Source organism: Schistocerca gregaria, chromosome 4 (assembly GCF_023897955.1).
Source record: "Schistocerca gregaria isolate iqSchGreg1 chromosome 4, iqSchGreg1.2, whole genome shotgun sequence".
Lineage (NCBI taxonomy): Eukaryota > Metazoa > Arthropoda > Insecta > Orthoptera > Acrididae > Schistocerca > Schistocerca gregaria.
This window is the reverse complement of record NC_064923.1, coordinates 247,356,286-247,417,233: the sequence shown is the minus strand read 5'-3', so window position 1 is coordinate 247,417,233 and position 60,948 is coordinate 247,356,286. Positions and strand designations below refer to the sequence as shown.

Sequence of the window (60,948 nt, the reverse complement as noted above, 5' to 3'; positions counted from 1 at the left end):
GGATCTAATGAAATCCAACAAATACAGAACTTGTCAGCACAGAAACCTCAAGCTCAATGTCATGTGGAACAGAGTGACAGCAGAACTTCTTAGGACGACCCAAATGGGAATGGACTGCAAACACAATATGATCAATTGGCTTGGGCCAAAAATAGAACACTCAAGGATGTTGTCTGTGGGTGCAGTCAATATTAAGAATTTTACGCTGCAGGGACACCCAAGGGCAGCATCTGAGGGTAGACCACTTACAGATGGAATAGGCAGAAGGTACAAATTACAAACACACTCCATCCAGTGATGTCTCTGGCAGCACCCCATGACAGCAACAAGTCAAGTCACCCAAATATCACCCAAGTAAGATGATGATATCCAACAGTAAACCCAAAACTCAAGAAGGTCACCAGTTAGTTGTTGTTTGAGGAATCTACTGGTCTAATTTCTAAAAGTTCATTCTTGAGAAATGTTCCATACTATCATTTCTGAAAGGAATCTACCTTTCCTGCAATTCCTTCTCATATTGTCAATATAAGGGAAAGAAACTGTTTAGTTGGAAAGCACCAGTTGTCCCTTAAAAACAATAAACACAATATGGTTCACTCAATACATTTTGTTAACAAGTACCCCCAGACGGACAACCTAGTTTTTAAACATTGGGTGTAAGTGCTCTCTGATGACTCCTACAGCCACTGGAATGCATTATTGACCATCAATATCTACAATGATTTGACAGCAAATATTGCACCACACAAACAAATATAGAACTCATCAGCATAAAAACCTCAAGCTCACTGCCATGTGGAACAGACTGACAGCAGAACATCCCAGGATGACCCAAATGAGAATGGACTGCAAACAGAATATGACCAACATGTTGTGGCTAGTATTACAATAAAAAGTTATGGTGGGTTGCTGGGGGCTAGGTATTGTTCCATATATTTGAGTTCATAACAGTCTATATCCCAATACGGACAATCAAACATTAATTAACATATTCCACACAGTTTATTTTTCTTTTTTTCATAAAAATACAGGCAATCAATGAAAAATTTCCCTTCATTGCTCAAACACTGAACACTAATCTCAAAATAGTAGCACCATACCCATAAGGTCCTCAGAAGCACATGCTTCATAGAAACAATTAATAATACAATAATAATAATCATAATTTAAATGAGGTTTGATTACGGCTCCCTCTTTTTCATAATTCAGTGACACTGTATCTGACACATAATTTCAGGTTGGCAAGTTAGCATTTGTTATTAAGATAATCTGCAATTTGATTTTTCAAGTATGACATATTTTGGTATCAAGTTTTAAAGTGAAAGCAAGGCAATGCCTTTCTGTATTAAACAGCTTTCAAAAATAACGAAAGACTGAGGGGAGGTAAATTCACTGTTGTACCTTTACTTTTTCTTTTACACTGGCTTACAAAAACCAATACAATTATTCAGTCAAATGATCGAAAAATAACTTGTTTGTGTTTTCATAAATTTTTTCACACAGTTCTTCAGCATCTTCATTCCGAACTGCGGCTACAATTTCAAGAACATGCCTGTAAATAAACAAAATGTATTATTAACCATTAGCATTTCAGTTAGACCTACAATTTTGCTGAGACTGATAAAAGTAAGTACAAATGAGGAAAAAAATTTTAAAACAAATAAAATAGGAGAATAAAGAAATGGGAATGACTTTCTAGTTCCATTTTCCTTTTCACCAAGATCTAAAACTTAACTTTTTCATTTCTTTTATGCTTTTGGTTCTCTGACATTCTATGCACTGCATGACTATTAAATATATTACGGTCTACTAATAATCACATCCATACAATCTTAAAATTGTGTTAGTTTGCACTTATTAGTTACTGAGCAGGATAGCAGGCTTTTTCTCACCATACTCTTGACCAATAACTTCTACCCCTTCAGGATGGCTAGATAGAATACCTCCTTTAGGTACTATCCTTTATGCAATTCACCTTCTATCACAATGCATGTATTTATGAGATGACAATAACACATACTTATCTATTCTCTGTGCTTAATGCCATTTGTAAAATTATATCCCTCCTTCAAAGGACGACACGATTGAAGGACACCCATTAAAATGTACTTATGTAACATAATGAGACCCAATACTGATACAGATACTAGGTTCTTTATAATGCATAACCTTTATGGGGCACATCACATAGCACTGTGCATGCTGATGAACAAGTTGGCAAGTGAAAGTGTGAACTCTGCCAGCAGTAGCACAGCACCTGATACTGCATCTCACATGGGGCAATATCCAGTATATGAATATTGTAAAATCAGTCTCACAACCCATCATTGTCCCTGTCTCTCATATAGTGTGTTATTAACCTTTCATACTAAAGATACATGTTGTACTGGTCCTGGAATTGGTGTCTGGTGAAGTAATACAAATGGTGCCACGCGGACAGCATGTTCTAAATATTTTGTTTGACTTCCTAAGACATTACTTTATATTTCCTGCAGATGGAAACTATTTGAACAGTCTTAACAGTGAGCTTCCAAAATAAACTCTTGCTTGTATTTGTTAATTACAGGAAGTGACTGGGGAGATATATACCCCTGACATTTGGATCACTCAGAATCAGACTGACACTGCCTGACCTGACAAAGTTAAGTACTGCTCATACATCTCCACCTGGGGTCTTGAATACTAATGTAATCATAGATAGGGTCTCAGAGGACTTAAATGTATTGTGTGAAGTTTTGGGATCTTGGTATCTCAGTAGTATGTGACAACTATTTTTAAGTTTTTGATTCCACAAAGCATTATAGAACATTAACACTTTGAGGACTGGGCAGCTAGGGTGTAGAGCAACTGGCTGATACTGTGCTTTTTCATGGTTTTTCTAAATTTTGTGTAGTGAATTCTACTGCACAGAACTTACATCATTTTATTGCATTTGAAAGAGAGTTCAAATGGCTCTGAGCACTATGGGACTTAACTTCTGAGGTCATAAGACCCCTAGAACTTAGAACTGCTTAAACCTAACTAACCTAAGGACATCACACACATCCATGCCCGATACAGGATTCGAACCTGCGAGCATAGCGGACGTGCGGTTCCAGACTGTAGTGCCTAGGACCACTTGGCCACCCCAACCGGCTTGAAGGAGGGGTCCTTTTTCTGTGAAGTACTGTGAAGAAACATAGTCTTACATCAGTGATCTTTTTTCATACTGAAATGAAAAGTGTATTTTTAAAATGATTTCTTTTTCTGTTTTGTCCTTCGCTAGAATTAGAAGCTGCTCGTGCTAAAAATATAACTGCTCGAAAATGTGGTTTTTGATTGAAAATTATTTAATTACTTTTGCATTGCTGTGAAAAATTCCAAAGATTTTGAAAAATAAAGTTTCTACTTAAAATTCTTCACAATACCACTTGGTATCTTTTCTTACTGGTTTCACAGAACTTGTCTTGATTCTTTCTGTACAAACTTTACACCTCCTCTGAGGCCATTGTGGCCAGGTTCAAATTAGGAAAATATCTTCCACAGAGTCTGTTTCCAGGTGAACTATTTTTAGTGGAAGTTTATTCAACCAGGCCTCTTTTGTTTATCAAAGTGACTGCCAATCCAGTATGGAATTCAACAAGATGCCTGCTAGTAGGCCTCGAATTTTTACATAAAACATACAAATTTAGTATCATGGTCATAAAAATGAGGAAAAAAAAGTCGTTCTTTCACCACTTTATCTGCTCCCCCTCAAACGGATAGTAGCAAGTGTGATCCACACAACCCTTGTTTTCATGCAGTTCAAACTAAAATATGTTTCTTCTTCTCTGTTATTCCCAGTTTTGTTCTGATGTTGCAGCAATTTTATGTTTTGTTGTCAAAAGAACTACAATCCTAATGTTTTTCCCTTTTACAAATAGCAAAGTATCTTGTCTACGAAATGGAAGTTCCTCTTATTTCATCTTCTGGGAAATTAGATGTTTAGTCAGCCCTTTGCTATTTTCAGTACTGTTCTGTAAGGCCATCCTGAAAATAAATGGAAAGCATATAGCAGGCAACTGATGTCCTCTGCACTGACTGTGACCTTGTGAAGCATGGCGTGTGGCAACAAGGGGAATGCCGAAACAGTAAAGCTGGGAGTACATGCTGTTGTCTGTATTTCTCTATCGCCAATACGAGTGACAGGTGCTCTCATCTGTGTTTTGCAGGGTAGTACAAGCATTGTAGAGTACCTATATACACATGACAGACATAAGCCAAACACTGGAATACGTTTACAAATCTGAGAAACAGCCGACGTAGGTCCTATGTTGCTCATCTTTTTGGAGCATAAATTTGTGTGACATAGATGCTACATTGCTCAACTCCGAAGTGTTAACAGCTCCAATAACAGACAGCCAAACTATGAAGTATCTAGGGTTACATCACTGAATATTCAGCAGCACGGAAAAATAACAAATAAAATAAAGTTACAGTCTAGTTAGGCTTATTACAAGGAGGCTACTCATGAGCAGTAACAAAATCAACAAAATTGAAAATAACTGATGACACAGCAGTTTCATACTAAACATCATTAGTGGATTTAAAAAGAAATAGAGCTACTATTTGTAAATAATAAAAATTTATATCCCCCATCTTCACATTCTGATGAAGTAACATGCCCTTATGAAGGATGGACAGAATTTTAGCATGTTAACATCATGTAAGTGTCACTGGGGACAAAGAATAACTATGACTGGACAAAGATAGGGGATTAAATTTGCTGTTGCTCCTCCGTAGAAATCATCCTACTATGCACATGAACACACACACACACACACACACACACACACACACACGCACACGCACACACGCACACTAAATCAGAACAATAGGCTGAATCAAGGAAGTGTACTTTCACACCTACTTTTCATTGCCCAGTTTGCAGGAGATAATGACCAGAGTGGCAACATAAACAGAAGATGAAAATATGGAGGAAATGGTGTCTGTATATGATGTAACGGTGTGGGGAATGGAGGAGAAGAGGTATAAGAAAAGCTAAACGTATGGAAGTGCTGGGACAGCTTGGATTAAAATTTAACGAAAAGAAATGTTGAGTGATAGTGACAACAAGGAACGAGGCCAGTGTAGCAATGGATACAAGTATTAGACGGTAAGCACTATAGAAAAGGGGAACATTTCAAGTATCTGGGGCACATAACAGAAGACAGTGGAAGGAATGATAAGGGTGATTAGTGAAAGAGGAAGGCAAGCCCATGGTTTCCTCCAGAGTGTAAGCATCTTCATTCGGAGCAAAAGTAAGTAATGGAAAATCCAGAATGGAATAAAGACAGTACAAGGAAAAGGATAGATTGTTACTCACCATATAGTGGAGACATTTGAGTTGTAGGCAGGTACAATAAAAAAACTAATAAACAAGTAAACTTTTGGCCAAAAGACCTCCTCCTAGAGAAGACAGCACACACTATCAGTGGCTGCTGAGGCCAGATTGCAAGCAACTGTGCATGATGGGAGAAGCAATCTGAGTCATTTGGGTAAGAAGGAGGTTACAATGGCGAGGGGGAGAGACTGTGGGATAGGAGAGGGAGACAGTAAAGTACTGCTTGAGGAAACATATAGGGACAAGGTGGGGAGAACATAGGACAAGTAGGTGCAGTCAGGAGATTAGACAGAGGGCAGGGAAGGAGGGGGTAGGGGAGGGGGGGGGGGGGGGGGGGAGTGGAAAAGGAGAGAAATAAAAAGACTGTAAGTGCATTGGTGAAATAGAAGGCGGTGCAAAGCTGGAGTGGGAACTGGAAAGGTGACAGGTGGACGACTACCGGAAGCTCAGGCAAAGAGCGTTATGGGAAAGTTCCCACCTGCACAGTTCAGAAAAGCTGCTGTTGCTCGTAAGGCTGTGACACAGTCATTGACATAAAGAACATTGTGTTGGGCAGCATGCTTAGTAACTGGGTGGTCCATCTCTTTCTTGGCCACAGTTTGTTGGTGGTCATTCATGGACAGACAGCGTGCTGGGTGTTAAGCACACATAGATTGCAGCTCAATGGTTGCAACTTAGCTTGTAGATCACATGCCTACTTTCACATGTAGCCCTGCCTTTGATAGGCTAAGTAAAGCCTATGACTGGACTGGAATAGGTGGTGGTGTGAGGATGGGTGGGATAGGTATTGCATCTAGGTCTATTACAGGGATCTTAGCCATGAGGCAAGGGGGTGGGAGCAGGGGTTGGGTAGGTTTAGTGGGCGGCGGAATAGCACTGTGTGTGTGTGTGTGTGTGTGTGTGTGTGTGTGTGTGTGTGTGTGTGTGTGTTTGCAAGGAGAGTGGACAGGGTATTCCTCATTTCAGGACATGATGAGAGGTAGTTGAAACCCTGGAGGAGAATGTGATTCAGTTGCTCCAGTCCTGGGTGGTGCTGAGTCACAAGGGGGATGATTCTCTGTGGCTGGACAGTGAAACTGAGAAATTAGGCACAGATCTGTTTCTGTACAAGCCTGGGAGTGTAATTTGTATGGGAGACCTCAGTGAGACCGTTGGTGTATTTCAAGAGGGACTGCACATCACTACAGATGTGATGGCCATGCATGGCTAAGCAGTATGGAAGGGACTTCTTTGTATGGAGTGGATGGCAGCTGCTGAACTGGAGGTGTTGCCGGTGGTTGGAAGGTTTGATATGGACGGAAGTACTGATGCTGTGGTCAACATTGAGGAAGGTGGCTTCTTGGGTTGAGGGGGACCAGATGAAGCAAATGGGGGAAAATGTGATCAGATTCTGGAGGAACTTGGAAAGGGTATCCTCACCTTTGATCCAGATCACGAAGATGTCATCAATGAATCTGAAGCAAGTGATGGGTTTGGGGTTGTAGGTGTTTACGAAGTATTCCTCTAGAAGACCCACAAATAGGTTGGCACTGGATGGTGTCATGTGGCTGCCCACTGGCATACCATGGATTTGTTAGTAGGTGATACCTTCAAAGGTGAAGTAATTGTGGGTGAGGATATAGTTTGACATAGTGACCAGGAAGTAGGTTGTAGGTTTGGAATCCACTGGGTATTGGGAAAGGTAGGGTTCAAAAGCATCAACACCATCGGCATTAGGGATGTTAGTGTAAAGGGAGGTGGCATCAACAGTGCCAAGCAGGGCATCGTGTAGTAAAAGAACGAAATATGGATGGATGGAGAGCGTTTTAAGGGCGCATGATGGCAAGGTCTTCATCGCCTGCTCAGTAACAGATTGAGACGAGTGTCAAGAAAAGACTCAGAACAATAAGATAAAACAGAATGTAAGACACAGGAAACTAGCTTGGAAAAATATGTGCCAACCCACATAGCAAATCACTGGAGGAAATGATTGGTGTCTTTTACATAGGAGGGTAGGTTGTGGATAACAGGTTAAAGGTGTTGGTCTGTGAGAGCAGAGATTCTCTCAGCGCGAGCAAGGTAATGGGCCACAATGAGGTGTCCTGTGTGGGTGAGTTTATGGACTTTAGGAATCAATCAGAAACTAGGAGTGCAGGGCATGGAGGGAGGGGGGGGGGGGGGCACAGTTAGGGTGAGGCGAGAGATAAGATTCTGGGTAGAGGTTCTGGGGTGAGCCTAAGGATTTGAGGAGAAACTGGAGATCTTGTTGGATTTCTGGAATCAGGTCATTGTGGCAGGTTTTGTAGGTGGATGAATCTGACAGCTGGCGCAGTTCTTCCACCAGATCATCCTTGGGCATCAAAACTACAGTGGCGGAGCCTTTGTTGGCAGGTACAATTATAAGTTTGGGATCAGTTTTTAGGTGGTGGATTGCAGTTATTTCTGTGGATGTAAGGTTAGTTTGCACATGAGGGATTTGGCGAATGATGGTATGCCAAGGCTCCAGGTTCAGAAATTCTGGAAAGTTAACGGGGGTCTCTTGGAGGCAATGGTGGTAGATTATGGTTGGATGGAGGAGTGAACTGAGTCAAGCAGGGTTCAACATTGGTTTTGAGTTTAGCCTAATTGTAGGGGTTGGTGGCGAAAATGTGTTTTGGAGAAGTAAAGAAAGTCTTGAACAAGTTCAGCATGACTGAATGTAGGAGCGGGGCAAAAGGTAAGGCCTTTGTAAAGGACTGATACTTCTATGGGATTAAGGCTTTTGGAGGAAAGGTTCCTGACTGTTTAAGGCCTGTTTATGTTCTCAATTCTGTATGGTGGTCACAGGGAATTTTATAGGGTGTGATAAATGTAGTAGGTCAGTAAAACAGAATTTGTCAGCTATGAAAGGATGTGGTGCGTGTTTGGAGACTGTTGTAGAAGTGGTAGACAGTAGTAGTCCAAGGCGGGAGTATGAAGTGAATAAGTTGGAGAGTTGTTCAAGGTGGCAGTGTGCATGCTGCACCAGTTCCTGGAGAGCAAGAGATTCAGTATGGGAGATGGGATACAGGAATTTGGGATTGCACAGCAGGAGAGTTTTACAGATGAAGAGGAGGTATTGGAAGGAGGTTTGGACCTGATACATGATTTTGCAGTACTATGTTGAGGACTAGTGGAATCTGAAGAGACGGAGGTCATTGTAGAAGGAGGGGTTGCAGCCGGAGATGGGTAATTTGATGGGAAGGTCATTTGGGGGGGATTCCAGGAGCCAGGCAACAACACAGGCACAGTATGTGGCACTGGGTTTGGGCTAGGGATAAGAAAACTTTTCTGTATTGGTGCAGGTGGAAGGAACAAGAATCCATGGTGGAGAATAAAAATGCTAAAAGTAAATAAATATTGTAGATATACTTGTGAAAAAATATGCAAAAGTATGCCAAAATAGTGGAAAAAGTCACAGAAAGGATGAAATGGTTGAGATACAGGGAAACAAGATGAAACCTGAGGAAGTAAGGCCGTTAGCGAAATGCAAAAATGAACTGAAATGGGGCTCATGGCTCCGTGTAATAGACCTAGATATGAGAACTGTCCCATACATCCACCTACTGCCACATACTCTAGTCCGGTCACAAGTATCACTTGTCCTATCAAAGGCAGGAGAACCTGCGAAAGCAATCATGTGATTTGCAAGATAAGATGCAGTCACTAAGCTGCAATCTATGTGTGCTTGACAACCAAAAATCTGACTGTCCATGAGAAGCCACCAAAAAAACCACAGCCAATAAATAGCTGGACCATCCAATTTCTGAGTGTACTGCCCAATACAATGTTGTTCACTTCGGTGACTGCTTCACAGCCTTCCTATCAACACCAGCTTTTCTGAATTGTGCAGGTGGGAACTCTCCCTGCAAAATATCGAACGTTCCTATAACCCTCCTGGCCTCAGCTTTCATTAGTCACTGTCCTTCATCCATCTGTCCCCTTCCCTGTTCCCACTCAAGCACTGCACAGCCTTCTAGTCCATCAGTGCCCTACCGTCTTTTTCACTTCCTACCCCCTCCCTGCCCTCTGTCTAACCTCCCAACTACACCTAGCTGTTCTACTCTTCCCCCACCTCATCCCTGTATGTTCCCACAAGCAGCACTTTCCTGCCCCCCACCTCCACCCTGTTATCCCATTCCCTCCCACCCAGCCTCCTCCTTAGCCATACTACTCAGACTGCTTTTCCCATCATGCGTAGTTGCTCGCAGTCTGGCCTCAGCAGCCAGAGAGAGTGGTCATGTGGTTGTGACTAATGTGTGTAATCAAGAAAAGGCACATGTGCAGCATACAAGCAAGCGCGATAAAATTTCAAAAAAGCAGAATATGACTTTCTGGAGTGGATTGAGTAAGAAATGAGACAATGAGAGAAAGATTGAAAGAGAAGCCATTCTAAAAGACTATAGAAAAGACACAGTGGTATGGGCATGTTAAAAAACTTCGAGTTAACGGGATACTAAAAACAGGCCCTTGACATGACAATAAGAGGCAGGAGACATATAGGAAGATGTGAGAAACAGATGTATTGTTGGAGTTAAGGAATATGTGATTAAGAGAGGAGAAGATAACAACAAAAACAACAAGAAGATGATGATGGTGAAAAATGTGGTCACTTTGTACGAGGGTTAACTGAAAAGTAATGCCTCCATCTTTGTAACTCTTCAACAGTTGGCAGAATTGGTATGTGGCAGGTACTGGCTTGTTCCGCAGCCTCCTCTCTACAGCTACAGTTGGCGGGAAGCCTTAGCATTGAACGGTTGTGTTGTTACAGTGTAATGTATGGAACCCTGTGAAGACGGCCGGTCAGTGCGATTCAAGCAATGTGCAGTCATTGAATTCTTGACAGCAGGAGGTGTCACCCCAAAGGAGACTCATCAGAGAATGAAAGCAGTTTATGGTGACTGTGTTGATGTGAATACTGTGCGTTGGGGGAGTAAGTTTAAAGATGTGGAGGCGGAAACATCTGACCTGCATGACAGGGAGTTGGACCTCCTGTGGCAGCAACCAGAGTTTCACAAGAAAAATGTTGACAGATTGATTCAGAACAATCGTCGTATCACTCAGAGAGAAATTGTAAGCACAATCGGCATTTCACAAGAACATGTGCGTCACATTATTGCTTTGCTTGGCTATCTGAAGATCTGTGCACAATAGGTACCCCCAGATGCTTGAAATGAAAGTGCATAGACTTGAAATTTGCCACATTTAGCACCGTCTGACTTTCATCTGTTTCCGATAATGAAAGATGATCTGCGGGGACATCATCATGCTTCTGGAGAACTGTGAGACTGGTTGTTGAAACACAGTGTCGACTTCTTCCATGACGGCTTCAGAAAACTTTTTCATCATTGGCAGGAATGTATCCAATTCGCTGGTGATTATGTGGAAAAGTGAATATTGGTAATTAAAGATTACATTCTAAGGATTATTTCTGTGTTTGATTTATTAAAATATTCGCATCCAAATCCAATTAACAAAGGTGGAGGCATTACTTTTCATTAAACCATCATATATTATTTCCTGTGCACTTTTAAGTCCTTTACATTTATAGACATTAAGTCATCTATGTCTACAGACATTACGTCATACTCTGTAAGCAAAAATAAGGTGCATGATGGACAGTACCTAACAGCACTACTTCTCATTCCCTTTCGTGTCCCATTCACAAATGGAGCGCGGGCAAAGTAAATGTGTATATTCCTCTGGACCAGTCCCAATTTAAAAATTAAAGTTTTCTGTTTAATATCTCACTTTCAGTTATCTGTGGTTTCTAAAATGATAAATATCATAATGAAAAGTCCCACAAGGAATATAAATAATGGAACGAGTAGGGGTAGCAGCTGAGACACTGATCAGCTGATAGGCACCGGTAACACTGCCTGTTCTAAACAACTCTGAAGAATACCATTCAAAAGCTTTAACTCAGTTTTATGTTCTTATTGGCTGCTCAATCATCCAACTGCATGCTGAGATGTTGTGTTTACTACTGCCATTATTTAAATTGTTAGATAATTACATAAAACATAACATTTTTTTTCATAGGACTCACACAATATTTGCAGGTTCATTCCTATCTTTAACCATATTTCCTGCTTGCCACTTCTCTTTCTTAACAGAGGGAAATGTAGTTTTTATATAGTGAGCCCCAGCATGTGATGGTCGCACGCCACACCAAGGACAGTCTGTTTCCAGTAAGAGACGGTCACTAGGAATATCAGCAACTGTCTTCAGGTTGTCTTCTGTCTTCAGTGAGCTACAGAATTATAATAAAAAGCACAAAACTGATTACATAACCAAACATGAGATATACAAAATACTAAAAACATCTGACTAAAATTATACCACATTGAAAACTTACAATTCATTAGGTACAGCTATACTTTGATGCAAAACTTATCACAACACATTTCTAAAAATGCTTCAAACTGTGAATAATAATTGAAATACATGAAGACGAATAGGATGATCAAGCAAAGTAGGTTTCTAGAGCAACAGTGACACACAGCCAGTACAGACAGCTGTGTTGAACAATTATCATCATGTGCACACAATAGCACCAGGTGCGTGTAAGTGTGTGCGTGTGGGTGGGGGGATTTGGTGACACTCTCTTGTGTTGGATGTTTATGTTTTGACTTGCTATTAATGACTTATTTAATGTTGTGGGCTGACTGTCAGATTGTCATTGGAAGCTCCTGCCCATTTGCTAGTGATTTAGTTTGACTTTGTGTGTTGTGGTTGATCAGTTCATCTTTGTGTTTGAAATTAATAGTGCTTTGTATATCTTATGGTCAGAGATTTAATACTATTTTGTTCATCAATTATCAATGACAGAAATTTAAGAATAGGTGAGTAGGTTATTACTTATTGAGGTGGGTGAAGATATGTTGCCTACGATCCAGTTCCTACAGTTACTTATACTCATTGCAGATGATTTTGTTTTCTTTTGTTTCTTTAGGTTGTGTGTGTGTGTGTGTGTGTGTGGCGAGGGGGGGGGGGGGGGGGGCTCTGATTAGTAAGTATTCTTTTTATTGTGATGTGTATGGTATGTGTTTTTATGACTATAGTTGATTCTGCATATCAAAATTGGTGATCCTCGGAGTTTTCATAAATTTTGTGGATTTTTTTTTAGTGTTTGGTAACTGTATTGAACTGTGGTTGATAGGTATCATAGATATTGGTTTACCATCACTGGTTAGTTTATGTTTTTTATATTAGTTATGTGAGTGAGTTTTGGTTTGTTTTATTGCAGACTTAGTTTTAAATAAGACAGGGTAGATGAACATAACAGATTTGACTGTTGGTTCTTGGTACTGAAGGCTTTGTTTTAGCTGCCATATACGTCAAGCACAATTTTCAGTATCAGGTTTCAGAGTCGCATGTGGGTTTTTTGGTACTGAAGGCTATGTTCGAGCCATTTAGATCAAGTTAAATTTGTGACAGCAGGTTATTGAGTTTTGTGTGGGTTACTAATATCGTGATCTCCATTTGAGCTACATACGCAAGCAAAATTTATGATATCACTCCTTTTTTCCCTTTTCCCTGCATGTTTTGGTTTTTTTGAATGCTGAGAATTTCTTGTGCTTGATTATTGGGTTAATATTTGTTTTGGAATGGTGTCATTGTTCTTAATGTTGTATATTTAGTTTTCCCCTGCCCAAAACCTTCTAATTCTCATTGTTAACCCATTAATTTCATTCTATCGCTGGAGTTAAATATTTCACATATTATATATGTTTGTTCGTGGGTATAATGTGTGATGTCATAGTTTCCATATTATATATTCTTGAAACAGGGGTGTTACCACCTTGATGATGTCACGAGTCAAAGTAGACAGGCAGGATCGAAGCTTTTGGTTTTGCCCATTTCTGTATTCCTCTTAACAGAAAGAGAAAACACACTATTTCAAGTTATAATAACTGCTACATTTTCCGTGTGTATTATGTACATGACAATCTTCATCTCACTCACATCATATTACAACACCATGAAGTGCTGTCCTCATTGCCAGATCTACAGTTCGCTTCCTTCAGCAACAATGTTGGCACCAGAATACGGAGAATATTAATAGAAACATTGTATTTCTAGCTTCATTCTTTATCAACTAGATAGCAGTGTAAAGGTGTGTAATGATTATATTTATTTGCATCACCATAAAATAACTTAAAATGTATTGTGGCATACTGCAGAATAACATCATTGTTTAAAAAGTACAGTGGAAAAGTTTCAAAAAGTTCTAAAGCAATACATATAGATTTGTATCAAATCAATAGCTGAATAAAAAATATAATAGTACAAAATTATTCTCACCAGCCATTTATACCTATATAGTATCCAAGATCAAGGAAGATCTTTGCCTCTTCTTTTGTGCCATCGAACGAGTGAACGACACCACCCATCAGCCCATCTCTATGTTTCTGGAGGATCTCTATCATGTCCGATGCAGCATTACGACAATGAAGAAACAATGGCAGCTTGATGGATTCACACATGTCCAACTGTTTTTCAAAATATCTATTTCAATGTATATACACACTGCGTATTAAAGGAATGTAATTTTGAGTATCTGAAGTACCTGTATTGAGTTTCCTTCTGGCAAAATTCTAATCTGTCATAGTCCAAGCCACATTCTCCAATGGCTACAACTTTCCTCTTATTTTGAATAGCAAGTTCCTGAAGACTGTTCAGATATTCATTGGGGTCTCCAAATTTTTCAAATTCTCCACAGCGAGTTGGATGACAACCCACAGTGCTGAATAATCTTTCTACAACAATGTAAGCAAATTTGTAGATTTCAAAAGTATATTTGTTTGTAAAAATCTTAAGTTTTACAGCAATTTTCTCAAAAAATTGATGGTTGGTACCTACATCTCTATTATACTTAGCACCTCCCTACATTAATTTTTCAAATGTCTATTAGATCAGCAACCCATAGAAGCCAGTCCAGTATATGGTGAAATGTGCTTCTCATACCTGTACAATTTTAGGAAATTGAATCATAACATTGATTTTGTGTGGGTCAGTGACCTGGTGAAAGTATTTCAATTGGAACCTAATGAAGTTTGAGAAACGTAAATAGAAATATGATTCCAAAACTAGAGAAATGCAACATCCTACTCACGTACTCCAAATTTTTCTGTGCATATATTGATGAAAACTTGAATGGGAATAAGCATATTACTGTGCTTCTCAAATAATAAAGTTCAGCTACTTTTGCTCCTTGTGTGATTTCCAGTCTTGCAAAGATACTTCTCAACTTCCTGACATATTTTGATTCAATAATATATCATGGAATGATTTTCTGGGTAACTTCATGACTTAGAAATAGAATACTGATAGCATGCAAGCAACCAGGAAGAATAATATGTGGTCTACACCTGTGGTCATTACTTAGGTTCCTTTCCAAGGTGTTATGCATTTTAACTGCACCATCGCAATACATATATTTGCTAATAAAATTCATCATAAATAATTAATCACAATTTGAGAAGAGGAGTGATGTCTGTAACAAAAACCTAGGCAAAAAAATGACCTATATTATCCATTATTAAAGCTGTCAGTGACTCAGAAAGGAGTTCAATATGTAGCACCAAAAATTTTTAATCATTTGCCCAGTGACATAAACTGTCTAATAAGTAGCAAAGCAAGTATTAAATCAAACCTAAATTCATTTCTCCTGGACAACTCCTCCCATTCCATGGATGAATTCCTCTTTAAAAACTGGCAGACAGGAAAAAAAATCTTACTTTTTAGTGTATTTGGATGAGCAGGACTAGAAAATAATGTGTTCATTAATGTTAACACTAATCACATATACATATCCCATAAACTGACTTGTTCCACATCATCTTGGTAAAGGAATTGCAGTAGCCACCAGAAGTATCGCAGGAGGCGTACATCGGCACGGTGTGTCACGGATGGTAGTTGCCGCAAATAGTCCCATCCACCAGAAGGCAGGCGAGAATTCGGCCACGACCTCTGCCAGCGGAACAACAACAACTCAGGCAGCACGGACCGTGCCCAATCAGTTCACATCGGGCATGCCTATGAGACAGTTCCCGGTCTACTCTGAAGTGCTACGTAAAACGTGAACCGTGTTACTACACAATTGGCGACGAGTAGGGTCGTTCTTTCGCATGTTGCATCATTGTTCCAGTTTCGCAGCTTATCCACGGCATGGAGGATTTAGTGCGGGTTTTGGCTGAGCAGCAGACGGAGCTCATGGCCATCATGAAACAAGTGCTTCTGGCGTTGCTCTCCACTCCGTCTGCTCCAGCGCCATTCCCTCTTCCCTTTCCCCCGTATGACGAGACGGCGGAGGATTGGGACGCGTATGAACATCGCCTTTGGCAGCATTTCCAGGCGTTTCATGTTGCCGATGCAGAGGTAGGTCGTGCTCTTTTCTTGTCTTGGATATCTCCCTTGCTGTATCAAGTTTTGCGGCAGCTGGCGCCGTTGTGTTCATTGTCTTCATATTATCGCTGCCGCACGCATGTTGAGGTGGCTAGGGTGGAGTTCTATCAATGCAAGAAGCAGCCCCATCAGTCTTACCGGGTGTGGGCCGCTACCCTGCACGGTCTTAGTTGCAAGTGTCATTTTGTCACGGAGCAGTAGCGAGAGTCGTATGCCCACGTTATGGTGCGCGGCGACATCGTGTGTTCGGCCCGATAGGGAGGTCCGGCAACGGGCCCTGCAGTTAGAAGACCCTTCCCTCGAGGAAGTCCTGTCCACTGCTCAATCGTATGAAGTCTCTCATGCCCCCAGTCAACAGTTGGAAGAGTGGTGCGACGTCGGGGCGGTTCAGGGCGGCGCGGCCGCGTCCACGTCCACTGTGTCTGGGGTGGACGACGTGCGAGCGGTACAATCCAGCCTTTACGGCCACTCCCGCATGGCGTGTAAACAGAGTTCCAGCCGCCGGCCCCTTTTACCATCCTGTGCGTCATGCTATATACATCACGATCGCTCGGAGTGCCCCCAGCGTTGGGCCGTTTGTCGCAAATGTAATAAAAAAGGACACATTGATAAAGTTTGCGGCTCAGCCTCGAAAGAATCAAAGGAAGCAGTTACAGAGGACATGGACGTTGACATTCAGGAAGTTTCATCGGGGCAGGCTCTCGACGCATCGGCCCACAAACTCTTTATCGAAGTGTCGGTTTGATCGTGCCGATTACAACTGCAAGCCGATACGGGCGCGGCAGTTTCTTTGTTGAATGCACAAACTTATTCCGACCTTGGGTCGCCCCCGTTGGCGCCAGTTTACCAGCGTCTCCGCAGTTATGATAAACAGTTCATTCCCCTACTGGGTCAATTCACTACCGACGTGACTTATAAATCAGTCACTTGGCCTATTACTTTTATTGTTGTCAGTGATGCGAGCTCCGCTAATCTTTTTGGCTTGGATGCCTTTCAAGCTTTCGGGTTTTCTATCACTGACACCATACAGCTGGTCTCCAAAGACGTTCCCTATCAATCATTAGAATCTTTGATCTCTGACTTTCCGGAAATCTTTGAGGAGGGCCTGGGCCGTGTTTCAGACTTTGAAGCTCAATTAACGTTGAAGGCGTCTGCTCGCCCCTTTTTCTACGCGCAAGGCAGATCCCCTTGGCTCTCCACCCTCAGGTAAAAGAAGAGCTAGACCGTCTGACAGCCCTAGGGGTCATTCTTCCCATTTCTTCTAGTGAGTGGGCTTGTCAGGAAACCCTCGGGGAAAATTACGTCTTTGTGGTGATTTCAAGGCCACCATTAATTCCCAATTGGTGGTGGACACCTATCCTTTGCCTTGGGCTGATGAATTGTTCTCCACCATAGCGGGAGGCCAATATTTTTCGAAAATCGATCTTTCGGTAGCTTATCATCAGATACCTCTTGATGAGGACTCCAAACGGCTGGCGGTTGTCAACACCCTATTTGGCCTTTAGCAATACCAGCGGTTGGCCTTCGGAATATCCAGTGCCCCGGCGATATTCCAGCATTATCTTGAGCACGTCACATCGACAATCCCTCATTGTATTAATTACCTGGACGACATAACTGTCACGGGCCGCAGCACGAAGGAACACTTGCACAACCTTCGCACCCTATTTCTCAAATTCAGGTCCGTGGGCTTGCGTTGCAACCCGCGTAAGTCAAACTTCTTCCAACCGTCCATTGAGTATGTGGGCTACACAATCTCTCAGCACGGTGTCCAGCCACTAGGAAGCTTGGTCCAAGGTATCGTCTACCTTCCGCGGCCCGCTTCGCTGAAGGAGTTACAAGCTTTTTAGGCAAGATTGGCTATTACCACCGGTTCATTCCCAGGGCTTTCACCATCGCCCGCCCCCTGTACTGCCTTCTGCGCAAGGGTGTTCCTTTTGATCGGTCGCCTGCATGCGAGCGAGCGTTCACCTCGTTGAAGGCCTCCTCACATCAGCGCCGTGTTTGGCTACTTTTGACCCCCATAAGCCGTTGGTCCTGGCTACAGATGCTTCGCAGTATGGGGTGGGGTCGGTCCTGGCCCATCGCAACGCAGATGGTTCCAAGCAGCCACTGGCGTTTGCGTCTAAAACTCTTAGTCCCGCACAGGCCCATTACTCCCAGGTGGAAAAAAAGAGGCTTTGGCCATTGTCTACGCTGTTACCAAGTTTCACCCTTTCTTGTATGGCACGAAGTTTCAGTTAATCACTGACCATAAGCCGTTAATATCGTTATTTGGCCCCGCCTCTCAGATTCCGAATAGGGCGGCCCACAGACTACAGCGCTAGACCTTGTTCCTCTCTAAGTACCATTATGACATTCATTTTCGCCCTACCGGACAGCAAGCCAACGCAGACGCTCTTTCCCGTCTTCTGGTGGGCCCAAATGCTAAGTTTGATCGAGAGGAGATTGTGTGTTTTCATTTGGATGTGGCGTCCCACCAAGCAGTTGATGGCTTCTCGATCACTAGTTGCAGTGTCGCCAGGGAAACGGCAGCTGACCCGGTTCTCCGGCAAGTAGTTTGCTGTGTGTACCGTTATGCCATTCTGTCTTCCAAAGCCGAAAAACCCTACAGCGTAAATCAGAAAGCAGATCAGGTTCAGAGATGCCCATCTTCTGAAGCGGTCTCCACGTAGCCTGCAAGAAAGTTCGTTGCCTGGGATGCCGACGTGTCCTGGGGTCCACACAAACACCACTGAACAACAGGACCAGTCCAGGGCATATATGGACTTCTGGATGGACGCTACCAAAGGATGGCGAGGGTAGCACTGGTTGATAGCTTGTAGGCTGCTCAAGGAGTCAGTACACAGAAGAAACAATTCCCGGGGGCATGAACGGATATACTGAAGTGCATTAGACATGGCCACCAGTTCAGCTGTGAATACACTGCAGCCATCAGGCAAGGAATGCTGTTCTAAATGGCCTCTGTGGATGTAGGCGAAGCCAACATGACCATCAGCCATCGAGCTGTTGGTGTAAACCACTTCAGAGCCCCGGAACATGTCAAGAATCAAGAGGCAGTGACAGTGGAGATCGGCAGGAGTAAATGAGTCCTTAGGGCCATGCGAAAGGTAATGGCCTCTGTGGATGTAGGCGAAGCCAACATGACCATCAGCCATCGAGCTGTTGGTATAAACCACTTCAGAGCCCCGGAACATGTCAAGAATCAAGAGGCAGTGACAGTGGAGATCGGCAGGAGTAAATGAGTCCTTACGGCCATGGGAAAGGTCCAGACAAATCTGAGGCCTAGGTGTACACCATGGAGGTGTACGCGGACGAACCTGGATGGGGTGTGGTAAAGTGAAGGAATCCAGTTCAGACAGAAGGGATCGCCCGCGAAGCGCAATCTTTAGCCCAGACCTGGACCACCGATGTGGGAGATGAACTGCCGCAGGTGGAAAAAGGAGACAGTGATTTGGATGCTCAGGAGAACTACAAATGTGTGCAACATAACTGATGAGCAGTTGTGCACATCAGATCTGCAATGGAGGGACTCCAGCCTCCAACATGACGATCGTCACCAGACTCGTTCAAAAAGCTCCCGTCAGTAAGTGAATGCCACAGTGGTGCACTGGGTCGCGTACACACAACACTGAGGGAGCCGCTGAACCATAAGCCAGACACACATGGTCAAGGCGGAACTGACCAAGGGCTTTGTAGAGCTGCAACAGAGTAGAGCAATCTGCACCCCAGCTGGTGTTGTTCAGGCAGCGGACGGCATTGCGGTGCTGCCAGTACTTCCTCTTAAGCTGACGAAGGTGAGGTAGCAAAGTCAATCAGGTGTCGAAAACCAGTCCTAAGAATTGATATGTCTCCACAACAGTGAGTGGATCATCACGAAGGTAAAGTTCTGCTTTCGGAGGAACAGTATGATGTTGACAGAAGTCCATGACACACGACTTAGTGGCCGAAAAATAGAAGCCTTGAGTGAGAGCCCATGACTGCAGCTTATGGATGGCTCCCTGTAGGTGCCGCTCAGCAAAACCAGTACTGGTGGAGCAGTACGAAATGCAGAAGTTGTCTGCTTACAGAGGGGGTGAGACAGACGGCCCTGCAGCTGGTGTTAGTCCATTAATGGGCACTAAAAACAGTGGTACACTCAATACAGAGCCCTGCGGGACCCCATTCTCCTGGATAAGGGGGGAACTATGGGAGACATCAACTTGGACATGGAAAGTATGGAGTGACAGGAAATTCTGGATAAAAATCGAGAGCAAGCCTTGACGTCTGGAAAAGGCTGTTCGGATGGCAGACTCTAGAGCGACAAGATTATCAGTGGTAGAGCTTCTAGCAGAAGGCGTGAAACCCTATGACCAGCTGATTTTGGGGTCTTTAGCCACTGACGGGTGTCATATTTCCCACTAGCAGAAACCTGGGAAGAGAGTGGCCGAAGGGACCCCTTCCTAGCAAGAGGAGCTGAAGAAGCCTTAAGATTCTCTAGCTCAGAAGTGGGGACTGAAACCCCAGTGGTTGGGGGGATGTTGCTCCTGAAGTATGTGGGCAAGTGTAGTCTCCTGATTCTGAGAGGTGACAGGAATTTGAGGAACCGATGGGGCGACAACTGTTCTCGTAGCGACGGCATATGGGGAGATCATAGCCAGAGGATGTAGGTGCTCAAATTTCCTCTTAGCCTCAGTGTAGGTCAGTTGGTCTAGGGTCTTATTATATTCCATGATTTTCCTCTCTTTCTGTAAAATCCTGCAGTCTGGCGAATGAGTTGAATGATGCTCTCCGCAGCTGACGCAGATGGGAGGCAGGGCACATGGAGTATTGGGATGCAATGGACGCCCACAATCTTGACAGATGGGGCTGGAAGTACAGTGGGAAGACATATGGCTGAACTTCCAGCACTTAAAGCACCGCATCGGCGAAGGGATATATGGCTTGACGTCATAGCGGTCGATCATCACCTTCACCTTCTCAGGCAATGTGTCACCCTCAAAGACCAAGATGAAGGCACTGGTTATCCCTCGGACCCCGATGGACGTGCCGGACGAAATGAAAATATCTCCACTCTAAATTAGCGTGCAGCTCGTCATCAGACTGCAAAAGAAGGTTGCTGTCGAATATAATACCTTGGACCATATTTAAGCTCTTACGAGGTGTGATGGTAACAGAAACATTACCCAACTTGCCACAAGTGAGTAATGCTCATGACTGGGCAAAGGATGCTGTTTTTATCAAGACTGACCCAGAGCACAGCTCAAAATCCACAGGCTACCACAGCAGGTGGAGGCTACAATCCATACTGGGGCCTGAGGCTGTAGGCAGCAAGAGGACGGCAGAGGGTGCAGAGATGTGGGCAACGGCGAGGTATGCTGTTGCCAGTGAGAGCCACTACAGGAACAATGCTGCAATCAACCCTATCGTTCAGCCGACTGGAAGGCTGCATCAGTGACACTCCTACTAGTCAGTGGCACAAGTGACTGGCATAATACGTCAGCTGCTCCCTAGCGACATCCACAACAAATAACTGCCGACCTCTCGTCTACTACAAGACCCAGCACCCACACCAGTTGCCAGCCGAAGGACCAGGCCCCACATGGGAGCACCACGAGAAAAATGCAGTGAGCCAGGGTGGTCCGTTGCATGCAACTCATGGTGCAACAAATCCGAGAGACCCTATAGCTGGCACCTATGCAAACGTTCCGCAGGATTGTACCTGTTGACTGGCTTCTCTCAGTATGAATCCAGAACACTTGACATTGCATTTTTTAAGTAAAGGCAGACACAGACCTCTTCATCTGGGTCTCGCAAGTGTGTACAAAAAGGTCCACCTTCAAGTTAGAAGCTGAGTGAGATGGGGCATTAGTCAGTTGCTAACTGCCACTGCAGATGCAAATGTCCCTAAACTCCCATGACACAAACTGCCTACCATTACAAATGTAAGGATCCGAGGAGATCCCTCAGTGGCAAAAATAAGTGATAACGTATGAACGGTGGCTGGCACCAATGTGGACAACAGCTTGGCTATGAATGAGAAATTCAATAATGTATCAACCACCAACTACTACATAGTGTCCAAAAAGGGAGGCGCAAAATCAATGTACGCCCTGTCCCAAAAATATTCCAAGACCGGCCAAGGAAGACATTCCATGTCAAGATCGATCACCGGCCAGTATAGTAGATGTGATGATGTGCCAAAGCCTCCATCTGAGGCATATTCCAGTGCAACACTTGCAGCAACTGGAGGCTGTGAGGCTGTAATAGAGAGGTGACAATCACTTGACAGTATTGCTCCTCTGTTGCAAGCATGGAGAAAATACATAAAACACACTGGATCTGCACCAGAAAAGACACAGTCTGGCCAACTCATGTGCTGATACGATTTTCCGGAAAATCAGGTCAGCAGCTGTCGTGGTCATGACCTCTTGTACTGCCAATGTTAAATCTGACAGGGTTTGCTCCAAGGTATCTTCTAATGCAAACACAAGAGTGTCTTGCTCAAACTTCGGATTGGATGCATCAGCAGCAACAAACGTTCATCAGTTTTGGCATACTGGGTGGTGGAGCAGTAATAAATGTCACAAGAATAGTTACTGAGAAGGCCATACAGCAGCTGGTGGCAGTCCTATCACATAGTTTAGAATGAGGGCCAGTTAAGGAAACCAACAGTTTGTCGTCAGTGATGAGGAGGAAGCTCACCCCATTCTCATAAACCATTTTAATTTCTGCAGCAAGAGTGACAACGCTGCTAATCAAGATGATTGGCGGCCGACAGTTACTTGGTACTTGTTAACAACGAGGGAACAGAACCCTGTGAGTGGAACAAACTTTGTGTGTTAATTGAACTACAAGAAGCAGAGAGTCAGAATCCATGTAGTTATGCATACAACTATATACGCACAGCATGTGTCTAGCATGGGTGGCTAACAACTGAGCACACGACAATTCTTGGCATAAGTGCAAGACTAACAACTGGCACATGTGCACCTATGCCCACCAAGAATTTATGTTTATTGTGCCAAGCAAGTAACAATTTGTCTCTGCACATCACTGAAGTGTACTGTTTCATTGGGAATGGAATTCGATGTTAAGGCACTCTCATTTGCATCTGACAAACATTTCCTTTGATTCCATTTATCTTGCTTCCTACTCTTGCAGTCACACGTCCTAAGCCCAAATTACCACACTCAGCACATTACAGCTGATGACACTGCTTTTTTTTATGTGGCCCACCAGTCCATTTGACACTTGACATCAAGAGGATTGAACTCTGGAGGAAAACTGGCCTGCTCCACTTACTGCCACACATGTGCCCTCCATGGCAGGTTTCTGAAATACTCTGCTGTACCACCCATGCCAGTTTATCTGCCCCTATTGCAACTGATGTACCTTCACTCATGATGTGCACAATTTTAGAGACTATGTGCCCATAGAGTTCACAGTCCCGCTTAAAGAGGCCACCTGGGTTGGCTCTCTGGTGAGCCACCAAAGAAACAGAATTATTTAAGCAATCACAAACAAGTATTCACCTTATCGTTTACACTATATTAGCATTATCCAGTCATTATGTTCGGTGCTACACACAACACACAACGTGTGTCTTACGTGTCTGACGTGTTGCTCTCGAGAGCACTATGTTCCATAAATCATGTTTGTTATTGCTATAACAGGAACGTTCGCTGGCAGAGACACTAAACTATTAAATAACTACCCAAGCAAACCTAGGGACAGTATTACAAGTATGTCTTTGAGGAAGGTAGATCAGTCTTTAATGTCATGTTGATGACATCAGCAGGAGTCTTTCAATGTGCAGTTCTCAGTTCAAGGTCATATACCATTAAATACTGCTAATAATGAAAATCCTCCACCAACAACTGTAGGGCAGCCAGTTGCTCCATCTTGAGTGATGTGATCGTATGACACCAGACATCAGCTTCCGAGGCTAGAACAAGGGATGAATGCACTGTGTTTGGAACCACACTTGGTGGGGTGCACATCAAGCTAAAATGTTCACCCTGTAGCAATCACTGGTGTAACTTCGACTAGATTACAGTGTGGTGTACTTCCACAACAGCACCAAACTAGCACTCACCAAATTAAATTAAATGCAGTACCACTGCAACACCTTCAATGCTGTTACACAGAAAAATAGCATTAGAGCGACCAACAAAATTTTTGAGCTGCGAGGAACAACATCCAGATGTAGCACACCTGTCCAGCACACAATGGTTGCATAACGAGAATAAACACTTGGGAGCACCAAAACACAAACAAGCAAGGAGCACATTGCCACAAACAGTGTGGGAGAGAGCACTGGGAACACACAATTCAGCACCATGACGTCACTGCAAAGGAGGTGTAAAGGTTTTCTGACAGCAAGGCAGCGTGTAGTAACTGCACCGAAAGACTATGCAAGAAATCCATTCAGGCTGCAAACCTTGCATAAAAGAATGCTCTGAAGCTCTTAGGCCAGCAGAGAATGCTTGCAGGCTCCAAAAAATGGAGCACATTCGATCGCCCCTACAAAGGAATCATGTCATCAACCACTGCATAGCTCTCCACCTCCTCCTTCTCCTCCTCCTCCCCGCGTCAATGAGACTGGACGAAGGCCGCCACCTGTTGATGTACAATGAAGTGCTGCTAACCACTGCCAGTTTGGAGTCTACTTCTGTGATAAATAGAACTTCAACTCTGAGAGATGACATTCCCGATATTCACAATGGTGACTGACTGAAGATGAGTGCCAGGCAGATCTTCCATGGATAAAGAACTAATCCATCCAACTGCAAACTGTTTAACTTGGGAGTATGGTGCCTGGTACCATCTCTCGATGGCAGTGCATGTACCGCCTTATCGGCTGTATGCTGGGACCGCCCCTCAAACTGTCATCTGTGTCACTGTTGAGATTACCGCCCACTCGCCATCATAAAAACTATCATCAGGTGTAAAGAGATACCTGAGGCAAGCCACAAACACAACTATGCACAATGACAATGCTGAGACTTCGGGAGATGTCCGCAGTCACATCATGCTGTAGGGACATGCCGACCTCCGTTCCGCCAGCATGATGCTGTGGAACTAACTGCAAGCAACACCAGGGGCTACCAATGCACATTCCATGACAGGCACTGATGTGGCACTCAGTGGGTTCCTGCGATGCAGACGCAGGACAGCTAAGCCACAATGAATCACTGTAAAACTCTCAGCAATAAATGGATGTTGATTTAATGCTATCTCACTGATGCTTTGGGAATGGCACCAGTCCTCACCACTACCTCTCCTCTCATCCATCCTGAACCCTTGCAGGGGGTCACAGCCAGTGAACCCCTATATTTTGTAGTTGGAAGTATTTATGTCAGGTGCTGCTCGTGTAGAGGAATCACACCCGCTCATCATCTGGCACCACTGATATCTGTCATTATGTGATGTGGTGAGTGACCAATTTTTGTTGGCCTGTTTTCTTTTTTCTTCCATTGAGTCAAAAAGATATTCATATGAACTGAAAGAGACACTGTTTAGACCAAAGGGACCTGCAGATCTGGTGCAGTTCTGGGGTGTAGAGAGGAATATTTACCATTGACAAAGTGCCAGTGTTGTAAATTGTTGGGGCATGAATTACCCTCTACTATGGCAGCATGTCCTGTCAAGCCATGACATCTAAGAAGGGTTAGTGTAATTGTTTTGCTTATTTATATAGTGTCAGTATACTGGGTTCTCATACGTCCTGTGAGTCATACAATGACCACAAACACGTGCAATGACTTTAAATGAAGTAATTGTTGTTCTGAAGAGTCAGGTAGCCACATTAATCTGGTGTAAAGTAAATCAAAACCAAGTCAATGAGGAGTTGAAGAAGGAAATGGAAGTGTTACAAATTGTGAACGGGCAGATGCAATCCCAGAGAGGGGACACCAAGACCTTGTGGTCATACCTGTCCCACCCGTTGATCCTATGGCAGACAGTCTCATTACGCTTTTTTCTGGAAAGGCTCCCAGAAACGTGTCAGTCTTCCTTGATAATATGAGGCCAACAGCTAAGTTAGGGAAATGGTCTTGAGTAAATGTGTATGTACATGGCTAAGTTACAATTAGTGGGTGATGCTAAAACATCTGTCAGTACCATGAAACTCTTAGGACACACACATTTCGCCAGGTGGCTGATGGGCTTGTCCAGAAATACTATAAGCAGAATAGACCCATCAAGTTTTACAGGGAAAAACTCACTGGATTAATGCAGAAGCACAATGAGTTGGTTGAGACAGTCTTTGACAGAATTCATAAAGTAAGTCGTCATGCAGGAAGCAGAGAATAAAACCTTGTACATATTCATAAGGGGTATTTTGTTGGATATGTTGCAATAGGTGAAGATGGAAAATCCTAGTGATTTGTGAGATTGATGTTGCAACTCAGAAATGGAGTGATCATGGTGTCTCTTCCTCTGACGTTAAGTGTCAAATGGACTGGTGGGCCACATAACAAAGCAATGTCATCAGCTGTAATGTGCCGAGTGTGGTAAGTTGGGCTTAGGGCACGTGACTGCAAAGAGTAGGAAGCAGGACAAATGGAATCAAAGAAAATGTTTGTCAAATGCAAATGGAAGTGCCTTAACATCGAATTCCATTTCCAAAAAAACAGTACACTTCAAGGGTGTTTGCAGAGACAAACTGTTGCTTGCTTTGCACAGTAAACGTAAATTCTTGGTGGGCACAGGTGGACGTATGCCAGTTGTTAGTCTGGACCTCATGGGTAGGGAGAGGCTTCAGTCTCCACAGTATAGGTTATGTGGAGCGGATAACAATAAGGAGGCAGTATAGGTTATGTGGAGCGGATAACAATAAGGAGGTGGAATCATTGAGAACAACACTGCTCACCTTCAACATTGGAGGTAAGAATTTTGAGGAGCATACTGAAGTGTTGTCACATATTGCTGAGGAGAACTGTGCAATTCCCGATCTTGATTTTTGGAAAAACTTCGCACTGTAATTGACCTTTCATGGCATACAATCAAGTTTGATGGATCTTGGTTTAGGCTAGCAGAGAGAGCTGCTAGTGAAACAATGTTGCAACATGCTCCTGTCATAAAGATGTTGTCAACTAAAATGTGTACAACTACACTGAAGATTAATTTGTGAGATAACATACCAGCAAATGACAGCAAAATTGATCTGAGTCAGTGTAGGTACAGGCTTACTAAGGGAACTGTGCAGGGTAGAACTACTGGACTACAATGAGGAATTAGATAAGTCAAATTGAATGGTATGCAGGGGCATAGTACAGATGTTGGGTTTATGGTTCCAGAGAGTTGGACAATTTTGGTATGGGGTAATGGTTGCCAGTTTCAGTATCTTAGAAGAAGACAATACTGACTGGTTGAGTAGCCAGAAGTGAACCAATAGCATATGTGAGGAAGTTAAAAATTTGCAATGGAAAGGTAGGTTGTCATGGTGTACATTGAAGCTAAGCAAGTTTAATTATGAGGTGGAGCACAGACCTGAGGAAAAGCACACAAATGTGGACACACTAAGCATGAAGACTGGAGCTCTGCAAGCACTAGGAAAAAGCTTGTCAGAGTGACAGACGGCACAAACAGCAGATGTAGACTGTCAGGCATTTGGGTCGCAGCCACAGTTTGAGATGCATGATGGCTTGCTATGCAGAAGTTTGAAATGGCAATGGTGGATGTAGAACAACAGATAGGAACATAGCTGAGAATTTCTGGTGGAGAACTAGAAAATAAGATATTCAAGAGTACGTGAAAGACTGTGTGTCATGTGTGCAAAGAGTGGATCTTAGCTACCAGTGTATTCCATTGCAAAGTTTTCAGGAAGCACTGAAACCCTTTGAAATGCTCGGATTGTATATCCTTGGACCACTTAACAGCACAGCAGCTAGAAATAAATATATTCTGACAATAACAGACCATTTTTCCTGATTCATAGCAACAGTGGTGGTTCTGGACCAGGGAGCAAGCACAGTGGCAAAGGCAGTGGTTAACAATTGGTTGTTAAAATTTGGCATTCCTGATGTTATAATTACAGATCAGGGTACACCTTTTACCTGTGTGTGTGTGTGTGTGTGTGTGTGTGTGTGTGTGTGTGTCGGGGGGGGGGGGGAGGAGGGGGGGGGGGCATGTGCATGCTTGCATAGAGTTGACAGTTGCTCAATGGTGAGATTATCAATGCCCTTAGAAATATTAAACGAAACTAATGTGGATAAAATGGCCAAAATATTATCACACAGTGAGGAGTAAACCTACAAAATGACACTTACTCACTCCCATCTCACTCGTGTTGACTCACATAATCACTCTACCTCAAACGACTTAAGACAATAGAGACCGGGTGAAATGTGCTGTACCTGGGTTTAAACCATAAATAAAATAACAGAGGAGCTAAAACAACGACAGAGGAAATGTCACTGGCTACAAATGACAAAAAATATGGTCAAGCCAGTCACCCTGCTAACATATTAAGAACCTCCCTCTAAAATCTTTGTACCTCAACAATGGGGCAATAGTTTGCAGGAGGATGGTACACAGAACTAACATAGGATTGGAACATGCCCCCTTCACTGTTACATCTGCCCTTTCGTTCCCTGCAATACCCATGTGCCCTGGTGCCCAGCAGAAAGACACCTCATTTCTCAGGCTTTGTAGTCAGAGGACAGCATCCTGGATATTCTGGACTAGTTTATCTGCTGGGTACAAGCATTGTAGAGAGAAAAGGGCACTCAGGGAATCTGAACAGACAAGGAATTTAGGACCCATAACACATCTAATCTGCTTCAGTGCCCGCAAGATCATCTATAATTCCATGTCGAATACAGTAAACTTGTGAGGCAATCTGAACTTGAGGACACGATCAGGGAAAACAAAGAGCAACCAATGGAGTCCTCCTCTTTAAGCCCATCCATAAATGCTGCTAGAGTTATAGTGCTCTTTTAAAATGTCATAAAATAATGTATTAAAAACTTAAGCAAGAGTGCTCATCTCTACTGTAATGCACTAAATCTAAAATCAATCTGGGCCTCTGCAGTAACCAGTAACCAGGGTGGCAGTCAGCTAAAAGCCTGGATTTGAGCCTGAACAAACGCCACACCAAGGGATTCCAGCACACACTTTGTGCAGATCCCAAACATCCTTGTTGCCTGTTGACAGTTGGTAACATGACTTTCGCAGCTGAACAACCAATGGAATGGTTTGGTATGGTGGGGAAGTCAAAGCAGTAAGAAACTTACCTGCTTTATGAATCATGTGCAGTTGCTGCCAGATGGTAAGTGGTTGGTCCTGTAAGTGCCCATGGCCAGCCCTATCTCTTCATGGTATATAGCATCAATGATATTCAGGTACTTAATAAGGTATTTCTGATCCATACACTATGTACTCATAGTTTAGCCATGATTGTGAGAAGACCCAATAAAACTGTAGCAGAGAGGCCCTGTCCACTCCACTGAACCTGTGGCTGACTCACTTCGAGATGTGCAGTGCCTTCTAGACCCTTGCCTTCAGGTCCTTTATGTGTAGTAACCACAAAAGTTTTGAGTGAAAAATGTGGTCCAGAAACATCGCAGAGCCTTTAAAAAGGAGAATTGTATCCCCCATACACAACTGAGGTAAATTAAAAAGATGACAAGAATGACTAAAATGAATTAACACACACACACACACACACACACACACACACACAGAGAGAGAGAGAGAGAGAGAGAGAGAGAGAGACTCTTCTCTGCAGTAAAAGTAAACTGAGCTTTGCGGCATACTCCTCCAACTTCTTCACTGTAAGTTGCAACTGAAAACTCGCTGATGCTGTATTGGAGGAAGAGAAGGATACCACAAATAAGGAGCACTGGACGTTATACTGTTAACGACTATGGCAAAGAGTGGTTACACTTACAACACTGTCCTTAGTAACACTATTCTTCTGCACAAAATAATCCGACAGCATGTCACCAATCTCAAAAGGGATCTTGACAGAAAGTATCAAATGAAGATGGAATGGTGGCCACAAAAACCCTATTGGTATAGCTGATTAAGAATATTGTCTCTCCAAGTAGTGCCATAGGCTTCATCAGTGTCACAAAATACCCCTAGCAACACTGTTTGCATGGGAAAGCTGCTGGATTTTCACCTCTATCAGGGTCATGTTGTCAGCAGCTGAATGACATCTGAATACATGCTGAGAGCAGCTAAGAAGCTGCCTGGTCTTTAATATCCAAACCAGATGACGACTGACCATACACTCTAGGGTCTTTCCCAAACAGTTTATTAAGATGACGCTCTAATAACTACTGGGACACATTTGGTACTTTCCTGGCTTGAGGAGAGGTATTAAAATTGCCCCTCACCACGAGCCACAAAATTAGCCTGTCAGCCATACCAAATTAAAAAATTTTAAGATGATTTCCTCTGGCACAGTTTGAAAGTGCTGTAGCAACCTGTACTGTATTTGGTCATGACCAGATGCTGTATCCAGCTGCCACATGGAGAATCAGATGTTGTAGGACTCTGAACTGGTGGATTTGAAGTTCAACTTGACCCTCTCCACAGTGGGATGGTAATGACAGAACACTTAATCCTGGCTGCCAGTGGCAGTAGGCAGTGCAAAATGCTCTGCCATTATCTGTGCAATGTCTCCAGCTATTGTTTTTGAGACACCCCTGTTTCAACAAAGCTTCTATAGGTAGCAGACTGCCTGCACTAGAAATCCTCCTGATGGCTTCCCAAACTGCAGCTGAACAGGTGGAAACATCGACAAAGAATCCAAAATGCTTGCCACGACCTTTTCTTGCCAATCAAAGGCCGTGAGGTTCTTCACCATTGGGTGGCAGTTAAACCATCACAGGGCAGCATGCCTGACCCAGCTTACTGAACGGCACTCTTCAATCCAGCAAGGGACAGGTTGCCACTGATGATGACCTGAGGGCTTCCGGATAAAGATGTCAGTGGCATGGTGGATTGCTTTTGTGATGCGGGAGACCAACTACTGGATGCTGTTGTGGCATTCAAACGCCGTCATCTGTCTGAACAGCATTCAGTTGGCTCTGCTGATCATCCATCATGGCTGCGTTCTTTCAGGGACAGCTCCATCCAGTAGACGTGTTCAGAGTGGGAACTGGTCACCAGAATGAAGGTCATCAATGACTCCCTACTGATCAGAGTCCTCAAGGGCTGCAGAGCAGAATGAGCAGTTGATGGATGAGGACGACACTGTAGTAGTAATAATAGTAGTAGTAGTAGTACAGAAATGAGTGCGAGTCCCTGTGTTGAGGATGCACGGCTCCTGGGGTGTCATGGTGCTCTCCAAAATCTGACCCTGAGGGCAAGTAGGGGTTGAGGCCCACAATACATGATGGGCATTGAAGTCTCCCAGTACGAGAAATGGCAGGGGGAGTTGTAGGAGTGGTGCACATTATTGACAAATCCAGCAATTCCTCCCTTAGCTCTTTCCCCCGTCAGGTCATCACTGCAATGGATGGTACAGCCTCATAGTACAGGGGCATCAGATGCTTTAAAATGCACTTCCTGCAACAAAAACAAAGAAGAAGAAGCGCAGAGGCAGTCTTGTGTTAAAAATTTAAGTTCCGCCACATGTGTCCTGAACCCATAATCATTTCACTGTAGTATGGAAGCCATTTATCACGGTGGTTGCACTTTCACCCTGTCTTTCCACCAGGGAGGATTGCCCACAACAGGTGCAGGCTCACTCTCTGGGCGAGATGAGTGACCACCAGGCTGACACAAGGTCCACAGGTTCAGTAGACGAATCATGAATGACGTCAGATAGAAGGATGTTGACACTGCCAGACTGTTTACTTACCATCCCAGTCAGTGATTGATGGTTTGCCTTTGATTTTTTAGCTTTGGGAGGCTTTGGAGTCAAAACTGCAGCAGAGGTAGCAGCAATGGTAGAAAATTTACTAGACCAAGCCATGGGAGGGGCACGTAGCCCTGCAACTTCGGCAACCATGGCCTTTTCTGAAGAGGTTTTTTAAAAGATGAAGGAAATGAGGTAGTGTGTGTGTGTGTGTGTGTGTGTGTGTGTTTTGGGGACCAGGGGGGAGGAGAGGGGGGGCAGCATGGCCTTACACATCTTTTTGGCCTCACCACACAGGAACAGGATGTGCTTTGTTGTTCTGCAGTCTCTACTCTAGACAGCATGATGCCCAGAGCAGTTCAGCAGTCCACACACTTCAGAGGAGACGAACAAACGACTGCTTTGTGGACAGCTTTCCCACACTTGTCACAAATAGCTTCTCCCTTACATCCTAAGGTGGTGGGCCCAAAGCATTGGCATTTAAAACTGCATATTGAGTTGGAGACATAGGGCTCTAGGGTTTTCCTCTGTGTCGCTGTTGGAACTACTGCCTACTCACCATCACTACAGCCATCTGGGGGCAAACCTAAGCACAATTACACTCAACAAGAGCACTGAATCTTCGAAAGACGTCCACAGTCATGCTATGCTGCAGGGATATGCCAACCACCATTCTGCCCTGGATGAGGCTGCGGAACTGATTGTGGGCAACATCAGGGACTATGAGCACAGATACCATGATGGGCACTGATATGCCTCTCAGTGTATTCCTGCAATCTGTATTTGGCAGCCATTGAACTGCCTCTACACATACAGTGTCCGATTAATGTTATAGAGAATACACATTTTAGAAGCCCCCCCTTCTTCTTCTTCAGCAATTAATTGAGCTAAAGCTGCTTCTTTGCACAAATTATCATTTATCTCTTGAAACAAAAAGAGTGCTGAATAGTAACCACTACTTAAATGGAACATTGATTTACTATCCAATTCTATGGACTGAAAGTTATATAACGACAAAAAGACTGGCAGAAGACAGAACAACGGAGAGCCAATATTATGTTAATACCTGCCTAATGCCCAGAACACCACAATAAGATTAATAGCTGAGCTAACCAGCTCTTCGAAATTCCTTTTCCAAACTATCAGTTCATGCAACTTTACTTGTTCCTCAAAAATGAAAGATCAAACATTAGCAACATATTGAAGACAACCATGCAAATGCGGTTAGCAGAAGTGATAAAAGAAATGACCAATGGACGAAAAATATCTAATCAACAATTTGTAGATGGTGCCTTCTTCAGTCCTGATCACAAAGCAGAATGGACACACTCAAGATTCGATTAACAACCAAACTGTCACCATTCAACTTAACATAGTTCTCGGGCTATGACACAGATCAATCTGTCATCACTTCAAAAGTATCACATTTACATCTGATGGTTTCACCAACCCACAACGAAACAGAAACATTCTAACCTAACCTAGATGTCAGACTATATTACAGATCAGTTTGCCACTCCAACTCCATTACATTCCAAAAACTAATACAGACATAAAAGTAATATTGTTTGTGTTCTCTATTCTTTCTGTTAACGGCAGATGCCACACCATTAATTTATACGACAAAGAAAACATCTGGTATTGGTAAGTTCAGCTGAGCCAATACCATGTCAATGTTCATTTCTAAGGCATAACAATAACAAAAGGCAACCACTTAACTTTAGAGGAGTGGCATGCAGCATACAGAAACACATAACACTAGCTTTTGAGCTCTTATTCTTTTCTAGTACATAAACGTACATACACACACACACACACACACACACACACACACACACACACACACACACACACACACAGAACGAAACATCTGCACTCGTAGTAGCAGCAAAACTGATTATTGAATATCAACTATCAAAAGTATTTACCTGGGTCGATTGAGGCAGGGAGGTGGTAGGGAAGGATGCATGAGGCAAGGGAGGGAGGCGGCTGGTGACAAAATGGTGTGAGGCAGGTCAATTGCTAGATGACTCAGTGACTGCACAAGAAGAAAGGAGTTCAGAATGTAGAGCATAACTGATCTGCATGGGGAAGAAGCAGTGTGGACACAAGAGAGAAAAGGTAAGGTCAGGCAGTGTGGAACACATTAGCAGAGGTTTAGGTTAGGGAAACTGGGAGAGCACAGAATATGCTGTTATGCTGTAGAGACAATTGCTATGGTAACTGCCATCATGCAACTCTCCAGTTCATCAAGCAGCTTAGATTGAACAAGGTCATGATGGTTTCCGACTCATTATGCATACCATCAGCACTCTACACCTCAGCAATACAGCGGGATAACATTGCTTATCTTAAGAATGTAAAACACAAGGCGACTGAGCTGCAATGGTATGGATCAGAGAGATTAGAGCCCACACAGAAGCATACTGACAATCCTTCTTTCCACGTACAATACGAGACTGGAATAGAAGGGAGAACCGATAGAGGTACTCAGGGTACCCTCCACCACACACAGTCAGGTGGCTTGCGGAGTATGGATGTAGATGTAGATCTTGAGTGAACTTTCTTTGGACTCCATACCACCAACAAAATGAGGTTGTGGACACTCTTGCAGTGCATGACAGATGCTTACTGACAGGATGGGTCCAGTCACATTACTGATCTTAATGTCAGAGCATATAATTCATGGACAGAGGAAGAAGAAGAAGAGACAAAATGGAGAGAGACTGCCATCATTGTAATGTGGACCTTGCTCTGCTCAGACCAAAGTTTATGTATTGGACATGTGGTTAATAATAGCTAATATCAACAATAAGGATCCATCCACATAATGTAAACTACACAAATTAACTCCAAAGGATAAGCGTTTGATACTATCAAACCTCTTTGTGCTACTCAACATCAGAAGGTCACTTAAATCACATATTCTTTTGGTGTGAGTGGTAATGCTATCAGATAAATGCTATCAACCATTAATTAGTTTCCAGAAAGGTGTGCACTAAACCTAGAACAATTTCTCACAAAATAAAACACAAAATTACAGAAAAACATCAACCAATTCAGGGCAGAACTGACAACTTTTCAGGCATGTATTAACATCTATCTACTTTGTCTACAGTGGGCTATACTATGAGCAGACCAACGAAGTGGCCATGGAGAGCCCTGTCTCTCTGGTGATAGCCAACCTATTCATGGAGAGTTTCAAAGTAGCCACCCTGTAAACCACCGAACTGAAGCCTGTATGATTCTTCCAAAATGCGTACAACACATTTGTAATATGGCCACATGGAAAGGATCAAATACAAATATTCTTACAACATCTAAATTCCATCCGTAGTAACATACAGTTTACTATAGGCATCGACAAAGATTGACAACTACCCTTTCTTGATGACTTTGTACACCACAGGTCAGATGGCTTGCCAGGTCACAGTGCGTATCGCAAGGCCACTCACACTGACCTGTACCTACATGCTTCCAGCTGTTACAATGTGGCTCAGCTAAATTAAATGCTCACCACCTTGGTACACAGAGCACATACAATATCGGATGAACAGAAGCTATCAACAGAACTCAAACATCTGGAGACTGTGTTCTGGAAGAACGGATACAGCAACCACCAAACCCTAAGAGCCTTCTGACCATGTAAGCACAGTAGGGACCAAGGTGAAGAGCAAACCAAAGAAAAGAGAAAATGGCCTGACATTTCTACCTTTTGCAAGCAACATGTCATCCAAAATAGGGAAACTATTGACGCAACACAAGATCGACACAGTCTTCCAACCACCACATAAGAAGCGCGCAGTACTAGCAACAATGAAAGACGATATCGTCTCAAGAAAGTGGGTATATACAAAATTACTTGCAGCTGTCGCACATCTTACGTTGGCCAAACAATTCGTACGTTGGGAGATCAATGCAAATAACATGAATGTTCCCCCCTCCTAGGTCAACCAAGCCAATCTGCCCTAGCAAAAGATTGTATAAACACTGGAAACACAGCTAATTATGATAAGACAAAAGTACTAGCCACCAAAAATAACTACTAGCACTGCATCTTCAAAGATGCCCATAAAAATTTGTGTAAACAGAAAACCTAGTCAACAGGGGCACTGGTTACCAACTCAGTAAAGACCTGGAAACAATACTAAGCACTATCCAGGAGCAATAGTGTAGATACAGGTACTCAGGGTACCCTCCGCCACACACCGTCAGGTGGCTTGCGGAGTATGGATGTAGATGTAGATGGACATGAGATCATTCCGCCATGGTTGCCAAAGAGATAGTGCGTTACCCCCCCCCCCCCAATTATTTGGCGCAGACTCAGCTTTCCCCACCACCGGGCAGGCCACACACCATCGGCACATGGAATCACACCTGGACCCACAAGGGGTAAATACTAGTGGCGGAGAGTGCACGGACTATTATATCAGCACCATCTGATGATGATGGAATGGTTATTCGTCATAATGTTGTGGGCATTTGACGATCGTATCTGGCTGGACTTCCGAGAAAATTTATGCCAGGAAGGCTCAGGTCACAGATCAATCAATCATGTTACCTCTTTGTAACACTACTGCATACAATGAACCTAAAACAGTCTACACAAGATTTGTGTATATTGTTTTACTACCTGGTAAATACATGAGATACTTTATGTATTCATATTTATCATAGTTCTCAACATTGGATGATGACAACAAAAACATTGTGAAATGAAGACACACAACAAATTCGAAACACAGTGGCAGCTGATGAGAGTTCAGTTTATGAAGATCATCAATAATAATTTTTCTTTTTTCCTAAGAGAGGATAGCCGCACTGTACTGCCTCTTGCTGGGAACACCCTTGGAATTTTAATGGGCCATGCTGTCAAGCCTACTGGACTGCACCTCAAACATAATTTTCTTGCGTTAATAACATCGCTTCTAGCATTCTAAATCCAACGAACCACATTTATAATCTGAAAGCTTTGGAGCTTATTTCGGCAGCAACGGTTATACATTACATGCCTATGTCTCTATAGCTCTCTTCAGTTCGACATTAAAATTTCGTTATTCTCTCTTTTTCTTTACTCGGCGTCGCATATGTTTGCAGACTGTGGTTCATGGTGGGTATTATTAATTATACTATTTGTTTTCTAAGTCTAATATGACATACATTCTTCCAAACTAACTTTGAACACACAACTCAGATGACAAGGAAGGTGATGCGTGGGAATGGTACACAACAGATTTACATTAACTTACCATCAGAATTCGCTAACTGAAGAGCCTCCTTGCTTTCACTCAAACTTCCTCCGGTAATGATTATTTTATCCAAACCTACATTCCACGCACGCTCGAGAACACTGTTAAAATCATCGTCGTGCTTACGCTTTGAATGGTAAATTCCTCTAAACATTGGGTCCGTGAGATTCGCACCAATATCTGATAAACATATCATAAAGTTAATAGAATTATTGTAGATAATTAATACAAATACTCTAATCAGTATATAGGAATGGAAAAGAAACAGTATCCTAAGTAAAAATTGTGTTTCTTGATACTGACCGATAAACTTTCTGCTGGTGCACATCCTGACAGTTGTTGACAACACCTTATTTACTTCCAACGCTATTCTAATATTTCTCATCCCACATCTCAACTTTATGTTTAAAGTTTATTGTTTAATGTTTACGTGCTTCTGCACCAAAGATAGTATACTTTCCAACTCCAAGGGAAAATGGTGTATGTCAAAGAAGTAAACTTCCATATCTCTCGGGTGCATGTGCATAAAGTCGAGTTTTCACGTAAAGCTAAAGTGATGGCGCTCGATTGACACCATCGAATTTATATATGGAAAAACACTTCCCACTTAACTGAAAATTCGCCAGTTGGGTCTGTTGTCGGGCGTAAGTGGACTATACCAGCGTACGAAGGAGAGCGAGTACACTGATTGGTCGATTGACTGATTTTGACTGATTTTTATTTGGCCCCGTTTGATTAAATTATATACAGAATGTGTACTCGTAAAATAGGACAGGTCAAGTATAACCGAGGATTCGCGGCATTGCCTTACTTACACAACTGAAGTCTATGTTACATGACCACTGATGAGATATAGCGCTCCTCAGTATCCATGTAATTAGTTTCGACGAATACTGATTCAGGAAAGCTATAACTGTATTCGCAAAAGGCTGAATCTTTACCATACAAGGACAGATTTTTTAACAAATAGAAACAAATATAAACAAAGAATAAACAACAATCCCAGTTTTCTTTCGCCGAATAAACGACAACGTGTACTTAGCGCTCAATCTGATGATGAAGATTGCCACACAGCCCTCTTGGAGTAGAGCAGAGCATTGGGAACGTAGGGATACTTGTATACAATGCGTCTACCAGCTTTAGAATGTCTCAGGGCATATGCGGCTCCTCCACAAAGCCTATCGGATTTGTTGAGGGTAGCAGCCTCTCTACCTATGTCGTCTGTTCTTCCGGCCATTCCAGTGGTACAGGAGCCGTCTCTATCTGTCATTGCTGTCCTGCTTCTGCCTTAGGCAACAGTATGTGGGCACGTTTCCCTCAGTCTATGGAGACGGTTTGGTGCTTTCCATGAAACTCTATCTTCGTCATGTTGCTGTGTCTTGTTAATACCACGTATAGCCCAGAATAAGGCGGTTGCAGGGGTGGTCGTATTGCATCTGTTCATAACCACGTATGGGAACAGTGCTCCTGGTCTTTGGATACAAGATGCGTGCCCTCTCGGTGTCGAGAACTTGGTGCTGGAGGTAGTTTGGAAATGTATTCTCGCACTTGCTGCAGAACAAAGGACATGTCTCTCGCTGTTGCTTCGGATGACGCACCAAAAAATTCTAATGAGAGGTGTAGGACTTCACCATAAACCAGCTCTGCTGTGGGAGCTCCTAAATCTGGTTTGCAAGCGATCCATAATCCCAATACCACTGGTAAGGCTGAAGCCCAGCTCTCAACATGGCACATCAAGTCAGCCTTCTAGGTCCTGTGCCAACGCTCGAACATGCAATTACTTTCAGGGTGGTAGGCTGTCATGTGGCGGTGCCAGAACCCACACAACTTTGCCAGCTCTAAAAATAGGGTGGAAGGGTGGATTCAGATTTTGTCACATGGAGGAGGCAACCAAAACGAGCAATCCAAGTTGCCATCTCTGCCGATATGACAACCAATGGCACTGCTTCTGCCCATTGGGTGAACTACTCTACAGAAGTAAACAAATAAGGTACTCTTTCTGAGGGCGGCAGCAGTACTACGATGTCTAGGTGAACATGTGCGAATTGCTCCATAGATCGTTGAAATTCTCCTATTTGTTTGTGCACATGTCGTCCGACCGTGCATTTTTGGCCTACCATGCACGTTTTCGCCCACCTACGGCAACATTTCTTAATTCTTGGCCACGCAAAATGGTTCCTTCAGCAGTTTTACAGCACTGTTTGCACTGGGCTGCGCCAGTCCGTGAATGCTATCGAAGGTCGTCTTCCGCAGCTTTCAGGAGCAAAAGGTAGAGATTTATCTTACGATATGTCGCACCAAGTGCTAACTTTTGTCCCTGCCAGCCTCATTCATTGAAGTTTCAGTCCAGTAGTGACGTCCTGCTGGTACTCTCATTGTGGGTCCGTGGTCTGTGCAGCTGCCAAATGTTCATAATCGGTTTTCTGCGAGAAGATATTGACCCTTGACCAGAAACCTGCCGTGACTTTTTCTGCCCCCTCAATAAGACGCAAATCTGTCGTGAACTGGCCAATGAACTCTAGTTGTTGCGCTTATCGTGGAGAGCAGGATTCTCTGAATCCGAATGTAATACGTTTGTGAAAGCTGTGGCCTCCATGCAGGGACGAAAAAACTCTACAGTTTAGTACACTGCCAGAATTTCTCTGTGATGCATACTCCATTTGACCTGCACTGCTGTGATTTTGCGTATAAAGAAACCCAGGGGCTGCCGGTGGTTCCCTGCAAATTAATGGATGGCTGCTGCTATTACCTGTTGACTTGTGTCAACCACTATAGCTAACGCTGCTTGTAGTACTGGGTATGCAAAGAGAACTGCTTTCTTCAGACCTGCTTTCATTTGGTGAAACGCCTTTTGCATGCCTGGAAACCACTTCAGGGACTGCTTGCCAGTCGTGTTTTTCTCGCCACTGCCGCTACGAGCGTGCCTGTGGCAGGTGTCGACAGTAGAAATTTATTGCCCCTAAAAATCTTCTAATATCTTGGTAATCAGATGGTTTTATCTGCCGAGGGGGCGTATCCCATCTGCTGACACCATGTGACCCAAAAGTGTCGCCTGCTGCTGTCGGCTCATGCATTTCTCCTCATGGATAAGTTCTTTCGAAAACGGACCTGAGATATTCTTCATGCATCTCTTTTGTCTCAGAGTACACCAATATATCATCTAGGTATCCGAAACAACACTTTAAACCCCATAGTATCTCGTCCACGAACCTCTTCCATATCTGCACCAGGTTTTTAAGTCCGAAAGGCATTCAGATGCCTTTCAACACAAAAGTTGTTGTGACTGCCCTCTTTGGTCAATCCGCCCATGTGACTAGTATCTGATGGTATACCTTCTTATAGTCAATCACACTAAAGACTGTTGAATCTGCGAGGATATTTGTAAAATCTCTGTCGTAGGGTACTGGGTAACAGCCTGGAACCGTGTGGGCGTTTAACTTTCAATAGTCAGCACAACGGTTACAAGTACCATCCTTCCTTTTTGTTAAGTGTAACAGTAATGCCAATGCGCTTTTGAAGGTATGTAGCACCCCTGCTTTTAACACAGCCTCGAATTCAGCCTAGGGCTAAAATGACCAACATTGTGGTGCTGACTGACAGGGTATGATTTTAATTGGTGTACTGTGCTATGTGACAACAATGGCTGAAATGTCCTTGTGCTGCCATTTTCGCCCCATACCACCTCCTTGCACATGAAGCCTACGGTGCGACATATGTATCCTCCAAGTGTACCTATGACAACTTCATCATCTTTTTAATCTGTGGAGCACTGATATTTATCTCGATTCTCATTTTACACAATAAGTCAGTGCCTAATATGGCCTCTGACACATCTGCTTGCACAAAGTTGCAGTGGCAGCTCCGTCTAAATCCTAAACCCCCTCTGTTTTGTAGATACCATAAGTCGTTATTAGTGACGCATTTGGTGTCGTGAGGTGCACATGTGAGGTTGTGGTGGCAGTCTGATAATCGTTGAATGGCAGTGCATTGACATCTGACCACGAGTCAATCAGATAGAAACAACATGACCTCAAGTATTTAATATACAGCATCTACGAAGGGGTGGATAACATTGACAAATTACTCACTATCCCAGTTCCCTCATCGTACTCACCTCCTTGCTTAAGGCACTTCTGTTGGTTCTGGCGGCCTGCCGCGCCTACTGCCAGCCACCGCCAGCGTTTGGGTACGCACATGGTCTGGTACATCTCGTGGTCTTGTCGCTGAACCATTAGTGGTACCAACACATCTTCTCCTGCTGGCTTCCGCTGTTAGTCCCGTTGTTATCTTTCTTTTGACCAGGTGACCTCTTCCTGTACTGCAACAACTGCGACACCTGTCATTATAATGCGTCAACGTGACCCATAAGTTCATGCAGCTGTCTGCGCAAATCCCCATGCTGACTCCTCGATATAGCTGTGGTTGGTTACTGCTCACGATCTTCCACAACCAGTGTCATACATGTCGTGTGCATATTGTCCATTGTTGGGTAAACTTTGTGTGCTATCGTTATCAATGGCTGGACATCATCTTTTGTGTAGGTAACTATTGTCACACTGAGTGTTTCAGGCATCTGTGCCAGCCAAATGTGCCACAGTCTCATGTCTGGTAGGTTTTCTTCTTTGACGATGGCACATAGTTGTCACCAATACTCAGAGGGGGTCCTGTCGCCCATCTGTTCATTCTTCAACATCTGATGTATGCATTGTTCAAATGGTTTAGATATTATATCGATCAATAACTTCTTTGAAAATGTATATTGCCATTCCATCATGGGCCAAAGTATTATGTCTGCAGCTTTAATAGTAGCTTTGGCGCTAATATGTTTGTGGGTACTGCAGACATCTTGTGTTCATCAGTTATTTCATTTTGATCGAATGCCAATTCAAGTTTCACAAAACAAAGTTTTGGTTTTCCGGGAGGAACTGTGGTATTTGTGCTTTCATCTGAAGCTTGCTCATCATTGCACATTTGCAGCAATTGCCACCTGTGGACTCATCGATGGACTATTCTGCTTTTCTACTGACGATTGCCACTCCCTGATTTGTCTTTGTAGCTCGTCTTGAACGCCTACTAATTATTCTTGTATATACATTCTCGTAGTCCTTGGACCCGACAGTATAGATCGACTCTGTCTTTTCAGGTGCATATTTCCACTTGTTTGTGAGGTCAACATTTTTTAGCGCTCCTCAGTATCCATGGCATTGATTTCGACAAATACTATTTTAGCAAAGCTATAACTTTGTTCGCAAAAGTCTGAATCAGTTCCATATAAAGCGCAAAGTACCCTCCCTTTTTTTTTAAAAAAAAAAAAGTAACAAAAAATAAACAACAGTCTACTTTCTTTTACAGAATAAACAACAAAGTGCACTGCGCACTCAGTCTGGTGATGGCGATTCCCACAGAGATGTAAGATATGTAACAATACAATTCGTAAATTGAAGGGGCATCGCTGCTGTCAGCTGCAGCATGACATATAATGCAATTTGTGGTTGATGTATGATGGCTATTTTGTATATTTAGCATATTTATCTCATACTGTTTGGCAATGGCGCTTGACGGCAGTGACATGAGTAACTTTGAAATTATGGACATAAACTGTGTTCAAATTAGAATTACATTAATACCTTCTAAACATTCATGGTGGTGTCTGATTGTTCTACATCGTGTCTCCCTACCACTTTCGCGCAACGACGCTCTGAGCGTGTTTTTTAGGAAATTAACTAGTTTGAACCTGGGACCTGTTGCTGGTAAGGAGACGCCAGACCACACATGACATGTAGAATTCAGAAGAGTTCAATGAGACTAGCGATGATATAACCAAATACGAAATGATCTCAGCGTCAGCTCCACTGCACTCCCTGTAAAAGAATCTTAATATTAACTAAATTTAGTGGAAAGGGTTCAAGGCTTTCCTATTTTTAGTTAGCTGGTAAAATAACGTCGAAAACGCAGTTAAGTTTACCATTGGAAATTTTATTCTACTCACAAAACATCGTTTATAAATTGCACTATTGATAAAAGGAAATGTTTTAATACAGGATGGTAAAAACCAACTGTGTTCAACAAAAATGTGAACGAATATTCCCTGAGTGGGTTTACAAGTTCTACAATGGATCGAAGGATGACCTATGCCATATCACATCTATAATCTAGGTTTAATTTAAGCTTCACAAAAGAGAAAACTATCAAGATGGTCGACAGTGACCCTCAATTATCTTTAATAACTTATCTAACTTGTCGTAAGTTACAGTGGCTGATGTGGCTTCTCAATAACTATATGAAAGAAAAATCATCGCGTTTCATATCTGTTCTTCAAGTGGCAAATGTGAACACCATGAGTTTTAATTAACGATCGACACTAGTATTACGCAAAAAGGGGGTGTAACAGATGAGACTTCTGCAGTTGTGAGTGAAGCCTTATGCGCTCAAAAATTCGGCATCACGTGCGTTCATTGCCTTGTCGGTGTTTAGGCAGCGTCAGGGCGACAGCGGCCGGCGCACCAGCCATCCAGCTCGCCGTCTCGGAACTAACCCTCTCCTAACTTCTCCTTACTACAATTTACCGAAGTTGGTTTAAAAAAACCTATCTGGCTGTGTTTTCATCTGACCAATCAGGGTCTCAATGTTAACCTTAAGCTCCGCCTACAAAAATTCTGTCTATCCAATGACAAACATTATACTTTTCGTGGTGGGGCAATGTTTTTAAAGTTTGCAACGTAACAGAGACGCTAAAAAGTCTCACGCTAAAACCCGCAGCTGGTGTGGTCCTTTTAGCGTTATCGTAAGATCTATACTGTTCTTCTGGATGGCTCTATCTTTTAACATGGGCTGGGGGGTGGTCCTTGAAGTACCTGAGACGCGGAAAAGTCTCACGCTAAAACGTGCGGGTGGTGAGCCCTAGTGGTTAGCTGGCGACGTGGGTGTCCTTATCGTAGGGCCTTCTAGCTTAACACGGTTCTGCTCTCGGCTTCTGTCCTCGTTTCTCCCCTCGGAACTGCGTCTGCCTCACGGTGGGAAGGTACGACATGCATTTAGGTATTCTTGTGTTAGTCTGTGGTATTCCATTTGCTCACTCGTTACTCGTATTACTTTGGTTAATTTAATGTCACGATTTATTTGGAGCTATATGACATACTACTGGATTTGCTCATCATGTCAGGGTTTTCATGGAAAGTGTTGGATTTGTCTGACACCTTACAACCTTCAGCTGCTAATGGCATTGATATACACTCCTGGAAATGGAAAAAAGAACACATTGACACCGGTGTGTCAGACCCACCATACTTGCTCCGGATACTGCGAGAGGGCTGTGCAAGCAATGATCACACGCACGGCACAGCGGACACACCAGGAACCGCAATGTTGGCCGTCGAATGGCGCTAGCTGCGCAGCATTTGTGCACCGCCGCCGTCAGTGTCAGCCAGTTTGCCGTGGCATACGGACCTCCATCGCAGTCTTTAACACTGGTAGCATGCCACGACAGCATGGACATGAACTGTATGTGCAGTCGACGGACTTTGAGCGAGGGCGTATAGTGGGCATGCGGGAGGCCGGGTGGACGTACCGCCGAATTGCTCAACTCGTGGGGCGTGAGGTCTCCACAGTACATCGATGTTGTCGCCAGTGGTCGGCGGAAGGTGCACGTGCCCGTCGACCTGGGACCGGACCCCAGCGACACACCGATGCACGCCAAGAGCGTAGGATCCTACGCAGTGCTGTAGGGGACCGCACCGCCACTTCCCAGCAAATTAGGGACACTGTTGCTCCTGGGGTATCGGCGAGGACCATTCGCAACCGTCTCCATGAAGCTGGGCTACGGTCCCGCACACCGTTAGGCCGTCTTCCGCTCACGCCCCAACATTGTGCAGCCCGCCTTCAGTGGTGTCGCGACAGGCGTGAATGGAGGGACAAATGGAGACGTGTCGTCTTCAGCGATGAGAGTCGCTTCTGCCTTGGTGCCAATGATGGTCGTATGAGTGTTTGGCGCCGTGCAGGTGAGCGCCACAATCAGGACTGCATACGACCGAGGCACACAGGGCCAACACCCGGCATCATGGTGTGGGGAGCGATCTCCTACACTGGCCGTACACCGCTGGTTATCGTCGAGGGGACACTGAATAGTGCACGGTACATCCAAACCGTCATCGAACCCATCGTTCTACCATTCCTAGACCGGCAAGGGAACTTGCTGTTCCAACAGGACAATGCACGGCCGCATGTATCCCGTGCCACCCAACGTGCTCTAGAAGGTGTAAGTCAACTACCCTGGCCAGCAAGATCTCCGGATCTGTCCCCCATTGAGCATGTTTGGGACTGGATGAAGCGTCGTCTCACGCGGTCTGCACGTCCAGCACGAACGCTGGTCCAACTGAGGCGCCAGGTGGAAATGGCATGGCAAGCCGTTCCACAGGACTACATCCAGCATCTCTACGATCGTCTCCATGGGAAAATAGCAGCTTGCATTGCTGCGAAAGGTGGATATACACTGTACTAGTGCCGACATTGTGCATGCTCTGTTGCCTGTGTCTATGTGCCTGTGGTTCTGTCAGTGTGATCATGTGATGTATCTGACCCCAGGAATGTGTCAATAAAGTTTCCCCTTCCTGGGGCAATGAATTCACGGTGTTCTTATTTCAATTTCCAGGAGTGTATATCAACGGGGACAGGTGAAAATGTGTGCCCCAACTTGGACTCGAACCTGGGATCTGCTGCTTATATGGTAGGTGCTCTGTCCATCTGAGCCACCGCAGGCACAGAAGAAAGGGCGGCAGCAGAGACTATCTCGCACACGCCTCCCGCAAGACCCACATTCTCACCACACACAACATTCGTAGTGTCCCACCCCAATACACTCATTACACGTGGAAGATATTCTTACCAAGTCCCGTAAGAGTTTGGGGAATATGTGTGCGTCTCCACGGAAGAAGGTCATGGCTGGTATTGCCAGAACTATATACTTATACTATATATGGTGCACTGCTTTCACGAGGCCTCCAGGGGCCCCACAAAAGGTATGTAATGATACAGTACACTACATTAATACAAAGGCTAGCCCTCCGATTTCATGCAGACCCAGACGGTTAGCTCCCGACTGGTATGCGATCGCTAAGGCAGAGTTTGATGCTATGCTGGCCGAGGGCATTATGCGCCCATCTAGTGGGGCGTGGTCGTCACCCTTGTATTTGGTGCCTAAAAAGAATGGCATGTGGCGGCCGTGCGGCGACTACCGAGCCTTAAACGCGGGAACAATTCCAGATCGCTATTCAGTGCCTATCCTGAAAGACTACAATCACGCATTGCATTGCAAACAGGTGTTTAGTGTGTTGGATTTTGCCAAAGCATACACACAAATTCCTGCTGCTGAGAAAGATATACCGAAGACAGCCATTACAACGCCTTTTGGCTTGTTTGAAAGCTTATTCATGACGTTTGGCCTGAGAAATGCCGCAAAAACATAGCAACGAGTCATTGATTCTGTATTAGGAGGGTTACCATGTTGTTTTGCCTACCTAGGCGACATACATGTCTTCTCAGCGACTCCAGAAGAACATGAACAGCATCTCATTGAAGTTTTTGAGCGCATTGACAACTATGGCACTGTTTTGAACGTCACCAAGTGCGCTTTCGGACAACCAGAGATGACGTTTTCGGGTCACCTAATTTCTTCTGCGGGATCGTGCCCTTTGCCAGAGAAAATTAAAGCCATTTTGAATTTTCCTCGCCCAGAGACAGCTAAAGAATTACGTAGATTCCTCGGCAGCCCCCATTTCTATCGCTGCCATCTGTCACATGCGGTCCGAAAACAAAAGGCAAAGCGCCTGTCCTGTGGTCACAGACAACGATAGACGCTTTCGGAACCGCCAAGAAAAGCATAGCTGAGGCAACGCTTCTTGCTCACGCTGCTTTAGACGAACCTTTTGCGCTCGTTGTCGATGCTAGCCAGGTGGCCATCATCGCAGCATTGGAGCAATATGTGGACGAAGCCTGGCAGCCCCCCACTTTTTTCTCTCGGAAATTATAGCCCTCTCAGCAACAATGGAGCGCTTACGACCGGGAATTGTTGGCCATCTATGCTTCCGTGAAATATTTCCGAACGCAGCTGGAAGCGAGAGTATTTACAATTTATACGGACCATAAACCTCTGACATTCGCCTTCCGCCAGAATAACAACAACTGCTCACCGAGGCAGTTTAATCAGTTGGAATTTATTTCCCAATTTTCCATCGACATTAAACACATCTCTGGGTTGAACAATGTAGTGTCGGACTGTTTGTCGCACGTCAGTGCAATTAAGGAGACTATAGACCTCGCACGCCTGGCCCAAGCAGAACAATCATATCAAGAACTTGATAATTGCTTAAACGATGACACAGCAGGCCTGCAGCTCAAGCTCATTGATGTGCCAGGATCAGACATTAAGATATAGTGCGACACCTCCAACAACAAAGCGCGCCCATTCGTCCCGCAGACCTGCGTAAGCAAATATTTAATAACCTCCACGATTTATGTCATCCAGGAGTAAAGGCGACGACGAAGCTCGTATCTGGTCGTTACGTGTTACCGTCATTGATAGATTCACTCGCTGGACGGAAGCTATTTCGATTGACAACATTTCTGCCGAAACGCTGGCTGCCACATTTATGTCCAACTGGGTCGCCCATTTCGGCTGTCCATTACATATAACAACTGACAGAGGACGCCAGTTCGAGTCTGAATTGGTTACTCAGCTGAGCAAGTTTTGTGGCACATCACATCAGGTAACAACGAATCTATCATCCAACCAGCAACGGCTTGGGTGAACGGTGGCACCAGTTCCTCAAAGCCGCCCTACCTTGTCACAAATCGAAGTGGACCACCGCTCTTCCTTTAGTGCTACTCGGCCTCTGCAGCATCACTAAGCCAGATCTCGACGCATCCCATGCTGAGTTGGTCTATGATGAATCCCTGTGGCAACCAGACGAGTTTATTGATCCAGATGCCTCACCAGGGACTTATCACATTCGTCCCAGTTTATAATCCAATTGCAGGATCGGATTTCATACATGCAACTGCATCTGGCATCGCAACATGGGACACTGCATACATTTGTACATAAAGAGTTAAAGCATTGCACCCATGTCATGCTACGCAAAGATGGCATTAAGCCAGCGTTCACGCCACCTTACATTGTAATACACCGCATAATAACAAGATGGGACAAAACGATGGACATTATGGTGAATGGAGAAAGGAAGACAGCATCAGTCGACCGAGTTAACCCTGCTTTTGTCTTGGAAGAATCTTTAGATGAGTACAGTTCCGTACACCGACTGGCATTTTCGCTAGCTGATAATCCAGCACCTCAAGCAGCTCCTTCAGTGCAGACGCAATGTACAACGTGATCCACACGGGGTGTGCACTTTTCGGCCAGATTCAAGGACAGCGTCTCAAGCGGTTACAAACTACAGCGGCGCTCCACTCTCTGTGGCGACTAAGGCGGTCGCGCGGCTGGCTGTCACTGTCAACTGACGGAATGCAAGTGTCTACGAGGTTCGCGTGCCGGCCGCGAGGAACGCTGACCTGTACTTATTCCTTGCTGTGGCGCGCCAGCGTTCCACGACTTTTAAACGATGTGCTACGTTATAATTGTTCCGTTGTTGATTTCATAGAACGTTTCTGGGGAGTTCTACCCAAGTTTTCTGTAACGTTCCATTGGGTACTATTGTTTAATGGAAATGGAAATGGAAATGAGCGTCATTGAACGGAAGGCCCCTTGCGGGGCAGGTCCGGCTGCCTTGGTGCACCTCTTATTACATTCGACGCCACATTGGTAGACCTGAGCGCTGGATGGAGATGAAATGATGATGAAGACAGCAGAATACCCAGTCTCTGAGCTGAGAAAATCCCCGACCCAGCCGGGAATCGAACCCGGGCCCATAGGACAGCAAGCCATTACACTTACCACTCAGCTGTTGGGGCGGACATTGTGTAATCACTGCCTATGTTACGGGTTCTTTCCTGAGTGATCTTGAAAAAAAGCATGAGAAACAGAAGACGTGCTTCTTCCACAAAAAGAACGCGATAGTTGCGAGCCTAACGCACAGTGGGAATACAGCTTGAAAGAGAAATTCAAATAAACAATAAAAGTATTCATTGTAGAAAGTACTTTCTATTTAGTCAGTGAATCCATGGTAGATGCAAAACATTGGAAATGGAATAACGTGTAATAAAATTTTTAAAAATGTGTATAGGCAGAATGGTAGTAGATTTAAAAAGTGTACTTATGTATAGTATTAAACTGTGCATAGGTAGATTGTATAGTAGACAAGAAAGTATTATTACATGCAATGTTATTCTATTGAAAACGATATACCTGTGTTAGTTAAATAGTTTATGTGCTTATTATTTTGTAAGACTGTCAGTGCAAGCATGTGCTTGGATCTTATCCTCGTATGTTCCTCCTACACTGCTCAATACAATAAATCAATAGTATGCTACTTACTCTGTATATGCTTTGGTCTTCTCTATACTGGGGTCTATGTTAAGTTAATATTCATAATCTACTCGGTTATTGCTTGAGGTCTATGTTTTAGATGGGTATTGAGATTTCGAGGTTCCACATTTGTAACTATGTAGGTTGTTGTACAAGGGTTACACTGATATTTCAAAATATTTGTGTATTGTTGATGTAGTGTGATACCACTGCATATATCACCCATATACCAAGTCTCAGTTATTGTGTTATTTACTGTAGTGCTCCAGGTACAGGGATATAAGAAATCTGTTTACAATAGCAATATATACACCAGGTCCTGTGTATTACCTATCTTATGATGTATAGTATCCAAGATCTAATTCATCCAGTGACTGGGCCCTTGGTTAATCGATAAACAAAATTCAAAACGATAACTGCCAGAGATCTACATCAGATTATTACAGATTACAGCTCATGATTTAGGTTGTTTAAAGGTACAATTTGTTAATGTATGTTGGTTGTCAGTAGTATAGTTTCTTGTGAGTCAATTGATGTATGTTTATGTACAGCTGTAGACGATAAGATGAAACAATTTTGCATTTAAAAAGTGTCTGGGCCCTATTTAATTTATTTATGACAGAACTTTGCAGCTGAAACTTTTGGGTAAATGATGTATTTTTGCTATGTATATGTTGCTAAGATTTCGTGTTGACAGTTTATGATTCACACAACATTTGGTTTCACTTTGCAAGTTGCCCTACTTGTACGTATCACTCTTTGAGTGATGACATCAGATTGTTTTCGTGCATGTCATAGGTCTTCACATGGCTGACAACAATGTCACATTGTAATACACTATTCTTCTAAGGTATATTTGATTGCTTGTACTTATCTGATTGCTGGCAGTATATTTCTTTGTATGTAACCTATATTATTTGGTAGAGTATATGTTGTATTATATTCTTTGTAGTTCCTTATGAACATGTGAACTTAGTTGTTCTCTAGTCAACAAGGATCTTTGGTCATCATAGTTCTTCCCATTCAGTCTTGTATTATTGTCAGACGTATTTGATGCTTTTTGAGATCATGGTATATGACAGATGGGCATTTATACTTATTGTAACCTTTGTATTTACCTTACTTGCTGAACATAATGTGTGCATTGCGTTTTTCACTTTTCTATCGATAATCTTCTATGATGATGGTCTGAGGGACCGAAATCGGTAAAGAATCAACGTTTATTTGTGTGGCTGGCGATTAAAAACACATTATTTCAAAAACTTACACAAGCATTGGGCATAACAAGTATTATATGCCAATCATTAAACCTCCAGTTACGGAATCAGACTCACATGTATAAAACAGCTTCCAACTTCTGATTGCATTAGGAATGAGTTAATGTGTTTCACAACTGATGTTAAACAGAAAAGTTTGAAAATGGTTTGGAAGCTATGTGTCATACAGTGACTAATTTTGTAGGTACATTCAGTGGTATATGTGGATATGGGAATTAAAATGTCATACCTGATGTATCAGTAACCGCATTAACAGCGAAAATGCAATAATCAATAAAGTTTTTCCCTCTCACCATTTTGGGGTGGTGGGTGGGGGGAGACGTGACAGAGAAAAAGTTTTATAAAGATTTGAAATTACATATAAAGTTTGTAGGAAGTATGTTAAGTCCACCCATTTTCGAATAATGGATGCATATAAGCTGGGTATTTGTCTGTGGTCAACTAAACTGCCTCAAGACACATACACAGGTTCTAAGCGTAATATTTGTCTTACTGTGTCAAATCTTTTCATGAGTAGATAATGACAGCATATCAAATTTTACCAACAAGCTACAATGTGAGGGCCTCTAGCCTTTTGACTTACAAGTCGAGTAATTGTAACAAAATTGAATGTATTCATTTAACTTTTCATTCATAAACTGCACTGTTTAATTATATTGAATTTTATTATTAACAGTTTAACATGCCAAGGAATGCAATAAAATGAAAAAAATGTTGGTAACAGCAGGAATCGAACCTAGATTAACGAATTGCTAGAAAGTTTGTTAAAGCACTCAGCTACATCGCACTTAGAACAAAAAGCTCCTCAATAATCCCTCATACTCTATGCGTAAAGGTTTCCTGCAGCCCACTTAGGTGAGGTATTCTAGGAACTGAAAGGGGCATCGATCTGCTTCAGCTTACATAATTTCATTTTATCTATAGTTTCTGTCAACAGAATCAACAGCATTTTGGAAATCAACAAACATCTTCTGAACACAGCAATCTGCATCAAATGATCGAGTTCAGATTAAATATTTATTCAGAATGTGATCTCCCATTTCTTAAACCATCTTGATATTTATCTAAATCACTCCCCATTACTGTTTCTATTCTGTTTAGTGTAATCTTGGAAAATATGTTACATGCAACTGGTTACAAAGAAATTTTTCTATAGCTGTTTTCATCTTCTTGTTGCTTTTCTGATGTAGTGGACATATCAAGGCTACCTTTGCACTCTCCTGGGGATTTTTTCGTTTTTCTGTTTTCTCGAAAATGAATTTCAGTTCATTTCTTTAATTTTTGGTAGATACCGTTTCTTAAGCTCTGCTCCAATAGAGTTTCCTCCTCTAGCTTCCGGAATGTCCTATACCTCCAATGTTAAATGTAAGGAACATTTTCTTATGAACTATTAACACCAGAATGATGAAACTTTTACAGTATAATATTACATATATTTAATACCATGTACCATGTGGATTTTAATTTATTAGTGTTTTTTGGAAGATATTAATTATTTTGTTACTGAAAATAATTGACACATTTTTTGGCATAGTATCTTTGAAATAAAATCTGTAATCAATTATGTATCACAAAAAGGCTATGATAAAAGTTGTATATTGGCACTATTTACATTCCTTGAAAATTTTAAGTCTGTTTAGCAGAAAATGTTCCTTATATGGCAAAAAAGAGAACTTGTGGAAAACGAGTTTCAAAGTTTCATTAACATTATAGTGGAGTCCAGCACCACAAGAGTGGATTTCACTGTCACTAGACATCTCCCCATCTAGCCTTCTTTTCACGCCCTTCATTCTTTGTCTGGCTTGCCTCTCACACACCTTTTCTGTCCTTTAAGCACCCCGTTTCCTCTCATTGTCTATCGACATCACTGCACTCACCATGTACTTTCTGGGCATCACATCCAACTTCTGCAGCACATTGCACTTTATAATGGTACCTTTGTTATATGTCACAATGGCATCATATACTCCAAAATGAAGAGTATGAATTTACACAAACACATTTTTTGGGATTCTGGTCCAAATTACATTACTCTCACTCTCATTTTGATTTTGTGTACGTCCATGGAGTCATTTCTTCAAAAGTTCAGTTGCAGAAAGATCTCTAAAAATTGGTTTTATAGCCTTCATGACAGTTTCTGGTAGACTGTGAAAATGCTTGTATACACGTTCAGATCCCATATATTTGTTGTACTTGCACCAGGAATTGGGGCCCTGTGGGCATAGTCCTTGTAGTGGTTGCTCGACACTCTATAAGGTGTGGTAGTAAAGTGCCATTACAGCCTTTTTCATTGCATCAACACAGTGAGTATTTTGTCTTATTGTCAGTCCATAGTCTCTCTGCAATCTGTTGATTACCTCGTCTGTCAATCTTTTAGCTCCACCCAAAGGTTTTCCATCACTGAGTACTTGGCCTTTCATTGTGATCTTCAGTCGACGCAGCCTTGTTCCCATATGTTTCTGAACATGACCTATGCACTCCTGTTTAGTAATGGTAACATCATTTCCATAAGGTTTCAGCTCAGATACAGCAGCAAAAGACTTCGAATCACCATCACCCAGGAACTGTAGGTATCTGAACTTGTACCACAGAAGAGAGCGACTGAAAATGTCATTCACACTGGAAACTTCCATGGCCCCACTAGACCCACTGTAATTCCTTCAACAGTTTTCTGCATGCTCATCCTTCACTCTTTTAGGACACCTAAAGTGCTTGGATTTAATCACAACATCTATAACTTTTGTGGTATCAGCACTTGTTGCCGTTATTACCCTATTATGTGAAATGTACCCACGCTTCTGCCATGACAGTCAGGTCCTGAGGATTCTAAACATTTGGAATTTCTTCATGCACCGCCACAACCCCTCCACTGCTTCTTTCATGGATTCTTGGGCAATATCTTCAACACAGGATCCAACAACCGAGTTATACTTTGAGAATTTCGTTGGTGGTGGTGGTAGATTCATTACAGCACAAAACATTTGACCAGCAGAGTATCTCTTACCGATTGACCTTAGAGCGTAAACACATCTAATATTTACACCATAGTACTTGCTTTTCTCACCATCAGTTTCATCTTGGCCTATTTCGACGTATTCTGAGTTCCAAAATGAAACTCTGTGATGACAAATAGTACAATGGAGACAGATTTCTACTGCAACTCCTATGGGTCGCTTGACATTTACTGACATACTCAATTTCCAACATTCCTTACAAAGTACTGAACTCTCAATCACCTTTGAGAGCAATGAAATGTTAATAATTCCGTTCACATTATCCTCACTACCCTTCTCCAATAAACTGCAGTATTTTTCAACTGATCCATGCAACTTCTTGCTTGTGCTAGAGACATAAGTAGATTTCACTTCATGCATAATCTCACTATTTTCAAAATAATTTCCCAAGTTCGGAGAATTTGTCACAGTTCCACTAGTGTACCTCGGAGGAGGCTTCTCCCTCTGGTGAAGTCTGTTACTAAATTGAGGCATATTTGATAAGTTCCAGTTACGCAACAGAAATACAACACAAAACGTGCAATAACCACCAAATACTCAATGTAAACAACAGTATCCAAAGACTACAATACACAGACAAAACAATTGCCTATCAAATCGTGTCGTCAACATAATATAAAGTCTTTGGAAAGACCGGAAGTTTTGAAAAGCGATGTTTTCAATGAACATGTATCCAAGGAAATTCGATGTCGCGACATGCCCTCTACAGCACATTACTGAAAATAATATTTTCAATACTTGGAGTTTAGCTACAGGTGAGATTAATATGTCATTTTAAAGAGAAAGATCTGTAGTGTTTTATTTCACAATAAACTGAAAACCCTAAATTTCATCATTTTTAGGTTCCAGGTTTCCTTAATAATTTTTCAGTTTCTTTGTTAGCTGAGGTAAATTTAGTCAATCAAAATATTTTGTAAGTATTTCAAAATTTTCCGTGTTCTGTAAGTCAAATCGAATAGCTACTTTCCATGCAACACTGTTGTTAGATTTACATTTGAAGCAGATCTACCTAACTCTCTAAATCCCACTTTCTTCACTAAAGATCTGCTGCGTAAGGGCCTGTTTATCAGAACATTTAAATGTCATCTACAGAAAACACTTTCATACTTTATTTCCTTGTATACCAAATCTTTTACCACCCTCTAGCTTATAGTCTTTTGATTTAAAAGAGAAGTAATTGTAATTAAATTGAATATCTTAATATTATGTAGATAAATTCACTTTTTAAAATATCTTTAAATTTTGTAATTAATAGTTTACATTGCAAAGAATAAAATAAAAATAAAAAAATGTTTGAAACAATGAGACTGGACCCTGCCTGTCCATGCAGCAAATCTCCTTTTTAACTAAAATTGCATATTGCAGTGGAAAACGTTTAATTACAATGTTGTATGAGAAATTATGAAAGAAATTTAAACAGACAAGGAAAGAATATGATGTTGGTTCATACTTGTAAAAGGAGACAATGTCAATGTACACTTGTATCGACCTCTTTAAACAAATATATTGCTTCCTTGTTGCAGAATGTTTCATTCTCTTCTAGGCACAACTGTTCATTGAAACTGCTGACCACAATGATGACAGCAGTTGTACTGGGACACATCACAGTCATAGAATTTCGAATGCAGTCTCTCACTCTTCTTCATATGGATCCCAGGGAAACCCATTGGCGATCAGGTAGGCCAGTGAACAAAACCTTAATGTTTTGGTCAAAATTTCTCAAGTTTGGTCATTAACAATTGTCATTGTTCATGGTGTTATATGACTGCTCATATGTATGGTTTGTATTTTCTCGCAGTTTCGGATTTCAAAGTAATTTCTAGCTTTCTTTTTATAGATAGTCTTTGAAACATTTTGTGTGCTTTTATGATGTCTTATTACATACATATGTAAATACAAATTAACTGAGCTGTTGTCCTCATTCTCGCGCATGGAAAGGCTCAAGTTTCTAATTAAATCAGCTTTCTGTTGGATAGGAGATTTTGTAGATTTGCACTTCGCTATTTGGCCCATTTCGAAACGTTTACGGTTTTTGAACAGCCAACGATGCTGTGTATGGCGAAGACTCTCATATGGCAGTGTTGACAGTATGGATTCTGCTCTAAGTGGATCCTGTGGCGTCGCTCGACGGTGGATAAATATCATTGACAAAGAATTATGCGTCAGAATGGACTTTCGCATTTATCTACCGGTCAGAGAGATTTTTCCAACTAGTCTTCCACGACACATCCAACATTTTTACTGAATGTGAAGTGTGACTTGTTCATCTGATACCAAAATTTTTGTAGTACTTTCGGTTCTGTGACTGCTGCCCATTTCCATTTTCTTCACAACCTGCTGAACATATTTGATAATGGTGGGCATATCCCTTGGTATTGGTCCTTGTAGCTCTCCAGACATGCCTCATGCTTCCTTGAAGAGTCGTGCTCTATCCACAAGGCCTATGAGTTTATGAAGTGTATTTTTGACAAGGAGTGCTGTCGATTTGCATTTTAAGTCAACAAGGTCAAGTTTCTTGTCCTTCATTGGAACCTTGAAATGTTCTCTGGCTACGCAGAAGAGGATTTCACTCCTTGGGAACCTCGCTATATATGTTTTTATTCTGGCAAAAAAATTGTTTTTCAATGGTAGTAGCTGTGGTATGTACCATGCCTGTGAGAGCACACAGGTGTAACCCATTCGATACGTTATTTTATGGTTACTTGTTTTCGCTGAATGGGTATCAAGGCTCCTCTTATTTTCCGTACAATTTCTTTTGCTTTATCGTTCAGGAACTCATCCGTTATTTCTATAAAACCAATGCTCAGCATTTTTGTATCTTCATATTCTTGAAAGGGATGAGTGCCGAGGTGTATGAAATTCGTCAACCAGAGAAGTTTGTTTTATTGAGATTAATAGCTGCTTCACATCCCAAGACATTCCAAGATATGGTTGGCGCAAATCATTCAGCCTTACTTTTCGCTATTACGGTTAAGTCATCTGCATATGCATTGACTGCAAAGCTGCTGTTTCACATTCGTTTACCTTCAATACGGCTATGTAGTGTACGTATTAATCATGGACAATGGGCACCTTGTCTGAAAGACATTTGCACTGGAAGCCCTTTCGTTAGGTGTCCGTTCGCTTGGACCTTTCAGATCATGTCTGCACTTACCAGTAACACTGTGTGAATTATTTATTCTGGGGAACTAAAGTGAAGCATCATTGCTCTCTAGAATTCGTGCTTCACTTTGTCGACAGCACAGTCTAAGTCAATACTGAGGAAGCCAGTACATTACTTTGTTTTTGATTCCTGTGGGCATGTAGAACGCAGTCTTCCACTGAGGATGTTTCAACCAGTAATGCTACATATCTGGTCTGGCTAATACAGTCTTGCAGTAGTCTCTGTATTCGCACTTCGAGAAGTTTCTCTATTATCTTATAATCAGTGCAAAGAAATGTAATTGGACGCAAATCGGATATTGTGCTCGCTGTTGATTGTTTCGGCACAAGTACTGCTCTATGAATATAATTGACATTGTAATGCTGTCAGAGACGGCAAAGGACTTGGAAGAGCAGTTGAACGGAATGGACAGTGTCTTGAAAGGAGGATATAAGATGAACATCAACAAAAGCAAAACGAGGATAATGGAATGTAGTCAAATTACATCGGGTGATGCTGAGGGAATTAGATTAGGAAATGAAACACTTAAAGTAGTAAAGGAGTTTTGCTATTTGAGGAGCAAAATAACTAGTGATGGTCGAAGTAGAGAGGATATAAAATGTGGACTGGCAATGGCAAGAAAAGCGTTTATGAAAAAGAGAAATTTGTTAACATCGAATATAGATTTATGTATCAGGAAGTCGTTTCTGAAAGTATTTGTATGGAGTGTAGCCATGTATGGAAGAGAAACATGTACGATAACTAGTTTGGACAAGAAGAGAATAGAAGCTTTCGAAATGTGGTGCTACAGAAGAATGCTGAAGATTAGATGAGTAGATCACATAACTAACGAGGAGGTATTGAAAAGGATTGGGGAGAAGAGAAGTTTATGGCACAACTTGACTAGAAGAAGGGATCGGTTGGCAGGACATGTCCTGAGGCATCAAGGGATCACCAATTTAGCATTGGAGGGCAGCGGGGAGGGTAAAAATCGTAGAGGGAGACCAAGAGATGAATACACTAAGCAGATTCAGAAGGATGTAGGTTGCAGTAGGTAATGGGAGATGAAGAGGCTTTCACAGGATAGAGTGGCATGGAGAGCTGCATCAAACCAGTCTCAGGGCTGAAGACAACAACAACAACAACAACAACAACTGCTCTATGGTTCCTGGACCTGTAGTTGTGTATAGAGTCCAGTTTTCACTCTTACGTTTTGCGACTTCGAAAAATTGAGTATCTATGATGTGCCATTATTTCGTATAAAATTTGTATGGGATCCCATTAATACTTCGGCTTCCGTTTCTTGGCAAACGTTGATCACGGATTTTAATTAGTCTTCCTTCATAGGTTCACCAACGAATTTCTGCTGTCGTCGCGTAACTTCCGTTCACAGTTGCTTAAGAATGTAGCGATTTTCGTGTCGCCAACTGTAACGCTCTACGAAAAGGTTTCTTATTGCCAGAAGGTCTAGGGACTTTCGTATCGTTGTATGTTCGGCAGTTGCTATATTTATTAAAAGTCTTCCCTTCACCCTCCTTTGTTCTGTCGCTAAACGAAAGAGACTCCACCTTTCATCAGAGTGACATGTGTAGTCTTTGAACCTAACAATATTCCCTTTCAGTCTGTCTACCTATAACTCGAATGTTTTCTGTTTGAGCGCCCTCGGTTCCCTCATTTTATCGCAACCATCATCTATTTGCTTTTGCATTTCCTGTAAGCCGCTGTAATGAAATTCGATGGTACTTTGCCTTTCCCCGTATAACTGGTATGAAGCATTCTTAAAAAATCGTATATACCTGATTCGGCTATTTTCTCTCACCATTTGCTGTGATTTCTATAATACCGTTTCTTTCTTTTCCAGTTGTAGAATTCAACGCTGAAGCTTTTCTTCAATATGTTTGTCGTCTAGGACGCTAGTGTTTATTATTCAATAGCGCTTACCAACAGGCATTGCTCTCGGGAATCCTTTCACTTTAATGAGAACTGCCTGGTGATCAGTCATACTGACTGGTATGACTTCATATTTGTGTACATCGATATTTTCCGGGACGCAAAACCTTCCAGTGGGGATGGTGCATTTGAGTGTATGTAGGTGTAATGTGTCGTCTGATTGTTAAGCTTTTCACCTATGTCTTTTGCGCTGAGAGCAGTTATTTCGCAGGGGCTCACAGATCGTAGTGTTACCTTTGAGGTCCATGGTTCACAGCACATAGTTAAAGTCACCCTCCCCTCCTCAGTCCATTATGGGAATTTTTTAAATAATTGGTAATAGTTTCGCAGAAAAAATTCTGTCAAGCGCCTTTCTTGTTCGATCAGGATGTAGCATATATGCTCATTTCTAGACTTTTCTTTGCTAACATTGCACAACTACGTCCATTTTCTCCCATATTGTTGTAGCTGTCACCGGTTCTCAACTGTTCCTTGTTTCGATCAACATTTGTTACCACCCCCACATTCTCTTCCATTTCCCTTGCCGCATTCTGATATTCCTCATCCTGTGCGTTGTCAGTGATACTGATTCACTCTCGTCGATTCTTTTACTGTTATTTTCTGCTATGATACTCTCCATTCCTTCCTCTGGTCCTTTGGCGATAGTTTCACTACTGGTCTCTGCCACCTCGATAGGCTCATCCGATTCCATAGACAAACTGTAACGTCCCTCATCATGTGTGTCACCAGTGATGCTAACAGCCTCCTTGTCAGTTGAGTTACTTTTATTAAGAGTGTAGCTCAAAATGGTTCAAATGGCTCGAAGCACTATGCGACTTAACTTCTGAGGTCATCAGTCGCCTAGAACATAGAACTACTTAAACATAACAAACCTAAGGACATCAAACACATCCATACCCGAGGGAGGATTCGAACCTGCGACCTAGAACCGCACGGCCACAACGGCCGGCAATGAGTGTTGCTGCTCGCTGTTGAGTTCTCTTGCTGGTCAGAGGTGGATGCTGTAACTTGTTCACTCATATTACCCCCACTTCCAACTCCTGAATTATCCATCATAGGTTTAGACTGACGAAATAGCTGCATATATCAGCACATCTGGACTTTTTTCAATAGGCATTTCTACAGGGTGTCTACAGTCACAATTTTGCCACAGTTCTTCAGCTGAATTGCATGTGGAGTATGTGTGGGGTCGGTTTTCATACACAATATGAGAGTGTACAGGTACATAAGAGAGTATGTTCTTTTTTAATTCTGCTTTAGCTATTGTATTGTTACTGAACTTACCACGCCAAAATTTTTCTAACTGCGCTTCTTCTCTGATACCATAAACTGACCTGCACAAAATTAGCATTTCTCTGCTCTCTTCGAGTGGTACTTTGCATGGTAAATTACAGACTGTGACAGATTGCAAGCCAGGGCCCGCATATGTTGTTGATACTGTGCTGACAGACCCATCATTATCCCCCAATTTTACGCTGCCAATGATGGCCATCACTACTCGTCCACAAACATCTTTTTTTTTTTTTAAAACGCCCTGTTCACAGGAATGTCAATTTGAATTCCTAATACTACCCCATCAAGCAAGTTTGCATCATTAATCACCAATATCCGAACAGCAACAGGGGTAGGCCTTTCAGAGTTCCATTCAACAATAAATTTCATGATTCCTATCATTGAGGAACACATGGTGCTCTCAGTTCAGTTGACACTTCTCTGCAGCAAAAACGAAACTCCACAGTAAACAAGTGCTCCACTGCCAACAGCCACAACGGATTTCTGCATGCCAGAGCACCAAACACGGACTCTCCACTCAGCCACAGCCCGATTAAGACAATGGCGCCTCAAAAATCTCTCGTACTCTATGTGTGCACAGTACGTTACACAAATTACTGACCTGGTACTGTGCGCAACGTGGCAGTTTCAGTGCCGGAAGGCAAGACGTCACGTTACAACACGAGCAGTCAAAAACAGAGAGCTATGTCCCTTGTCTGAGTTGATCACACCGTGGCTGACCATCATTTAAGCATTTGATACATCGCCGAGAGAGCGCTATAAAACGTGTTTTCGTCTGTTTTATTTGCATACCACCACGCATTTGAAGAGAAATTATGTAATTTTGTTGCGATTTCCAGCTCACATTCGAAGGGAGATGACTTAATTTTCTTGTGATATTTACAGTGTGCTAACGTACATCAGTACATGATAGGTGGCCCCCACAGCTCAAGAGCATGCCTGTGCATCTGATACGCTGAAGAAAGCAACACTTCCGCAGTGAA

At 42.8% G+C, this 60,948-nt stretch overlaps 1 protein-coding gene across 1 annotated transcript; it reads right to left on the bottom strand.

Moving 5' to 3' along the window:
• Window positions 1-983: 983 nt before the first annotated feature.
• LOC126266952 (deoxyribonuclease TATDN1) lies at window positions 984-37,794 on the bottom strand. The gene is made up of 6 exons (XM_049971669.1): window positions 37,118-37,794; window positions 36,815-36,994; window positions 13,932-14,121; window positions 13,667-13,870; window positions 11,409-11,612; window positions 984-1,552 (listed from the first exon to the last, which is right to left on the bottom strand). Exons 1-6 carry the CDS (start codon window positions 37,197-37,199, stop codon window positions 1,444-1,446), a joined length of 969 nt encoding a protein of 322 aa, XP_049827626.1. The 5' UTR covers window positions 37,200-37,794; the 3' UTR covers window positions 984-1,443.
• Window positions 37,795-60,948: the final 23,154 nt, after the last annotated feature.

Bases quoted from the DNA above. Each gene is read 5' to 3' on its own strand.
- LOC126266952 (XM_049971669.1), bottom strand. From the start codon at position 37,199: ATGAGAAATATTAGAATAGCGTTGGAAGTAAATAAGGTGTTGTCAACA. The intron at 36,995-37,117 runs GTCAGTATCAAG...TATGTTTATCAG, and splicing joins CACCAGCAGAAAGTTTATCG to ATATTGGTGCGAATCTCACG. The intron at 11,613-13,666 runs GTGAGAATAATT...ATAATTCTGTAG, and splicing joins TATATAGGTATAAATGGCTG to CTCACTGAAGACAGAAGACA.